Source organism: Electrona antarctica (genome assembly GCF_951216825.1).
Source record: "Electrona antarctica genome assembly, chromosome: 12".
NCBI lineage: Eukaryota > Metazoa > Chordata > Actinopteri > Myctophiformes > Myctophidae > Electrona > Electrona antarctica.
Genome location: NC_136793.1, coordinates 6,345,751 through 6,403,516, shown reverse-complemented (window position 1 = coordinate 6,403,516; position 57,766 = coordinate 6,345,751). Strand labels below are relative to the sequence as shown.

The window sequence follows — 57,766 nt, the reverse complement described above, 5'->3', positions numbered from 1 at the left end:
GGGAATGTCTACTGAGTAATAAAAAAATACTTTCTGGCCTTGATAATTCATACATACAAACAGAAAAGTCCTATCTGATTGCATTAAACAATGTTAAACTCATCAATGGGGAATCTAAGCTAATAGAAACTGCAGGTTTTCTATTCCTGAAAAGTTGCAATGCAAAAATGGAAGCCATCATTCTCACGATAAAAAAAATCTAAATATATTATTAAATCTTCTTTTTTTTTTTAAATGGTGTTACTCGTGGACGGGTTTCTGAACTGCCGACAGCCCTCATATGAGACACAGACTGAGTAGATTTTTATTTTATCATGAACATTAGTGAGGACCAATTATATGAAGATAAGTGTTTTTCTATTTTGGGTCTTGAGCTGAACATGTTTGGGATCTCATCTGATAGGATCATGAAACCTTTCTATCACTGAATATGAAATGAAAACTTAATTTAATGAAGACGGCCCACACACATCAGTCTTGGTTGCTAGTGCAGTTGTTTCCCTTGCATTGATGTGACAGAGATTGACAGCCTTATCTGCCTCACTGTGAACTGTCCATCTGTCCACAAATTGCAACATGGACTATATAGTGATTGGAGTCCAAACTGTTGGCTCCCCGAAGATGATTCTTATCAGCATTTCATACCTCAGGCAAAGTAAACCAATCACATGGGAAAGATGGCCAGAGCGTAACAATTAATCATTCTGAAGGCACAGAAAACAAAACTGTTTTGTAATTAGGAAATATATTAGAACTCCTCATTTTTTGCCTCTTTGGCAAGTTGATTAATTACGGTCACTAGAGAGCAGCTTGTTGTCACTAAATAAACTATTAAATCAGCAAAGCCATGGTTCATGCTGTTGTCAGTACAACGGTTAACATGGCGAGCAAGAATAAAGCACTGTGTGTTTAAAGCTATGGATGCGTTCCACATTTAGGCCAAAAGTAAAGGCTAGAACATGTTGAATCTCTATTGCATGAAGAATAAGACAAAGAGTTATTCAATACATATCATTTATCTTTTAATAGAAATGTATAATGCTTTAAAAAAATACAATACAATGCAATACATGATGGAACCGAATTTCATGATGTGGAAAAGATCAATCAATTATACATTTGAATTCTAAAAATGCAGCAGAGAAGTGGTAAATGTAGACCTCTGGCCTATTCAAATGCTGTTGGCATACGATAAAACTGCCCAGAAACAATATCCAAGCTTGCATTGGTAAATGGTAAATGGTGCATTTATATAGCGCCTTCATCCAAGGCGCTTTACAGAGATTGTGCATTGCATTCACCCATTCATACACCGATGGCAGCGGAAACCATGCAAGGCACCAACTAGCACATCGGGAGCAATTAGGGGTTCAGTGTCTTGCTCAAGGACACTTCGACAGTAACTCTGGGGGAGCCCGTGTTCGAACTGGCAACCTTAAGGTTACCATCCAGACACTCTACCCCTGAGCCACCGCCGCATTAGCTCCAGACTTACAAAAGATAAGTACTCCCCGGCTCAAAGTATTTAACAAGAGCCTGCTTGATATGGGTGCGATGTTGTTTCACATTGGCCGCTCCTCTGACCATTGGCTTTTGAACTGTAATGTCCTGCTGCAGCCAGGCCAGGTAATCCGTAGACTGCAGCAACAGCGTGTGTCCCCACAGTTTCTTCTCAAAGGTGTGATTGGGCATGTCGGGTCTGGGCGGTCCTGGGGAGCTGCACTCCCCTCCAAGGACTTCCTTCAAACAGGCAGTGAGGCCTTTCACCCTTTTAATAGCCTCTTTGAGCGTATTATGAAGGTGGTTGGCTCTGGGGTTCAAGTTGTCCTGCTGGTCGTTGACGACTGCATCCAGGGCCTGGGTCATGAACAGCAGGCTGCACTGAATCTCTGACCCAGTCTGAGACGAGTTCTTGGGGGTGTGGAGCTCAGGAAAGCCTGGGGACCATGGAGGGAGATCGTTTCCATTCCATTTGTTCTGGAAGGAAAGAGAAACAGTGTCATGATTAAATAATAATTTGATTTGATTAATCAGCAGAAGATATACAGTATAGGGCCAAAACCCAAGTGCCATTATTATTGTATCATTCTTTAATTATTCAGTCATAATCATGTCCTTCTCAAAGCATATTTAGCATACAATATGAAGCCACTATTATTATTATTATTATTAGTTGAAAGAATCTACACAACACCCCGCTTCATCTTCACACAGCTAAAAACAACCAAGGATTAGGTAATTCAAGTTATTTTGTATGAAACATATTTCAGTCAATGAATAACAACACCACAACTGTTGTAGCGGTTAGGAAAATCCTGTACAATGTAAGTGTTATTCTGCTGAAATGGGTTTAAGAAGTGTATAAGAAAATAGCTTTAATACACCATGAGATGAAGTCCAATAAAGGCAAAGGCAACATTACATTAATAAGGCAAAAAAAAAATACTTACAAAGAGGGTCAAACTTTGTCTGATAAGAGTTTCAGAAAGGAAGGCCAACTCTTTGGGCCTGCAGGCATCACTGATGAAATGAGGCCTCAAAGGCACACGGGACTGGGAGGCATCCGAGCTCTGCCTCAAAGGCACACGGGACTGGGAGGCATCCGAGCTCTGCCTCAAAGGCACACGGGACTGGGAGGCATCCGAGCTCTGCCTCAAAGGCACACGGGACTGGGAGGCATCCGAGCTCTGCCTCAAAGGCACACGGGACTGGGAGGCATCCGAGCTCTGCCTCAAAGGCACACGGGACTGGGAGGCATCCGAGCTCTGCCTCACAATCATCATCACCCAGAAACATGTCACCTTGAGAGATCCTGAGGAGATGTGAGCACAGTTACAACTTACAACGCTTGCAATTTGTTCACTGATCAAACTTAAATTAGAAGTGTAAGTGTTTGTGTCTCTCTACAAAACACAGTCAAGAGAAAAATGTTTCACAATGTTTTTTTTTTAATGGATGAAATGATGAAAGTGTAGTTAAGTGTACCTGCATTGCACTTCATTCTGAAAGACGAGAACAAGTGCACAGTTGACAAAATAATATTTTACAGCAATATCTGATAACATATGCAGTGTGTGTGAGATATAGGGATATAGTGTGTGTGACTATATCCACACAAGATGCATTTATATATCCACAACGAGTCTAGAGGAGGTGTCTCAAATAATGACTTCCTTCATCCGACTTACTGTATACAGTAAAAAAGAAAACAAACACACACACACACACACACACACACACACACACACACACACACACACACACACACACACACACCAAAGCGATAAAGATCAAATGCCTTGCACGTCATTTCTGTGTCAATTCCATTTCAAATGTTCACATTGAAGCAAAAATAACGATAACAGATGCTTTGGTTTTGCAAACTGGTGGTGTTGAATACTGTAGCAAAGAGTATAAGAAAGGGTCGATGACGATGTCATCAGGTAGACACAACAGGAACATCTTGGGCCAGGGATCCCTATAGGAAAAGATTTGTGTTAAAACAATTTCGAAATGATTTATTATTATTGTTTCTAACATTTCTTCAAGAAGTTTCCAAAAAATGACATAATACATTTTCTTTTTAAAAACCTAAAAGTAGATCTACAAGCTCACGTGAGCATACAAAGTTCCCTCTCATTCACTGTTACAGTATACTATGAGACAGTGGCGTGCACAGACATTTAGAGGGGCAGGTGCTCAAGTTAAAAAAGGGCACCTTGTGCAGCGCGTGGAACCGGCCGGTTGCCTTAATCCATTTTGGGCGGGAACCCCTTTTGGTGTTAGCATTATGTTATGCTTTAGCTATTGAAAAATAGCAGATCTACAAGCTCATAGCGCGCCACCGAGTGGCGCGCTATGAACTTGTAGGTCTGCTATTTTTGAAAAATCAAAAAAAAAGTAGAAAAAAAAAGTTTTTTTTTTCTTTTTTTTTCAAAAGGGCACATTGCCAAAAGGGCAGGGGGTGCTCTAGCACCCCCTAGTGTCTATCTGTGCACGCCACTGCAGTATACTATGAGAGATAACACCTTTCAAATGTTGAAAATTAACCGTAAACTATTAGTGCCACTATCAGGTTGATTTAGGCAGATGTTTCTGGTTTCATATCTCTCTGGAAATGACAAAAAGCCGATGGAGGAATAGTAAATGAACAAATATAAACACAATAAGGTTTCAAGACTGAAGGGCGGCAAAGCCGAGAATAGATTTGGAATGAGAAAAGTCCTAATTTTCTCAGAACTACATTTCTCTTACCTATTACTGGAAAATATGTTTGCTGAAGCTTTGGAGGTCAAAGTGCATCAGATGAGATGAATCTAGCATGCTGTCTGTCAATGGAAACATCTTCATTTGATCATATTATCTCAGCCCTACATCACAGAGGTTGCTTCATAACCCTCTTAGCATCATACTGTACTTCCCGTTTGTGTAGATGAGACACTAACCACAATATCCTCACAAGCCTAGGTTTACAGCAGGTCAAGGGGTTATCCAATCCTAACAGATTGCTCATAGTGCTACATACAGTACTTCCTCAAACTATGTACACGATGAGGCATTGCACATTAGAATGGAATCATAAAAAGGTGACAACAAAAGAATAATTGTGCATCATCGGATTATTCACTTTAAAATGAGGTCAGACTGAGGACAGACTTCCGCCATGATGTTGTACTGCTTCTGACCTCTTTACGCAGCAAAGGTTGTCAGGATTCGGATTTGAACCAGCAACACGCCGTCAGGCTGGCATTGCACCCTAGGGTGCAATGTTCATTTGAGGGACAGAAGTATCTGTGTGGGACAAGTGGGATGGGGGGACCCCGTCCCCCCATCCCACTTGTCCCACACAAGCAATACTGGAGTACCGGGTTAGCAATGACCCGAGAACTACTTGAGTTGCTATTAAATGCCTTCAGGATTCGGATTCGAACCCGCAACACGTTTGTGTAGATGAGACACTAACCACAATATCCTTACAAGCCTAGGTTTACAGCAGGTCAAGGGGTTATCCAATCCTAACAGATTGCTCATAGTGCTACATACAGTACTTCCCCAAACGATGTGCACGATGAGGCATTGCACATTAGAATGGAATCATAAAAAGGTGACAACAAAAGAATAATTGTGCATCATCGGATTATTCACTTTAAAATGAGGTCAGACTTCCGCCATGGTGTTGTACTGCCTCTGACATACCCTCTTACGCAGCAAAGGTCGTCAGGATTAGCCATTGCAGCCTAGGGTGCACCATGCTGGCGTAGGGCGACCAGATCCAAACTGTTCATTTGAGGGACAGAAGTATCGCTTGTGTGCGATACTGGAGTACCGGGTTAGCAATGACCCGAGAACTACTTGAGTTGCTATTAAATGCCTTGATGTCATATTCGACCATAGGCCTATTGGCTATACCCAGCCAGCCAGGCAGGCAGACAGGCACCCACCCAGCCAGCCAGCCACCCACCCACACACATAACTGTGTGTGGGTGGGTTGCACCACTCAAAGTGGTTGCACCACTCAAAAATACAGCCTTTTTCTTTTGGAGATTTGTTCTTTTACTACTAGAGCGCTCCTTCAGGCAAACAGATATGCACACATGCATGCACGCATTGCTTTTTCAGTTTATTCACAAGGGAATAACTGAGAATGTACATACAATAATCATACAAACAATTAAGACAACAAATGAAACAAAACTAGACAAGAAAAGAATAAATACATTACACTACGAAACCTTTACAGAAAAGATAATACAATACAGACATTACAATACAATAAATAAATAATAAATAAAAAATAAAACAAAAAAAAGGAAAAAGAAATGAAGACAATGCCATTGAACCTGGGTAATATTAATTGACACTGTATTCAAGGAAAATAAAAGAGAAAGGGATGTTGCGCTCACACCACAATGGGATCTCTGACAGTGACAGCAATATGCATTATGTATCCTCCCCATTTCAATGGGATCTCTGACAGCAATATGCATTATGTATCCTCCCCATTTCCGGATATATTGATCCAGTCTGTCGGACCTCTGTATATGCGCATGCACGCACTTTAAACACAGAACACTGACTAGACTATAGTTCATGTTTTATCACGTACAGCTACATTGGCCCATTTAGACCTGAGGACGATTCTACAAGCCTTCTAAATCCTGACAGTTTTCTAAAAAAAAACATGTCGTTCTCAAACATATTCATGTCAAGGACCTCGAAAAATATATGTAATTGGCCGACCCCCATCTGAAAATATGCTGGGACAAAAAAAGACTCTGCCCAGTGTCCCCCCCAGTGCCTCCCCAGTGTCCCCCCAGTGCCTCCACAGTGTCCCCCCAGTGCCTCCCCAGTGCCCAGTGTCCCCCCAGTGCCTCCCCAGTGCCCAGTGTCCAGTGTCCCCCCAGTGCCTCCCCAGTGCCCAGTGTCCCCCCAGTGCCTCCCCAGTGTCCCCCCAGTGCCTCCCCAATTCTTTTTGAAAAATCCTACTTAGGGCGCCAGATTGCTCAGGACCGGCCCTGGTCGTCACACACAGCCTTTTCCTCCAGGTCCGTAAGTTCTTCCACCACCTGGCCAAACAGTTCTACGAGGCTGGACAGGACAGCCCATCCGTAGCGCTGGGTGTTAAATAAATCCGCGTGGGGCAACTCTGCCGGGGCCTCGGCCGTGGCCGGGACACGCTGCTGCTCCTCTGGATCCAGGACGCTGAGCAGCTGCTTCATGGCGGGGATGTGGTGAAGCTTTATCCGCAGCTTCGTGACCGACATGATCCTCTTGAGGGGCTGCGCGCTGTTCCAGACCGTGTGCTGGTACTCCTCCACCTTGGACAGGTGCCAGAGGAAGAGCGTCTCCTTGGTGTAGACGCTCTGCAGCCTCTCTGCGACGCTGGAGCCAGAGATGGCGACCCCGGGGACCTCCTCTGGATAGGGCCCGTCCATGGTGCCATGAACTGTCATCTGTAAGAACAGAGAGGCTAACCCGTCATCAAATCTATACTAATCAAATGATTCCCGAGCGCGGCACGGCTGCAGCTCACCGCTCCTTGGCTGCAGCTCACCGCTCCTTGGCTGCAGCTCACCGCTCCTTGGCTGCTCAACCGCTCCAAGAGATGGGTCAAATGCGGAGAACAAATTTCACTGCGGTAACGTGTGTGACTAATCGTATGACTTTGACTCGACTTTGATCATTCTGCTGCATTGTTTGCACCGTCCAAATACAGTGACTAAAGTACAGTACAATGTACAGTACTATGATAAGTTAGGCTTTTACAAGTATGTGTTCAAGTGGCTCCAAGACCAACAAATGGAACCAAATATAGCAGTGGTGGAAAGTAACTAAGTACTTTTACTTAAGTGCTGTACTTAAGTACAACTTTGAGGTATTTGTACTTTACTTGAGTATTTCCAATTTCCAGTACTTTTACTTCTACATCACTACATCTGAGCAGAGCCAAAATTTGTACTTTTACTCCACTACAATTATTTGAAAACTTTAGTTACTAGTTACTTTGGCGATTTAAATTTTGATTAGAAAACATACATTAACCACTTCAACCCTATACATTTCGTCCATTTGAAAATAGCAGATCTACAAGCTGGTACTTTTACTTAAGTAAAACAATTGAGTATTTTTTCCACCAGACCCGTATGCGTCTTTGGTTCCATTTGAAAGTTTTGCAGAGCTAAATGAACAGTCATCATTTTACTGTGTAGTAGCAGGCAATCACTGACTGGTATGTATACTTACATACGCTTCTAATGTCTCCTTTGCCTCTTCACTCACTAGCTTGGAAAGCTCCTTAGCTCTGTCCAGAGTACCTTTACAGTCAGGCTGCTTGGAAAGCTCCTTAGCTCTGTCCAGAGTACCTTTACAGTCAGGCTGCTTGTTCAGCGGAGCCAGGATCACTGGCCTGACGTCGACGAGCAGGAGAATCAACAGTGGAACAACTGTGTAGGGAAAGAGATGGTGGTCACTTTGTTGAAGTGAGATGATCAGTGTTGTTTTCGTCGACTAAAACTATGACGAAAAAAAAGTTTGTCGACTACCATTTTTCACAGACGAAAACTACATGGAAACTAAATGAAAACTAAGCTACCATGACTAAAACTAAGACTAAATATAGTGACAATTTCGTCAACAAATAAAAACTAGACTAAAATGTTAGGAAGGGACTAGTGGACGAGAGATACAGTATAAGTCATTTTACACTTTGTTGCATGCTGAAAATAGCTGATCTACAAGCTCACAGCTTGTGAGCTTGTAGATCGGCTATTTTCAGCAAGTGTAAAATCAGTCAAAATACATGTTAGTCGACTAAATGAACTGTAGATTTAGTCGACTAAAATCTTAGGATATTTAGTCGACCAAAACTAGACTAAACACTAAAACATTCCAGGTGACTAAAATGTGACTAAAACTAAATGAAAGCTATTCAAGAAACTAAAATCAAAATGTGTGAGATGTGGTTGAGTATCAAAGTCTGTACGGCATGTAGGCGACTCTTTTATCACACATACTGTAATCAATTCAAACTGCAGTCAGTTTGAATAATTAATATAATAATATTCGTATATTTAATATATAATTAAAAATATATACATTTACCATTCTGCTTTAGAAATCCATTAGGTTGACAACTCATGGTGACAATAGAACGTTGCTCTGTCAAAAGATTGCAAATGATAAACGCAGGTCTATATATATTTGGAGTGACCTCCTCCCATACACGTGGCCACACACAACACACACACACACACACACACACTTTCCTAAAATAAATCCTTGTGACATCATTTATATGACAAAGGGTGTTTTTATTTATGTGTCAACGTTTGAGTTCAGGCGTGGTTTTGTCATATCAGTGTTTCCTTTCGCTTATTCAACATCAAACCTGATCAGCAGCGTGTATGTACAGCATCAGCTGAAGGAAAGACGCTTCGAGATGACCATTCACATGTATTATGCAACATACTGTACATCAGGGGTGGGCAACTTTGACGATGGAGAGGGCCACTATATTTCCACACTCACTCCCATAGGGAGGCCATGGATTTGAAAATGCCGCAAATTGCATTGCAGTGAACGAGCGCAAATCACAACTTCCCCCAGTGGTGGGCGGAGTCACAGTTTGAGGCGCTGTTTACGCGCCGTGGTGTCAGTGTATAACAATGCTTAAAACACCAAAAGGGGTTCCCGCCCAGAATGGGAAGTGGGAAATTTGGTATATAGTCTTTTTTATTGGCCTAAAATATTGTCTATATACATATATTCATGAATCCACTTGCTGACCGGCTGTCACTATTGGGCAATTATTTTTTATAGGGGTTTCTTGTGATCCTACCATTAACATCCTATGGCAGGCAAACATGTCAAAAATGTCAAACTTTAACTTTAATGGATTCAGAATCATGAAAACCCCCTAGTTTGACATGTCACATGCTACTTAAAGCATAAGGAAAGTTTGACATTCTTGCCTGCCATAGGATTTCAATGGTAGGGTCACAAGAAACCCCTATAAAAAATGGCCCAATAGTGACAGCCGGTCAGCAAGTGGATTCATGAATATATGTATATAGACAATATTTTAGGCCAATAAAAAAAAGATTATATACCAAATTTCCCACCCGTCCACCTCGACTGCCGGACTACTACCCCTAACACACGTTTCAATGTTTTAATAAATAATAATGAATTGCATTTTTATAGCGCTTTTCCAAGTGCTCAAAGCGCTTTACAATGGTTCATTCATTCACACATTGGGAGGTGAAGCGGCGAACAGTCGACACCAGCGTCCTCACTTCCCACACCAATGGTGGCGAGCTGATCTCACACCGACCAACTCATTGGAGGCAAGGTGGGGTTCAGTGTCTTGCCCAAGGACACTTTGACATGTAGACAGGAGGAGGCGCTGCGATTCGAACCGCCGACCCAGGGATCATTGGACGACCTGCTCTGCCTCCTGAGCCACAGCCACCCTGTTTTAATACGGGGGTGATGTTTTCAATGAAGCAAAATAATAATGATGTCAATTCAATACACTTTATTGAATGAAGGGCACACGATTACAAGTGTGACAACAGAATAGAATACTTGATTTACTTCAAAATGTACAAAATGTAAGTGTACCTAAGAAAACACATCTAAATGTTAACGGCTAAAGTCTTGAGTTTGTTGTGCAAATAACAAATTATAAGACATGAGTGTTCTTGACCTTGGGGACATTTTAAAATAAGAAATGTTGACCATTAGAAATAAGACTAGGCTAAGTTCAGCCTGACCCCTGGACCCGTTCCGATGACCCCTTAATGCCATCTAAGTTCTGTTCTGGTGGCAGGCCTGGGAAACTGGAAGTCGAGCCATTCTTTTGAAATAAAATATGACTTTTTTTTTTTTAAGTGAATGCATTTATCCGGACAATGCCAACTATGAACTAATGAAGTTATTTCCCGCTTCGAAAACGCAGAGCATGTGTTGAAGCTCCGATGTTAGTTAAATCAAAGCAAATGAGCGCATTCCAAAATCTTGTGTCAGTTTTGTCCATTACAAAAAGCTTCATGTCCAGTGAATTGATGGGCCGTTGGATTTCAATTAACCCATTTTGGGGCGGGAACCCCTTTTGGTGTTTATAGCATTATGTTATACTTTAGCTATTGAAACATATCAGATCTACAAGCTCTTATAGGTCTGCTTGTAGGTCTGCTATTTTTGAAAATTTGTGAAAATGTGCCTCAAATCTTTGAATATATATTCTTTTAGAGTTTCAGTCTTCAACTCAAATCTTTGCTTCTGGTGGGGGGGGGGGGGGGGGGTCCCTGGAACAACATTTTCAGATGGGGGTCGACGGCCAATTACATATAATTTTTGGGGTCCTTGACACGAAATATTGAGAACCACTGATACAGAAACATGAGGTTTTTCAAGACATTTTAAAAAGACATTTTAGACGACAGGCCTGAATGGGTTAACGTCAGATTGCATCGGTCTGCGTTTCTTTGAATTTGTCGGCAAAACGACGACAGCAGACGAGGGAGTAATATATGCTTTATCCATCGATGGCGTCACATGCTGAAAAGAAGCTTGAGCTTGGCTATGTTCGGCATCCATCTAGAATATGTTTAAGTATATAGTCACGGGATATTTGTCACACACGTGTGTTCCAACAATGCAGTCATTCAGTCACCAACACTGACTTTTAGGCACTCCCTAGGGTCTGGCAAAAACAATATATATATATATAAACAAGCATCCTTCCACTGTTGAATTGCACCACTGATATTTTTGGGAGGGGTTGTCCATGTTGCCCCTCCTCAACGCCAATGCCACTCCAGCCCTAAATCCAACCCAAACCTGAAGGTTCTATAGTAGTCTCTTTTATAACATTACCTGCACATTCATTTCAAATCAAAACTAGGGAGCCTCGTCTTAAAAAAAAAGATAATGAAAATCAAAAGAGAACTTCTACTTGTCTTTGCAATATAAATGAACAAACATGGTACTGCATTAGGTCTATTTATAGGCTTCCGTCTTCAACCTTTGTGCTTCACAACTACTAAACCAAAAACACCTGATGGTCCCAAGTAAGGAATCAACCAATGACACCATCGTCTCCTTCAGCTACGTGGCAACATAAACGACACTGGAAGACTCGACATAACATTTACAAGTACAACAGAACTTCAGCCCAGTCGCTCTCAGGTCTGTGTGTTCTCTGGGAGTGAGTGAATAGAGCCCTAATAAAATACTGCATATATGCAAATTCTGAAGATACAAATGTACGCACATATATTTGTAAATATATGCATGTGTGCACTCAATTTAGATCCAATTGTGCATTCATGTGTGTCTGTGCTGTGTTTATAAATGAAGGCGAGCCCCAACGTGTAAAGGCTGATTTTAATTAGTTGTGCGGCTGTGTGTCGACTGCAGGAAATGGCCGATCTACCAGCTCACAACGCGTTTGCGACACGTTTGTGAGCTGGTATATCGGCTATTTCCAGTGTGCGACACCACCGTGCAAACCAAGTACAACAGGCCCTTAAGACAAAGAGGTCTTTCTCGTGCACACGTGCGCTCGTGTGTCGCACACATTTAGAGAAGTGCTCCTGGCAGTCATGGCAACGGGGTCATAGTAGGGTTAATAGCTGCGGCATCGCAGTGCCAGTCTAGGCACAGAGCAGTGCCAGTCTAGGCACAGAGGTAAGGCAAATTTATACATCCTCCAAGAACCCTTTCAGCGCGTCGCTCGACGAGCACCACGTATTTTCAACTTTGTCGAGCTCAGTTGAGAATGCGTCATTTTATGTCGAGCGACACCAGTCGATAAGGGTCATTCGACCTAAGAGTGAGAGTAAATTAGCCTCCTCCTCCGGCGTGGCCCTGCCACCCCAAAAAGCTCCTAGAAAGCGTTGGTCTGTCGGTGGGTGGGTGGGTGGGCGGGGTCGACTCGAATGGAGCGGGAGGCGACATCTGTTGAGTTTTTCGGCGAAATCAACTGGCGGCCGGTTCCTTCCTCTGCTGCTGGAGGACGGCCGTCACGCTGACAATGTCCTCCTCGGGGACCTGGAGGAGAGCAGAGGGTTAACAGGATGAGACGAACAATGAACAGGGGAGAGTCACTACTAGGACCACAGCATAGTGGACGCTCAACACAGGCTGCTGACCTCTTACTACCACTTTACTACACTAGTACCACAGCATAGAGGACGCTCAACACAGGCTGCTGACCTCTTACTACCACTTTACTAGTACCACAGCATAGAGGACGCTCAACACAGGCTGCTGACCTCTTACTACCACTTTACTAGCACCACAGCATAGAGGACGCTCAACACAGGCTGCTGACCTCTTACTACCACTTTACTACAGTAGTACCACAGCATAGAGGACGCTCAACACAGGCTGCTGACCTCTTACTACCACTTTACTACAGTAGTACCACAGCATAGAGGACGCTCAACACAGGCTGCTGACCTCTTACTACCACTTTACTACAGTAGTACCACAGCATAGTGGACGCTCAACACAGGCTGCTGACCTCTTACTACCACTTTACTACAGTAGTACCACAGCATAGAGGACGCTCAACACAGGCTGCTGACCTCTTACTACCACTTTACTACAGTAGTACCACAGCATAGTGGACGCTCAACACAGGCTGCTGACCTCTTACTACCACTTTACTAGCACCACAGCATAGTGGACGCTCAACACAGGCTGCTGACCTCTTCCTACCACTTTACTAGTACCACAGCATAGTGGACGCTCAACACAGGCTGCTGACCTCTTCCTACCACTTTACTACAGTAGTACCACAGCATAGAGGACGCTCAACACAGGCTGCTGACCTCTTACTACCACTTTACTAGCACCACAGCATAGTGGACGCTCAACACAGGCTGCTGACCTCTTACTACCACTTTACTAGCACCACAGCATAGTGGACGCTCAACACAGGCTGCTGACATCTTACTACCACTTTACTACAGTAGTACCACAGCATAGTGGACGCTCAACACAGGCTGCTGACCTCTTACTACCACTTTACTAGTACCACAGCATAGAGGACGCTCAACACAGGCTGCTGACGTCTTACTACCACTTTACTAGTACCACAGCATAGAGGACGCTCAACACAGGCTGCTGACCTCTTACTACCACTTTACTACAGTAGTACCACAGCATAGAGGACGCTCAACACAGGCTGCTGACCTCTTACTACCACTTTACTAGCACAGCATAGAGGACGCTCAACACAGGCTGCTGACCTCTTACTACCACTTTACTACCACAGCATAGTGGACGCTCAACACAGGCTGCTGACGCGTTATTATTTATCCCACCGCAGTTCTAGGAAAGCCCTGCTGTGATTGGCCAGTAGTCGTTGTGATTGACAGTTCTCGTTTTTTCATTACTCCTACAACTACAACCTATCTCAAACCCTCACCCTAAACCTAACCCCCCACAGGGCAGCACACCTAAACCTAACCTTAACCCATGTCTAACCAATGACTAGTCTAAACTAAGTATGCACCCCCCTAAACCTAACCCGAACGGCCTAACCTCAGTAAAACGATGCCTTCCCGGGAGCCAATCAGACACATGGTGAGGCGGGTCTACCCTAGAACGTTGGTGGGATTCATAATCACGCGCTGCTGACATCTTACTACCACTTTCAACCTGGTGAAAGATGTCCAACATTTACAATAATTTCCCACAATCTGTGAGCACGCACACACACACTCTTACAACGTGTCGTCACTCGCCATGCAAGACATATGCCCGAGTTATGTGCAGTTTGGGAAATAAATTATTGCACAAATACAGTATATTGAGGCCTTTAGGGGGAGCTTACACCTACCTAATTCAAAGTCTGTCATACAATGGTGACCAGCAGCGCCCATAATAGCAAAGTATGACACAATTTAGCTTTAACTAAACAACTCATTCCATGTGATTACATGATTGCATGTGCAATCGCTATTGTCATTTGGAATACAGTCTGCTACACCCAATCAGAACCGATGACAAAACCACAGCTCCCAGGAAATGTCTCCTGAAATGGAAATCTCTGTAGAACGACAACACAGATCTGACTCAGTTACTAGAAACGCAGGCCTGTCAGTAGCTTCCTTCCCTATTCACAGTAGTCGTTCTCTTCTCTGGTATCCTTTCATGACGAATATTTACCCATTTAGACCCGAGGACGATTCTACAAATGCCTTCTAAATCATGACAGTTTTCTGATGTTTCTATGTCAGTGGTTCTCAAGTTTTTCATGCCCAGGACCCGCAAAATTACATGTATTTGGCCGCCGACCCCCTCTGAAAATATGTTGTTCCAGGGACCTCCGAGAAGCAAAGATTTGAGTTAAAAACGTCTGCAAGAATATATATTTAAGGATTTGCAACACATTTTCACGATTTTTCAAAAATAGCAGATCTACAAGCTTGTAGATCTGCTATTTTTCAAATGATGCTTAAAACACCAATAGGGGTTCCCGCCCAGAATGGGTTAATGTGCTCAAATATACTTGTCGTGAATATACCAAATGTCTTCCAGAGTTTTATTACCACCTCCAATTATGTTTACAGAATGAATGAATTAGTTCCGTTCCTTCTCTATCCGAGAAAGTGAAAAGTGTAAACTCTCAACTCACACAAATTGACACTCATTAGCCCTGCGGACCCCCATTTGAAGAGATACACCAGGCAGGGACCCCCATACGAGAAGATTTTTACGGCTCTAGCAGTGATTCTCAACCCGTTTGCTACGAGCTTGTAGATCTGCTATTTTTCAAAAGCTAAAGTATAACGTAACGCTTAAAACACCAAAAGGGGTTCCCGCCCAAAATGGGATAAAGCATTCAAACCAATAATCAGGAAGTGTAAATAAAACTTGCGAAGCCTTTTATTTTTTTTAGAGGGTTTAGGAATAAGACTTTCTGTGAAATGCTTTTAGGAGGACTATAAAGAAACTTCTTCTTCCTTTGCCTCGTTATGAATTCTAGGGAATTCTGTTCCATCTGCAACCGATTCACCATCAATGTCATTCACAGTCAACCGATTCACCATCAATGTCATTCAGTCAACCGATTCACCATCAATGTCATTCACAGTCAACCGATTCACCATCAATGTCATTCAGTCAACCGATTCACCATCAATGTCATTCACAGTCAACCGATTCACCATCAATGTCATTCACAGTCAACCGATTCACCATCAATGTCATTCACAGTCAACCGATTCACCATCAATGTCATTCACAGTCAACCGATTCACCATCAATGTCATTCACAGTCATATCAACCGATTCACCATCAATGTCATTCACAGTCAACCGATTCACCATCAATGTCATTCACAGTCAACCGATTCACCATCAATGTCATTCACAGTCAACCGATTCACCATCAATGTCATTCACAGTCAACCGATTCACCATCAATGTCATTCACAGTCAACCGATTCACCATCAATGTCATTCACAGTCAACCGATTCACCATCAATGTCATTCAGTCAACCGATTCACCATCAATGTCATTCACAGTCAACCGATTCACCATCAATGTCATTCACAGTCAACCGATTCACCATCAATGTCATTCACAGTCAACCGATTCACCATCAATGTCATTCACAGTCAACCGATTCACCATCAATGTCATTCACAGTCAACCGATTCACCATCAATGTCATTCACAGTCAACCGATTCACCATCAATGTCATTCACAGTCAACCGATTCACCATCAATGTCATTCACAGTCAACCGATTCACCATCAATGTCATTCACAGTCAACCGATTCACCATCAATGTCATTCACAGTCATATCAACCGATTCACCATCAATGTCATTCACAGTCATATCAACCGAGTCACCATCAATGTCATTCACAGTCAACCGATTCACCATCAATGTCCTTCACAGTCATATAACCGTGTCAGTCACACCTAGGAATTACAATGATTTACACCAATGCCTTAGTAACGCCTGAAGCAACTCGCCAACGCCGTTTGACGCGATTGCGTGTTCTTCTAGGCCTCTCACAGGAAACTCCTGCATGAGCCAAATATAGTGTGTGAGGTCATCACTATGGGTATACTTAGCTCCTCACATGTGTGACTCAGCAACTGCCTGAAGGTTAACCTAGGTTCATGAGCACTTTAAAGATGGAGTTAACCTAGGTTCATGAGCACTTTAAAGATGGAGTGCCGTGATCATTTTTCCACGTGTTTATGAGGTGACAGTACTTCATTAGACCCCTTGGTGTGGTTGTGATGTGCAATAGAGCACCGAAGTCTGACGTCAATATCGGTAGAGGGCGCAAATCCACAGGTTCGTGTACTTTTTATTTGTATTGTAATCCCCATAGGGGGGATTTTAGATCGCCTCATATAAGAACAGTGTTTGAAAAATCACGTCACCCTGGCCGCTTCACTCATATGGATATGAAGAATCAACTGACTGAGAGAAAACGCTATTGTTACTGAATGTTACATTTTCGCTAGAAACAGACTGTATCATATATGACTGACTGACTGTCGCAAACGATACAGAGACACCTCCCCGACAACGCAGAGACAGCTTGTTTATTTTTGGACCACAACGCTTATAGTAGACGATATTAAGATCACCCCATGTTATTCTCCATAGAGAAATTACTTCCGCGAACCAGGGGAATCGAAGGGATGAGCGAGTTACGTCAGGACTTCGGTGCTCTATGATGTCTTCCCTTTGTATTTAGGGTTTCTTCCTGGAGGCTGAACCCTTGACAGTCAAACGGGCCAATGAAAGAAACAGTAATATAGTGACATCACACTATCAGCCCCCTTTATCATACAACAACACCCATCACCACCCACCAGGCAAACCAGGCATACTTAATGAACTGGTGGGCGTGCACACACAAAAAACAACATTTTAACAAATACTGTACACTTTTTTTGATTTGTTTTTTTGAGACCTGGTGATCATGTTTTAGGGTGGAAAACAATCATGGCACTCCATCTTTAATGTATTTAAACCATGCTGGACGGGAACCCCTCTTGGTGTTTTAAGCATTATGTTATACTTTATCTATTGAAAAATATCAGATCTACAAGCTCATAGGGCGGCACCGAGTGGCGCGCTACGAGCTTTTAGATCTGCTATTTTTGAAAAATTGTGAAAATGTGTCGCAAATCTTTGAATATGGGGTCGGCGGCCAATTATATATATTTTTGGGGGTCCTTGACATGAAAATGTTTGAGAACGACATAGAAATATGGTTTTTTTTTCACAACACCGTCAGGATTTAGAAGACCTTTGTAGAATCGACCTCCTCTAAATGGGTTTAACCCATTTAGGCCTGACGTCGAAATTTAAAGAAAAATGTTTTTTTTAAAATGTCCTTTTTTCTGAAAAAACTCATGTTACTATATCAGTGGTTTGAGGCACATTTTCAGGATTTCTCAAAAATAGCAGACCTACAAGCTCGTAGCGCGGCACCGAGTGCCGCGCTACGAGCTTGTAGGTCTGCTATTTTTCAATAGCTAAAGTATAACATAATGCTTAAAACACCAAAAGGGGTTCCCGCACAAAATGGGTTAATTATGAAGACACCACAAGATTGCTGTGCCAGACGTTCCACCCTATATATGCCATCAGTGGTCAACAGTGCCCTCTGTTGGCCAGGGAGGGAGACTCACCAGTGCATGGTCGAAGCTGAAGGTGCTGATGTAATAGGCAGAGATGTCGCTCTCGGCTAGAGGCTGAGATATCTGGGCAACGATGCCGCACTCGTCTGGGGAAAGGAAGGGGAAAAGACACAGGAATGCAATGGAACTATTAAAAAAATGCACCGTTATCACTTCTGCTACAGAGTTGATCATGAGGTTATATCCTGAGGTAGAATCCTGCCCCAAAGCAGAGCAGAGGTAGAACTCTTCTCCCTTCTGGCTCCAAAACTATGGAATGCACTTCCCATCACAGTCAGAACTGCAGCCTCACTCCCAATCTTCCGCCGTAGTCTGAAAACCCACCTCTTCAGACTCCACCATGGCCCGTAGCACATGTCCTAGCCTAGCCCCTTAGATAGCACATTATGTAGACTTAGATAGTATTTTAAACAGACTTATAGCATGTTATGTAGACAGCACTAGAATTGCATTGTATGTAGTCATAGCACTTTATAGTACACATGTATAATATAGTATATAGTATAGTATGTATAGTTTACATAGATACTCCACTGTTACGTTCTTAGTTTACGCATGATTCATGATAACTACTTTTTATATATGTGATGTATGCCATGCTTTTGTTATTGCTTAATGTAAATCGCTCTGGATTAAGAGCGTCTGCTAAATGCCTAAATTGTAAATTGTAATCCTGCCCCAAAGCAGAGCAAAGCAGAGCAGAGGTAGAAAACTGTTCTTCCCTGATCTCGACTTCTTTTTGCCGGGGAATTTTTCATAATAAAAGGCGCTAGAGTGCCACGCATATGAGGCAGATTTTACTCTGAAAAGCCCTCCGCCGCCTTCCATTACCCCCCAAAACATGGGAGGCATGATGTTCCCTCAGTACCTCAACGCTACCTCGTCGTATGTCTCTGTTCATGATGTTCCCTCAGTACCTCAACGCTACCTCGTCGTATGTCTCTGTTCATGATGTTCCCTCAGTACCTCAACGCTACCTCGTCTTATGTCTCTGTTCATGATGTTCCCTCAGTACCTCAACGCTACCTCGTCGTATGTCTCCGTTCATGATGTTCCCTCAGTACCTCAACGCTACCTCGTCGTATGTCTCTGTTCATGATGTTCCCTCAGTACCTCAACGCTACCTCGTCTTATGTCTCTGTTCATGATGTTCCCTCAGTACCTCAACGCTACCTCGTCTTATGTCTCTGTTCATGATGTTCCCTCAGTACCTCAACGCTACCTCGTCGTATGTCTCTGTTCATGATGTTCCCTCAGTACCTCAACGCTACCTCGTCTTATGTCTCTGTTCATGATGTTCCCTCAGTACCTCAACGCTACCTCGTCTTATGTCTCTGTTCATGATGTTCCCTCAGTACCTCAACGCTACCTCGTCTTATGTCTCTGTTCATGATGTTCCCTCAGTACCTCAACGCTACCTCGTCTTATGTCTCTGTTCATGATGTTCCCTCAGTACCTCAACGCTACCTCGTCGTATGTCTCTGTTCATGATGTTCCCTCAGTACCTCAACGCTACCTCGTCTTATGTCTCTGTTCATGATGTTCCCTCAGTACCTCAACGCTACCTCGTCGTATGTCTCTGTTCATGATGTTCCCTCAGTACCTCAACGCTACCTCGTCTTATGTCTCTGTTCATGATGTTCCCTCAGTACCTCAACGCTACCTCGTCTTATGTCTCTGTTCATGATGTTCCCTCAGTACCTCAACGCTACCTCGTCGTATGTCTCTGTTCATGATGTTCCCTCAGTACCTCAACGCTACCTCGTCGTATGTCTCTGTTCATGATGTTCCCTCAGTACCTCAACGCTACCTCGTCGTATGTCTCTGTTCATGATGTTCCCTCAGTACCTCAACGCTACCTCGTCGTATGTCTCTGTTCATGATGTTCCCTCAGTACCTCAACGCTACCTCGTCTTATGTCTCTGTTCATGATGTTCCCTCAGTACCTCAACGCTACCTCGTCTTATGTCTCTGTTCATGATGTTCCCTCAGTACCTCAACGCTACCTCGTCTTATGTCTCTGTTCATGATGTTCCCTCAGTACCTCAACGCTACCTCGTCTTATGTCTCTGTTCATGATGTTCCCTCAGTACCTCAACGCTACCTCGTCTTATGTCTCTGTTCATGATGTTCCCTCAGTACCTCAACGCTACCTCGTCTTATGTCTCTGTTCATGATGTTCCCTCAGTACCTCAACGCTACCTCGTCTTATGTCTCTGTAGAAGCGTCAATATTCCAAACGAGGTGCGTGCTGAAGTCAGAAATGACCACAGAGCATCGGCGTTATGATCAAAACCATGGAGAGCGCCGTAGATTCAGAGTTATGAGCAACTTTTGTTGAGTTTTGTCGGCCCGTTAACAAGGAAGTGAACGGAACGAAACCAGTCTAGGATCGCTGAAGAAGGAAACTAAGGCCAAAAAAATAAATTTTATATGGTTTGAATTGATAATAAAAAAGGACCTAAAGACGCCTATAGACGTCATAGGCACCCCGTGGTTTTGATTCTAAAGACTTATTAGCTTAATTAGTGTTAAGATGATAAACAAGCATCACATTTATGAAATTCCAAGGAAAAGTAAAAATGGGGAATGCAAAAAAAAAAAGCCTTGGGCCGGCCCAGTAGGGCCCAGCTAATTTTCAGGCCCGTTGAGAACTCTAATATGGTTACCATTCCTAGCAATATTCAAAGTGATGTTTTTTAAAAATGATATGGTATCTTTTACAGTCTACGTAATGGGCATGTAGATACACAAATAGGGGTGGTGAGTGGCTGGATGGCAACCGCAAGGTTGCCAGTTCGAACCCGGGCTCCCCCAGAGTCAGCGTCGAAGTGTCCTTGAGCAAGACACTGAACCCCTAATTGCTCCTGATGTGCTGGTTGGTGCCTTGCATGGTTTCCGCCGCCATCAGTGTGTGAATGCGTGTGTGAATGGGTGAATGTAATGCACAATCTATGGAAAGCGCCTTGGATAAATTTACCATTTACACAATGCACGCACGGATGCTGCATGCGGGTGCATACTTAGTTTAGACTAGTCATTGGTTAGACATGGGTTAAGGGTAGGTTTAGGTGTGCTGCCCCGTGGGAGGTGAGGTTTAGGGTGAGGGTTTGAGATAGGTTGTAGTTGTAGGACTAATGACTGGTTTAACCCATTCTGGGCGGGAACCCCTTTTGGTGTTAGCATTATGTTATGCTTTAGCTATTGAAAAATAGCAGATCTACAAGCTCATAGCGCGCCACCGAGTGGCGCGCTATGAGCTTGTAGATCTGCTATTTTTGAAAAATCAAAGAACGACTGACATAGAAACATAGCTTTTTCAGAAAACTGTCAGGATGTAGAAGACATGTTTAGAATCTGATCTAAACCAAAAACTGTCTAAACTAAGTACTGCACCCGCTGCATGCACACTAAATGATTTTCACTGCGTAGCTTACCGAAGCCTAGAGGCTGACCCCCGATGCGCACCATTCTCCAAAGCTCCCCAGACGAGCTGGTGAACAAAAGGTCAGCAGGAAACCTGGAACATGCAGAGAGAAAATAACAAAACACTGATTTACACCGAGAGGAAACAACAAGTCACAGTACAGTACAGTACAGTACAGTACAGTACAGTACAGTACAGTACAGTACAGTACAGTACAGTACAGTACAGGAGAACAAAAATAAATAAAAACGTAATTGAGAGGATGAGCCAGGCCTTGTTAACACTCCCATCGCCCAGGACGAAGTTCTTTGTCCTTTCTATTAGTAACGCCCGACGCCCAGGACGAACTATTGTCCAAAAGACGAAGTTTATTGATATGAGAACGGATCGCATGGCTCCACAACCTGGGAGCGCCTGTTGGGCAATCCTCGGTGACGGGCAAGAGTGAGACGTCATCGAAAAACTCCCTCCCCTGTTTAGCTGATGAAAACGAAAATCTTAAAACGTTCATAACTCGCGATCTAAATCATCCCGTCCAATTATGAAAAAATATCCTGTGTTAGACGGCGCTCCGCGGTCCAGTCGCTAGTCGCGATAGATTTATTCTTACCTCCCGTTGTTGTCGATCAACTCTAGAGTGGTGTGGCTATTGTTAGCTGCTACACACACATTCACAACAACATCCGGTCCGTCCGGAAAAGGGGTCCGTGTTTATAAATCGAATGGGCGCTATAATGTAATGGATTAAATAACCCCGGGCAATTAAAGTGTTAACTGATTGTTTTACACGCCAACAAAAATGACTAGCAGAGATCTGCTATTTTTCCAACAGCTAAAGCATAACATAATGCCTAAAACACCAACAGGAGTTCCCGCCCAGAATGGGTTCAGATCCTTACTGCCTCTGAGCCTCCGTGTCCATCACCAGCGAGATGTAGCCGTCAATAAGCGAGAAGGAGAAGAACTTGACGCGGTCGAGTTCTGGGGGGCTGGGGGCGGACGAGGCGCCTTCCTTGGGACTGGGAGGGCAGAGAGAGAGAGAGCGAGAGCGAGAGAGAGAGAGAGAGAGAGAGAGAGAGAGAGAGAGAGAGAGCGAGAGAGAGAGAGAGGAAACAAAGTGGAAACAACCGTTCTACATTATTATAGTTCTTCTCAAACATTTAACATTTTAATTTCAAGTTACCCTCGTCACTCTGAGAGGCTACAAAATAAATTGAGCAACATTCCTTGTTGTGCACAAATGGAACCGCATTCCATTTGTACATTAGTTACAGAGCTAGTATAGAGGATGTATCAGGGTAACATCATCATCATACCCAGTATAGAGGATACCCTAGTATAGAGGATGTATCAGGGTAACATCATCATCATACCCAGAGCTAGTATAGAGGATGTATCAGGGTAACATCATCATCATACCCACAAGCATCATACTAGTATAGAGGATGTATCAGGGTAACATCATCATCATACCCAGAAGTTATGATAGAGGATGTATCAGGGTAACATCATCATCATATTAGTTACAGAGCTAGTATAGAGGATGTATCAGGGTAACATCATCATCATATTAGTTACAGAGCTAGTATAGAGGATGTATCAGGGTAACATCATCATCATACCCAGAAGTTATGCGGGAACGGCTACAGAGTGACAAAAGAAAAATCACACCTGTGTGAAGTGAGTGGTGCAACTCCGTGTGGGGTTCCCCGGAACATCCAGACCCCCAGGAACGCGCCCAGGGGGCCAGGCCAATTCCGGCGAGCCGCCCCATGTCCGTAACGGTTGAGAAATGACAGAGTTACCGTGTGGGGGTCCCTCTACTGTACCCTCTACTGTACTGTACTGGCACACCCAAAATCATATACAGTTAATATGTGCGTGTGTGTGTGTTAGGGATTTAGCGAAGGGGTAATTGCATAAAGATGACAGGTCACTTGCCAAGAGTATTTACTAAATGCTGCCACCTTGTGGAGAAAGTAAGTATCGCAACTGCAAAACAATTAAGTGGGAAAATCAGTGGTGGAAAAAGTATTGTTTTACTTAAGTAAAAGTACCGATACTGCAATTTAGAGTAAAAGTAAAAGTACGGAATTGAAAATGTACTTGAGAGTAAAAGTACAAAAGTATCGGCATCGAAATGTACTTTAAGTACTAAAAGTAAAAGTATTCATATTGCAGAATGTCCCATTTCACAAGTTCAAAATGTGTAGAAAATCTACAAGCTCTCTGCGACGCATTGTGATCTTGTAGATCAGCTATTTTCAAATGGCCGAAATGTATAGGGTTGAAGTGGTTAGTTAATGTATGTTTTCTAATCAAAAGTAACTAAAGTTTTCAAATAATTGTAGTGAAGTAAAAGTACAGATTTTGGTCTCCGAGATTTAGTGGAGTAGAAGTAAAAGTACTGGAAATTGGAAATACTAATTTCCAGATTCTAAATCAGATTCTAAAAATGTCTTCTACATCCTGACAGTTTTCTGAAAAAGCTATGTTTCTATGTCAGTCGTTCTTCGATTTTTCAAAAATAGCAGACCTACAAGCTCGTAGCGCGCCACTCAGTGGCGCGCTACGAGCTTGTAGATCTGCTATTTTTCAATAGCTAAAGCATAACATAATGCTAAGGCCTCACTCAGACCTTTACTGCATTGCTGTATGCTTGTTGGATGAATGTTGTGTAGTGTCATGGCCGCCCCAATGCATTTCCAATGGGAGTCACATGGTTTGACACAACATTTGTGTTGTATGAGGGGGAGGAGCGCAGTCGAAACACAGCCGAAAGCCATACAACAGCTTGTAGTCCAAAATGTGGACTACAAACCATGTGACTTCCATTGGAAATGCATTGGGGCGGCCATGACACTACACAACATTCATCCAACAAGCATACAGCAATGCAGTAAAGGTCTGAGTGAGGCCTAAGGCTGAGCTCACACCTTTCATGCAATTCTCTGCTCGTTGGATGCTCGTTGGGTAGTGTCATGGCCGTCCCTCCCTAGATGCATCCATTTCCCACAAGGTTTTGCGGGAAGTGGGCGGTGCGCTAGAGCGGAATGCGGAAAACAACAGACCCACGTTTATCTGCGTGTAGTTTTTGGTGACCAATACGGCGATATGTGGAGTTGTACACTGTCATAATAAAACGGATGGCTTTTTACATACAGAATGGGGCACTGGCTTGCTAAATGAATCAAACTTTCTTCGAAAGACGTCATCCTCTTCTGAACAAGCCAACACACAGAATCAGTGCCTTTAAATCTGGTACTGATTGTTGAAATGACTGGAGACAGCCGTGCGTCATTTCATCATCATCATCATGTCCACACCCAAACGCAGAAACGCATTGAACACAGGATAAAATCACTGCAGTAGCAGGTTTCAATTGTAGGCTTATACTTGCTTTTATATTTACACTTATGAGGTGCCAATCATATTTTTTAATGAAGGAATAAGTACCGCATTTTAAAAGCCACCTAAATTGTGAGTGGAAGTGGAACATGTTTCTTTCATTGTCTGTCAGCATGTCACACTATGTGCGTAAATCTCCAAATCCCGACTCTCGACTTTTCTCAATTTAAAAATGATAGACACTTTACCATTGCTCTGGCGACTTGGCAAGTCCTGCACATAAATTAATAGCAGAGTCAGACCTATAGAAGTAACAAGTTGTGAGCTTGTAGAGTGGCTATATTTTCGAGCTGTATAATAAATGTCACGTTATAATGTGTAGGCTGGCTAATACAAGTTCACGCGCGCACATTGTCAGCATGTAGGCACAGTGACATGCATTCAATGGTGCGCCCTTAATTACCTAAACATGAGAGAGATGTGCCATATACGCACGATGCGATTCCATTCACACCTCTCTCTCTCTGCACCCTCTCTCTCTCTCTCTCTCTCTCTCTCCTCGCATGACCATGACCATGAAATGGAGAGCAAAATACAGCACGATATAGTTTCACATGCGGCTATGCACACACCACGCATAGACTTGTTGGTGTAAGCTACTGCGCAATGGCATTTGGCCTGGGTCCTTATTGGTAGGTTAATATCCACAGTTTATCCGTAGCGGTCCGCAATGAACCTATTGTTCAAGCTTCGCACTCCAATACAAATTAAACTATTTGAATAAAGGTTGTACACATCAGTGAAATTAACCTCTGGGAAAATCCCTAATTGAGAGAGTGTATAGGCCTGCACCACAGATCATATAGGCTGCATGGCTAACAGGACTTGGGCACTATACCATCTCTCTATATCATTTGATAAAGGCATATTAAAAACATGACTTGTACACCCAATGAAAATATAAACTTCACAGAATATATACCACTTCGAATTATAACAATCGGTTGAAGATTATCTGAATATCACACAAGTAAAATCTCAACTTTTTTGCGCAACGGGCCATTGCGCTGAGGACTGGCAGTGTTTTACCTAGGACCTCTGCTTGGAACGCGCTGCATGTGGACTCAACACTTGGAGCTTGTAGATACACGGAATGACGATAAACATTTCACAGAATATATACCACTTTGAATTAAAACAATCGGTTGTGCTTCCCACTCGGCACCAATGCAAATGAAATAGTCCGCACTGGACTAGTAGGCTGATATATTTATTATTGGATGCAGCAGAGCAGATCGAGCCTTTGCTCACTGCAGTTGATGCAACATAATACGTTTTAAAGTTGTTAACAGTGATATATAAACATGAACACTTGGATAGATATCTGTGTAGTTTCCATGCAGGCACAAGCTGCATTTCTCACCTAATTATAGTAAAAATGATATGTGCTAATAAGCGGTGACATCATCATTTCTCAAAAGCTCTGTCACTCTCCCGTCGGACTTTTCTGCGGGGCTCAGGAGACTACAACTAAACTCCGCCCATTGGGATACAAAACAGCCCTTCTCTCCTATTGGTTGGTGGTTAACCCCACCCTCTGTGTTGGGTGGACGTTGGGTGGATGTTGCGCCTACAAGCTGTTGTATGCATAGATATATGGTTGTATGGCTTTCGGCTGTGTGTTGAATGTTTGACCCAACATTGTGTTGGCTCCCGGTCGCTGCCCGCACAGAATTGCATGAAAGGTGTGAGCTCAGCCTAAGGCTGAGCTCACACCTTTCATGCAATTCTCTGCTCGTTGGATGCTCGTTGGATGCATGTTGTGTTGTGTCATGGCCGCCCAATGTATTACCAATGGGAGTCACATGGTTTGACCCAACATTGTGTTGTGTGAGGGGGAGGGGCACACAACTGCGCCCCTCCCCCTCACACAACACAATGTTGGGTCAAACCATGTGACCTCCATTGGAAATGCATTGGGCCGCTGGGCGGCCATGACACAAGCATCCAACGAGCACCAGAATTGCATGAAAGGTGTGAGCTCAGCCTTAGGCTGAGCTCACACCTTTAATGCAATTCTCATGGTCGCCCAATGTATTTCCAATGGCGGTCACATGGTTTGACACAACATTGTGTTGTATGAGGGGGAGGGGCGCAGTCGAATGCGCCCCTCCCCCTCACACAACACAATGTTGTGTCACCAAAAGGGGTTCCCGCCCAGAATGGGTTAAGTACAGTAGTAACAGTACTTAAGTAAAAGTACTTAGTTACTTTCCACCACTGGGTGTAAACTCACCTGTTGGAGTAGAAGAGCACGTCGATGAGGGTGGTGGCGATAGCTGGCAGAGTGTCTGGGTCCAGAGACATGACGCAGAACTGGTTCAGTGGTATCAGCACCGGGTGGACCGTAGGCTGGAGAGCTAGTTCAGGTAGAACATTTTAAAAGTGATGTAAGGGTGTAAAAAGTATAAATACTGTAATATATAATACTGTATATATTATGTTAACCCATGTTGACCTGAGATCAGATTCTAAAAATGTCTTCTACATCCTGACAGTTTTCTGAAAAAGCTATGTTTCTATGTCAGTGGTTCTTCGATTTTTCAAAAATAGCAGACCTACAAGCTCGTAGCGCGCCACTCGGTGGCGCGCTATGAGCTTGTAGATCTGCTATTTTTCAATAGCTAAAGCTGGTCTTCAACCAGCCAAAATTCTCACATGTCTCCCCCCTGCTCCGCTCCCTGCACTGGCTCCCGGTCGCTGCCCGCACAGAATACAAAACTCTGATGTTGGCATTTAAAGCAACCAAAGGTATGGCTCCCCCATATCTTGCCAGCATGATTGAACCCTACAAACCCTCCCGCGCACTCAGATCAGCCAACGCAGGGAAGCTGGAAGTACCCTCACTAAAAACGCCGGGACAACGCTCCACACGTCCCAAACTCTTCTCCCTTCTGGCCCCAAAACTGTGGAATGCACTTCCCGTTGCAATCAGAACTGCAGCATCACTCCCGATCTTCCGCCGTAGTCTGAAAACCCACCTTTTCAGACTCCATCATGGCCCATAGCACTTACCCTACCCCCCTTAGACAGCACTTCTTAGACTTATATAGCATTTGAAACAGACTTATAGCATGTCATGTAGACAGCACAATAAGTGCATTGTATGTAGTCATAGCACTTCATAGTATATATGTACAGCATAGTATAGCATATATGTGTAGTTTATATGTATAGTGTCATTATATAGATATGTTCTAGTTATAGTTTATATGTATAGTGTCATTATATAGATATGTTCTAGTCACGTTCTTAGCTTACGCATGTTTCGCGATAAATGCATTTTTACATATGTGATGTATTCCCATGCTTTTTGTTCTTGCTTATTGTAAGTCGCTCTGGATTAAGAGCGTCTGCTAAATGCCTAAATTGTAAATTGTATAACATAATGCTAACACCAAAAGGGGTTCCCGCCAAAAATGGGCTAAATCATGACAGTTTTCTGAAAAACCCTATGTTTTCTATATCAGTGGTTCTCAAACATTTTCATGTCAAGGACCCCCAATATATGTAACTGACCACCGACCCCCATCTGAAAATATGTTGTTCCAGGAACTCCCCCCCAGAAGCAAAGATTTGAGTTAAAAACGTTCGCTCTGAAAGAATATATTCAAACATTTGGGCCACATTTTCACGATATTTCAAAAAATAGCAGACCTACAAGCTCATAGCGCGGCACTCGGTGCATTATGCTACGGACCCCCGCTTTAATGGCATTTCTATCTCTGGGACCCCAATTTATATTGTAAAATCACTGTTAATTTAACTCAGAGAGTGTACAAATGGAACCAAATATTTGGTTCCATTTGTACACTCTCTGAGTTACAGACCCATAAGGGACCATTTGGTTACAAATGATCATTTAGCTGGGTCCCCCCTGGAACTCCCTCAGGTACCCCTGGAGGTCCCCGGACCCCACTTTGGGAACCACTGCCTTAAGCCATTTTGGGCGGGAACCCCTTTTGGTGTTAGCATTATGTTATGCTTTAGCTATTGAAAAATAGCAGATCTACAAGCTCATAGCGCACCACTCGGTGGCGCGCTATGAGCTTGTAGGTCTGCTGTTTTTGAAACATCGAAGAACGACTGACAGAAAACTGTCAGGATGTAGAAGACATTTTTAGAATCTGATCTCAGGTCAGAATGGGTTAAACCACCTTTAACATTTTCTCGTTGTTTCCACATTGACATTCATGTAGTCAATGCTTTATGCGGATTCCAGACGAGAAACACAAATGGTTGAATTTACAACAATTAATGGCCCATCCAGACAGTCCCAACCATTTAGCATCACTCTGTGTACTATACTGTACTCATCGTCCCCACTGGCAACATGTACCGTGTACCTTCCGACGGCAAAACATAAAATAAAAATGCAATTTCCGCTGAAAGGCACTCACTCACTCAAACTCGCAACGTCACCTAGCATCATTACCTACATGGTCTGCCTGCCAACGCACACACAGATACCCCAGCCCACATAAAATGTTTGCTTAAGGCAAAAAAACATCATCCGATCCCTTTCCCCCAAATGGAACACGCCAGGTGGTGTTGTTGTGAACGGGTTCCTCTTGGTCATAAACAAACAGATCACACCCCCCTCCCCACCCCCACCCCCACCCCACCCAACTTGTGACTCTCCACTATACCAGGGGTTAGAGTTCTCATTTTCTGCCCGAACCAGACACGACCCGACCCGACATTTTCGGGCCAAGCCAGGCCCAAAAAATATGCTAATTAGTCGGGCTCCCTTTTATTTTTATTTTATTTTTTTACGAATTTTATTATAATTAAAATAATTCTGTTTCAGAATCAGAATCAATCTTTATTGTCACATCACATTACAAGTAAGGTGGGTGAAAAACTTGGTTGTGCAGGCTCATCATATTGCACTTTTTCGGGTTTTCGGGTCCAACACTATGGTAATTGTTAGGGTCGGGCCGACCCACTTAGGGTAGGGCCGGGCTTTGATGTTCAGGCTTGATGAGAACTCTACCAGGGGTCCCCAAAGACAAGTGATCTCATCCCTACCTTCTTTGCCGTTCTTCTGGAAGCCATTGGGTTCACAGGGACTGTGTACAGGGACAGACTCTCCTCCCACCTCCCTGAAGATGTCGAACTCCTCCTCCAGGGTGCCGATGACTACCGACAGGTCCTTCTCCTTCACCTATACATACAATCACAACTAGAAGTGTTATTGACAAGTAAGACGCGCAAACGCGGGAAGCGAACGCAGCTCGTAAATTGCAATAACAACAATTAGAATAAATTACGTACTTTTTAAGGTTTTTTTTAAGTTAAGTTTTTTTAAATTAAATGTTTTTTCAAGTTTTTTTTAGTGTGTGTATGTGTGCGTGCGTGCTTCTTTTTTAGGTTTTTTTTTAAAAAAGTTTTTTGTTTAAGTTTTTTTTTAAGTTAATTTTTTTTAAGTTAAGTTTTTTGTGTGTGTGCGTTTTTCCTTTTTAAGTTTTTTTTTTAAGTTACGTTGTTTTTTTAAGTTAAGTTTTTTGTGTGTGCGTTTTTCCTTTTTACGTTTTTTTTTAAGTTAAGTTTTTTGTGTGTGTGCGTTTTTCCTTTTTACGGTTTTTTTTAAGTTAAGTTTTTTGTGTGTGTGCGTTTTTCCTTTTTACGTTTTTTTTTAAGTTAAGTTTTTTTTTAAGTTAAGTTTTTTTTTAAGTTAAGTTTTTTTTTAAGTTAAGTTTTTTGTGTGTGCGTGCGTGCGTGCGTGCGTGCGTGCGTGCGTGCGTGTGTGTGTGTGCGTGCGTGCATGTGTGTGTGTGTGTTTTTGTGTGTGATACAGCTGCGCCCTCTGGTGGTGGGCGGGTGGTGTTACAGCGTGACACACACACACACAGACAGACACACACACAGACGTGATCTGCTGGGTCTCATAGTAAATGCTCACTGCGTTCGCAATCACTGCGTTCGCAATTATTACGTTTTTGCACTTTTTGACAATAAATATCAGTCAAAAGATTTAGGGGCCCGGGCGGTTAGCTCAAACCGCCTGGGCACCTACTAGGCTACTGAGCCAGCCTGGCGGCATGCCGCGGGTTCGACTCCCAAAATCCAAATCCTGGAAACAATCCGGGAAAAAAACGGATAAATATTTTGCTAGCTTACCTTGGTCTCGATTTTATTATATCGCTAGAAGCTCCAAAAAGCGTTCATATTTTGTGTGAGAGACGGTTGAGAAGCAGAAATGAAGCGCTAGTATATCCATCAGATCCAAACCACGGAGGATCTGATGGATTAGCCCTGGATTAGGAGAGACGAGGCATTCTTTCTGCCGCGCTAACAGCTAAGTGAACGGTAAGCTAATATGACTGCAGAGTGACGCATACGGTGGCCGAGAGTCGGACAAAAAAAAAAAAAAAAAGGAAAAAACAATTCAGAATATTCTTCTCTCGCCTGGTATCATTGAGGATGCGCTAGGACGTCTACACACGTCCATGCATTGGACGTGTGTAGACGTCCTAGGACGTGTGGACACGTCCTAGGACGGAATGTGTTAAGCATTGGCTAAATGAAATGACTAGTACACTTCATCTTGAGAGAATAAGGTATTTCCTGAGAAACAGGGAGAGACAATTTGATAAGGTTTGGCTGCCCCTAATGTCCATTACTTGAGTAGAAACAATTAATAGACAGGATACCACTGATATGGTTGACTGTACGCCATTTTCTTCAGATGTTTTCCATGAGCATTTCATCATCTTACTATTTTATTCTACAGAGTGGGCAGCATGGGTGGGAGGGTTGAGGGTTTTCTTTCGCTTTTTGTATTTTTTCCATTCCTTTTTTTTGTTCTCTATAAAAGAAAAATGTATTTCATATCATAATGTTTGTGTAACAATTTATAATCTGTTCTCAATCAAAACCTATTTGACAAAAAAGAAAAAGCCCCAAAAAGGTCAGTAATAGCCAGGTGGTTTATGTCAGACTCTCCAAAAATCGGGATATGCAATTAATTATACATGATTGATTGGACCCAGAAATGTGACATAGGACCTGCTCTAACTTTCTGGTGTAAAAAGGGGACATCGTTTATGTCCTTCAATCTTCAATCCAATTCACAATTTTACCTTCAATGGTCAAATACTGACAGGATTATATTGTAGATTACTGGTACTGTATTTTTGTGTTACCTAATGTGTTGCCACCTGCCAGATTGCTGTCCACTAAGCCCCCCTCTCCTCCCCCTCCCCCCTGCCACCATCTCTTCTCCATTTAACCCATTTTGGACTGAGGTCGATTAAAAAAAAGTCTTCTAAATCCTAACATTTTTCTGAAAAACCCATGTTTCTATGTCAGTGGTGCTCAACCTTTTTCAGGTCAAGGACCCCCAGAATTATCTCTATTGGGCAACGGACCCCCATCTCAAAATATGTAGTTCCAGGGACCCCCCAGAAGCCAATATTTTAGTTAAAAATGTTCGCTCTGAAATATATATTCAAAGATTTGCGCCACATTTTCACAATTTTTCAAAAATAACGGACCTACAAGCTCGTAGCGCGCCACTCGGTGGCGCGCTATGAGCTTGTAGATCTGCTATTTTTCAATAGCTAAAGTATAACAGAATGGGTTAATACTTCACTACCGTCACTAAAATTGTGAGTGAACACTGGACGGTTGAATCTATTCAACAGAAAATCGCAAACCAAGTTCAGTCCAAAGATTGAGAAGAAGATTGTGATGAGACAAACACATGATACTGTAGAAAGCCTGATGTATACATGTAGAGCCTTATACTGTACATCAGGGGTTCTCAACCTGGGGGTCGCGACCCCTCGAGGGGTCCCGAAATTATTTTGGGGGGGGGGGTCCACAAATTATTATTAAAAAAACAACTGAATGGCTGGAAAATGGAAATTCAGCATCTACATAGTACAAGGTTCAACTTTATTGTCAACAATACCAGTTACAGGGTAAAAGGCACGTGAAATTCATTGTGCGTTAAAAGACCATACAACAGCTACTAGCTCTAGCTCTAGTGTCAAATAATCTGTATAAAGAACTAAGTGCAGGTTAAAACTAACATCTCTCAGGTGCAAAAATGCAGAAGGCCTTAGACATATGGCCATATAGTCCGGGCCTTGTAGTGTTCAGTGTCTGTTACACTAGTGCATGCATAAACTTTCCTTAATGATTATATCTGGTTCCAGTATTCATTTATGATGTATTTTCTCTATTATTAAGGTTATTGTGGTGGTGAATTTGTATTGGCGGTGGGGATGGGGGCGTGGCGGGGGTCGCGAGACACGGCCAAAGCATGTTCGGGGGTCCCCACTAGCCAAAAAGGTTGAGAAGAACCCCTGCTGTACATTGTCGAGTGTTCAATACTAAAGCTACAGTACTATAGAGCGTCGCAGTCCCGCCCCCTACCAGGGCCCAGGAAATGATTCTCTTTTCATTTTCCTCATAGACATTTCAGAAAGTATTTATTTAAAGACGTTTACGCCGCGGACAAAGCCAACAAACACAATTTTTCAGGCCAAACAAAGAATTAGAAAGTAGAAAAAAACAGCAGGTTACAACACTTTTTTTGTTGTTTTTCTTCTATGTAATTATTTGTTTGGTCCAAAATATTGTGTGTGTTGTCATGAATTGTCACGACTCGAGTTGGCTTCGTACGACGCTTAAAAGGTCTTTAAATAAATATTTTTTGAAATGTCTATGAGGAAAAATGCATTGTGATTAATTCCCTGGGCCTGGCGTCGTCATGAAAGGGGGCGGGACTGCGACGCTCTATACAAGCTCACAATGTTTCCGCATTACGCCAGGCGTTGGCAGGCCAGGGCAGATATTCCATTTCCGGCGCGCGGCACTGACGTACGTCGGGAGCATGAAGTAAGCGTTCGAATGTTTACCAAAGAAACGACCACATTAATCAAAAAGGTCGTCGGGGGCTTACCAGGATAAAGTCCGTCTGATAGGTGGAGAGCATGAAGACTGACACGTGCTGTTGGGCCAATGGGGCGATCACCGACCTGGCGATCTTGGTCACGCCCACGGCCTGCGAGCTGCTGGATGCGTTGCCGTTGGAGACCACGTTGAGGGGCAGCCACACGGACCCCTCCACCTGGAGGTCCTCCGAGGCCTGGAGCTCTGTGGGGGGCCAACGGGACAACACAATGAACACAATGAGGGGCAGCCACACGGACCCCTCCACCTGGAGGTCCTCCGAGGCCTGGAGCTCTGAGGAGGGCCAACGGGGCAACACATTAACACAATGAGGGGCAGCCACACAGACCCCTCCACCTGGAGGTGCTCCGAGGGGGGGCCAACGGGACAACACATTAACACAATGAGGGGCAGCCACACGGACCCCTCCACCTGGAGGTGCTCCGAGGGGGGCCAACGGGACAACACATTAACACAATGAGGGGCAGCCACACAGACCCCTCCACCTGGAGGTCCTCCGAGGAGGGCCAACGGGGCAACACATTAACACAATGAGGGGCAGCCACACGGACCCCTCCACCTGGAGGTGCTCTGAGGAGGGCCAACGGGGCAACACATTAACACAATGAGGGGCAGCCACACAGACCCCTCCACCTGGAGGTCCTCCGAGGGGGGCCAACGGGACAACACATTAACACAATGAGGGGCAGCCACACGGACCCCTCCACCTGGAGGTGCTCCGAGGGGGGGGTCAACGGGACAATACATTAACACAATGAGGGGCAGCCACACGGACCCCTCCACCTGGAGGTCCTCCGAGGAGGGCCAACGGGACAACACATTAACACAATGAGGGGCAGCCACACAGACCCCTCCACCTGGAGGTCCTCCGAGGGGGGCCAACGGGACAACACATTAACACAATGAGGGGCAGCCACACAGACCCCTCCACCTGGAGGTCCTCCGAGGGGGGCCAACGGGACAACACATTAACACAATGAGGGGCAGCCACACAGACCCCTCCACCTGGAGGTCCTCCGAGGGGGGCCAACGGGACAACACATTAACACAATGAGGGGCAGCCACACGGACCCCTCCACCTGGAGGTGCTCCGAGGGGGGCCAACGGGACAATACATTAACACAATGAGGGGCAGCCACACGGACCCCTCCACCTGGAGGTCCTCCGAGGGGGGCCAACGGGACAACACATTAACACAATGAGGGGCAGCCACACGGACCCCTCCACCTGGAGGTGCTCCGAGGGGGGGCAACGGGACAACACATTAACACAATGAGGGGCAGCCACACAGACCCCTCCACCTGGAGGTGCTCCGAGGGGGGGGTCAACGGGACAATACATTAACACAATGAGGGGCAGCCACACGGACCCCTCCACCTGGAGGTGCTCCGAGGGGGGGCAACGGGACAACACATTAACACAATGAGGGGCAGCCACACGGACCCCTCCACCTGGAGGTGCTCCGAGGGGGGCCAACGGGACAATACATTAACACAATGAGGGGCAGCCACACGGACCCCTCCACCTGGAGGTGCTCCGAGGGGGGCCAACGGGACAATACATTAACACAATGAGGGGCAGCCACACGGACCCCTCCACCTGGAGGTGCTCCGAGGGGGGGCCAACGGGACAATACATTAACACAATGAGGGGCAGCCACACGGACCCCTCCACCTGGAGGTGCTCCGAGGCCTGGAGCTCTGAGGGGGGTCAACGGGACAACACAATGAACAATGAACATAGTCAAATAATATTCTTTTTGCTTTTATTTTATCCCATTTTGACCTGGGAACGATTCTATAAATGCCTTCTAAATCCTGAGAGTTTTCAGAAAAACCCTATGTTTCTATGTCAGTCGTTCTCAAACATGCGTGATGTAAATAGCCTGCAGCCCTCCCACTGCAACCTGGAGAGGCATAACATGACCCTGCTATTAATACCACTACTGTTTACAGACGTTTAACCTCTTTGGACCTGAGGACCACAAAATGCCTTCTAAATCCTGACCGTTTTCTGAAAAACCCTATGTTCGTTCTCAAACAATTTCATGTGAAGGACCCCCAAAAATATATGTATTTGGCCGCCGACCCCCATCTGAAAATATGTTGTTCCACCCCCCCCCCACACACACACACACACACACACACACAAGCAAAGATATGAGTTAAAGACGTTCGCTGTAAAAGCATTATATTCAAAGATTTACGCCACATTTTCACGATTTTTCAAAGATAGCAGACCTACAAGCTCATAGCGCGGCACTCGGTGCCGCACTATGAGCTTGTAGATCTGCTATTTTTCAACAGCTAAAGTATAACATAATGCCTAAAACCCCAAGAGGGGCTCCCGTTCAGAATGGGTTAAAGACTAGGCCTACGTTATGGGGGTAAACCGATACACATGTGTGCACTGCACACATGGCTATGCGCACGCTGGAACGCACACAAATACATTCCCAATTTCCCGTACACACTATGCGAAGAGGGCTGTGCGCGTGTGTATGTGTGTGTGTGTGTCACGGTTCAACTGGGGTCATCTTCATCGTGTCGTCATCGTGTGGCCCACCAGGAGGATCAGGATTCTGAGGTTGCCATGTTGTCGCCGTCAAAGCAGAAAGCTCTTATCTTCATATTTCAACCTTATATGAATGGAACCTGCTTCCATTCATATAACAAGGCTCCATTTTGTCACGTGTCTCTCAAAAGTAGTGAAAATAGCGGATGTAGAAGTTCCTGTCTCGTCTGCCAGTGACGGTACGTTGAGCCGAAATAGATACGACACCCCAGACTACTGGCCCGCAGGGCCTGGGGAACGGTGGGTAGCTACCAGGGATTTTAGTACGAAACCGAATAGGGAGAAGTAACCTTTTCTCCACCTGGTGCTGCTATCCTGCTGAACTTTTGAACCCCATCTCAGAATAAAATCACTAAGAGTTACCGTCAGACTTGATTGCACTTGATTGCCTTACAAACACTGGCCGTGCGGGCGTCTAAGCACCACCCACGCTCATATGACTGTGAATGTGAGGCTCCGGGTGGGCGGGCGGCCTCGTAAACACATCAAGCGCCTCCTATTCCCCCATCTGAGTAAAAACCAAGGACTATCTAAAGAGGACGAGAAGCGAAGACCGTACGGTGGACGCCATGTTGCTCCCTGGAAGGAAAGAAACACGCGCAGTTGAGACCAGGAAGTTGTACATGCACAAATGTACAACTCTGTAAAATTGGTAACCTGACTCCGCCAAATTGGTAACCTGACTCCGCCAGATGGGGCAGCAGAGAATACACTGGGTTCCCCCCTCCTGCTCCCATCTGGGAACTCTCAGGCAGACTTGATGCTCCGGCCACCAAACGGCCTGGCCAATCAGTGGCAGCTAGAGGCGGGATCAAGGCATACACAGTGCTGCCTTGATCAGACCAAAGTGTCTGACTGTACTCTGTTGCTGTTTGCATTTGTGTCTAATAAAGTATAATTAATCAATCAATCAATCAATTGATGAAAAAAAAGAGAGAAAAGGAGAGCTGCTCTACTACACTTCAAATGAAAACTGTTCTGGTTGACATCATTTGTCAGAGACAACTCCTTTGTGGCTTTCCAGCATCAGCTCTCCCTTCTTAAAATAGACAGAGACACAGAGAGAGAATAGACTCAGTAAGCCCTGAGGCCGTGTATGTCTTTCACACATCTGTGAAATAAGCCAATGTTTGGATGATAAATAGAGTGGTGTTGGGGTGGGTGCAATAAAAAATAACAATTAGTATACCATGAGTCGACTCGTAAAAATCCATTGTGTAAAAATGGAACTGTGAGGACACATCTCTACACTCTTAGAACTGTGAGGACGCATCTCTACATCTCTACACTCTTAGAACTGTGAGGACTCATCTCTACATCCTTAGAACTGTGAGGACGCATCTCTACACTCTTAGAACTGTGAGGACGCATCTCTACACTCTTAGAACTGTGAGGACGCATCTCTACACTCTTAGAACTGTGAGGACGCATCTCTACACTCTTAGAACTGTGAGAGCGCATCTCTACACTCTTAGAACTGTGAGAGCGCATCTCTACACTCTTAGAACTGTGAGGACGCATCTCTACACTCTTAGGACTGTGAGGACGCATCTCTACACTCTTAGAACTGTGAGGACGCATCTCTACACTCTTAGAACTGTGAGGACGCATCTCTACACTCTTAGGACTGTGAGGACGCATCTCTACACTCTTAGAACTGTGAGGACGCATCTCTACACTCTTAGGACTGTGAGGACGCATCTCTACACTCTTAGAACTGTGAGGACGCATCTCTACACTCTTACTGAGGACACATCTCTACACTCTTAGAACTGTGAGGACGCATCTCTACACTCTTAGAACTGTGAGGACGCATCTCTACACTCTTACTGAGGACACATCTCTACACTCTTAGGACTGTGAGGACGCATCTCTACACTCTTAGAACTGTGAGGACGCATCTCTACACTCTTAGAACTGTGAGGACACATCTATACACTCTTAGAACTGTGAGGACGCATCTCTACACTCTTAGGACTGTGAGGACGCATCTCTACACTCTCAGGACTGTGAGGACGCATCTCTACACTCTTAGAACTGTGAGGACGCATCTCTACACTCTTAGTACTGTGAGGACGCATCTCTACACTCTTAGAACTGTGAGGACGCATCTCTACACTCTTAGGACTGTGAGGACGCATCTCTACACTCTTAGAACTGTGAGGACGCATCTCTACACTCTTAGAACTGTGAGGACGCATCTCTACACTCTTAGAAATGTGAGGACGCATCTCTACACTCTCAGGACTGTGAGGACGCATCTCTACACTCTTAGAACTGTGAGGACGCATCTCTACACTCTTAGGACTGTGAGGACGCATCTCTACACTCTCAGGACTGTGAGGACGCATCTCTACACTCTTAGAACTGTGAGGACGCATCTCTACACTCTTAGTACTGTGAGGACGCATCTCTACACTCTTAGAACTGTGAGGACGCATCTCTACACTCTTAGGACTGTGAGGACGCATCTCTACACTCTTAGAACTGTGAGGACGCATCTCTACACTCTTAGAACTGTGAGGACGCATCTCTACACTCTTAGAAATGTGAGGACGCATCTCTACACTCTTAGGACTGTGAGGACGCATCTCTACACTCTTAGGACTGTGAGGACGCATCTCTACACTCTTAGATCTGTGAGGACGCATCTCTACACTCTTAGAACTGTGAGGACGCATCTCTACACTCTTAGGACTGTGAGGACGCATCTCTACACTCTTAGAACTGTGAGGACGCATCTCTACACCCTTAGAACTGTGAGGATGCATCTCTACACTCTTAGAACTGTGAGGACGCATCTCTACACTCTTAGAACTGTGAGGACGCATCTCTACACTCTTAGAACTGTGAGGACGCATCTCTACACTCTTAGAACTGTGAGGACGCATCTCTACACTCTTAGAACTGTGAGGACGCATCTCTACACTCTTAGGACTGTGAGGACGCATCTCTACACTCTTAGAACTGTGAGGACGCATCTCTACACTCTTAGTACTGTGAGGACGCATCTCTACACTCTTAGAGGACGCATCTCTACACTCTTAGAACTGTGAGGACGCATCTCTACACTCTTAGAACTGTGAGGACGCATCTCTACACTCTTAGGACTGTGAGGACACATCTCTACACTCTTAGAACTGTGAGGACGCATCTCTACACTCTTAGAACTGTGAGGACGCATCTCTACACCCTTAGAACTTTGAGGATGCATCTCTACACTCTTAGAACTGTGAGGACGCATCTCTACACTCTTAGTACTGTGAGGACTAGGGATGCCAAACGACTCATATTTGGCCAATCGATAAATCGAGGCCGCAAATCGACGAGTCGATCGACTTTTTTTCCTATTTATTTTCCATTATTTTTTATTTTTTTATTTTTGTTGTTGCTGCGCAGCAGTTGAGGAGAACGCAACTATACATTCCTTTAAGCAACACAACTTCTGCAGCTGCATCCATATGTTTAGAATTTGCATCAATGATCAAAGCCCAATAATAAAAAATAAACTTTATTTTGTAAACAACGACACTGAAGGAGCAGCGGCGCTATCGGCTGCTATGCTATCAGCTAGTCCCAACTCAAGTGTCTGCAGCAGCCTGTCACAAGTCCCGTAATGAACTGATACGGGACGCACGTTGTTCCGTATTTTAATGTCGGGTCGGGGAATAAATACAGTATGAATGACGGCGGGATTTATTTGACAACGCTGTCCAAAGAGTGCTCACAGCTCAGAACAGAGCGGACCTGTCTTTGAGCGTGAGCAATGAGATGCGAACCTGGGGTCTGGGGGCTCAGAGCTGCAGCCATTGGCTCATGATACGAGCACACGACCAATGGGACAGAGCATTCAGTGTTGCTAAGATACCCTCCCCCTTCACCCCACACCCTTGGACGATGGCGCTCTAACTGCAGCCAGGGCATGCATGTGAGGAGACAGGCGCAGCACAGCAGTGTCACACAGACAAACACGTACCTCTCCCATTTGGAAAACATTTGAAACAGTAAAGTTTATAACGTTTTATAATAAGCCATTACAAAAAAATAAAAAATTAAATAAAAACGATTTTTCGACTCATACGTTTTTGAGTCGCGGAAGGCATGAGTCGAAAATCGAGTCGATTTTCAACTTTTTTCAACATCCCTAGTGAGGACGCATCTCTACACTCTTAGTACTGTGAGGACGCATCTCTACACTCACTCTTAGAACTTTGAGGACGCATCTCTACACTCTTAGAACTGTGAGGACGCATCTCTACACTCTTAGAACTGTGAGGACGCATCTCTACACTCTTAGAACTGTGAGGACGCATCTCTACACTCTTAGAACTGTGAGGACGCATCTCTACACTCTTAGGACTGTGAGGACGCATCTCTACACTCTTAGAACTGTGAGGACGCATCTCTACACTCTTAGTACTGTGAGGACGCATCTCTACACTCTTAGAGGACGCATCTCTACACTCTTAGAACTGTGAGGACGCATCTCTACACTCTTAGAACTGTGAGGACGCATCTCTACACTCTTAGGACTGTGAGGACACATCTCTACACTCTTAGAACTGTGAGGACGCATCTCTACACTCTTAGAACTGTGAGGACGCATCTCTACACTCTTAGTACTGTGAGGACACATCCCTACACTCTTAGGAGTTAAATTACCAGTCCGGATTTTACAGTGTGGGTGTTTTACCTTTGAATCCCTCTTCATCAAGGACAACGGTGTAGTTCTCTGGTGTCTCTGTCAGACTGAAGAATTTGCACCTGAGACACAGAGAGAGAGAGAGAGAGAGAGAGAGAGAGAGAGAGAGAGAGAGAAAAAAAATAGTGTGAACACCGTTATTCTTTAAGCAGAACCAAACAGAAACAGATTCAGAGCCTTAAATACAGCGGTTTGGGACCGTCAAGATGTTCTCGATAGCGAGCCAAGCCCAGCTCTATGGCAACCCCCCCAAACTACCTCACAGAGGTGGGGGATCCCATGAGAGCGGATCACTGCTTCAGCCAGCACACCCACAACTTTAGCTGTGTGTGCTGTTATGTATGTGCACGTGAAGACCCATTTAGGGCTGTCACGATTACACATTTAGTTTTTTTCAACCAAGGTTCATGTTTTAGGTTGTCATTAGAGAAAGTAAAGGATGAGTGTTCTTTTTTTTGCTGCTTTCTTTCGTTTTAGGGATTTTAGCTGTTTTTGACAGGGGGGCTAAATAAATATGATTTTTTTTTACAAAATCTTATACGTAGCAATTTATTTTTTTATTATTTAATATAGTCCTACTAGACCCCAAGAAATTACATCTGGCCACAAAAGATCACAGGATCTACTGAATGTGAAGGTAGCCTACTGGGGGGAAGCCACAGTGTGTGTCATAGGCTCAATATGTCAGTTTGACACATTCAGCAGATCCTGTGATCTTTTGTGGCCAGATGTAATTTCTTGAAGTCTAGTAGGACTATAGTAAATAATAAAAAAACTAAATCGCTATAACATTTTGTAAAGAAATACATATTTAGCCCCATGCTCGAATGCCCCCGCCACCCTGTCAAAAACAGCTAAAATCCCTAAAACGAACTCTAATAACTCTAATAACCTAAAACATGAACCTTGGTTGAAAAAATAACTAAAGTTGTCCTTGTCCACGAGTAACACAAATCACACAAATAATTGTTTGTGGCATTGAACATTGGAACATATGAATAAAGAATACCTTTCGGCAGATTTGTGACACATTGTAAGCCATTTCAGCTCTTTTAATGTATGAAAAATGTTCAACCTGGAAACGATTATGACAAAATAATTGCAATCATCTCAAATAATTGTGATTAGACACTTATGTTAATAATTGTGACAGGCCTAACCACTGCTTCAGCCACCCACAACTTTAGTCGTGTGTATGTGCATTGTGTATGTGCATTGTGAAGACCTCTTGTCCATATCCTTTGTGTCAGAATCAGGATGCATGGCCCGTGAAATTATCATGACTAAAAAGCCGCACGACACGACACGACTCGCCGAATAAAGAGATCTGCAAATCTCTGTGAACTTGTAGATCGGTTATTTCTTGCATGAGTTGATTCCATGTTGATTGCGTTCGTTTAAATTTTAAACGATGATCTTCTCTTCGGGGCTGAAACTTTTAAACTTTAAAAGTTTCAGCCCTGAAGAGAAAATCATTTGCTTTCAAACACTGTTGCTGGGTCTGGTGAACAATGTTCAATGTTTTTTTTTTGTGGGGGGCTGTTTTGGGTTGTTTGGTTTTTAACCCATTTTGGGCGGGAACCCCTTTCGGTGTTAGCATTATGTTATGCTTTAGCTATTAAAAAATAGCAGATCTACAAGCTCATAGCGCGCCACCGAGTGGCGCGCTACGAGCTTGTAGGGCTGCTATTTTTGAAAAATCGAAGAACCACTGACATAGAAACATAGCTTTTTCAGAAAACTGTCAGGATTTAGAAGACATTTTTAGAATCTGATCTCAGGTCAAAATGGGGTTAGGCTGAAATGCTTCAGTTTTCATTATGTTGTCAAAGACTCTGAACCATCCATCATTCACATGACTGCATTGTGTGGCTCAAGCTTACTAAAGAACTCTGTGTTAATCTGTCCAGTACTCCAGTCACACTCAGTATGAAACCAAAAGGACCCCTTATACAGGTTTTGGTTACATTTTGTACACTCGGGCTTCGTACACACATATGGTAAATGGTAAATGGTGCATTTATATAGCGCCTTTATCCAAGGCGCTTTACATAGATTGTGCATTACATTCACCCATTCACACACACATTCATACACTGATGGCAGCGGAAACCATGCAAGGTACCAACCAGCACATCAGGAGCAATTAGGGGTTCAGTGTCTTGCTCAAGGACACTTCGACACTAACTCTGGGGGAGCCCGGGTACGAACTGGCGACCTTGTGGTTACCATCCAGAAACTCTACCCCTGAGCCACCGCCGCCCCTATCAGACGAACATGCTCTGTGCTGTCCGTGTTTCATGGCCGCCTCAATGCTTTTCCAATGGAAGTTCAAGTCACGTGGTTTGACCAAACAGATTGGTTCTTTATGTGTGTACGAAGCCTCAGAGTTAAATAATGACCACAGAGGGTTTTACTGTGTGGCATCATGCGGGTGTTCATGCTCGAGGCAGCTGTAGCAGGATTAGGCGTGTCAAATAATATCTAAATACTGAATCATCAGTCACATGACCACCAAACCTTTTTTTCACATTTTCATCAATATCATTGCAGAAAGTAGCAGATCTACAGATATGCCATTTTCCCAGAAATGCTCACCACAGAATAGGGATGCTAGATTTCAAATGGTTTAAAGAGGATAAACTCTTCATGCTGTACGCTCCCTGGCCTTTAGACACAACTCAACTCTCAAGACTCTGGGGCGGCTGTGGCTCAGGGGTAGAGTGGCTGGATGGTAACCGCAAGGTTGCCAGTTCGAACCCGGGCTCCCCCAAAGTTGGTGTCGAAGTGTCCTTGAGCAAGACACTGAACCCCTAATTGCTCCTGATGTGCTGGTTGGTACCTTGCATGGTTTCCGCCGCCATCAGTGTATGAATGTGTGTGTGAATGGGTGAATGTAATGCACAATCTCTGTAAAGCGCCTTGGATAAAGGCGCTATATAAATGCACCATTTACCATTTTACCATTTCAAGATCCTTGTTTTTGACAAGTGGCAGTGTAGCCTTTTTACGTTTTTAGGATTTGCCACAAGTGAGCTAATTCAACAGGGTAACATCCTTTTGGTTCCCCTGAAACCTTTAACAAGATGGCGCTACTCCACTGCACATGCCTCTCTTCTTGCCCTACAATGCCTGGCAGTGGACACTGGCCTCTGGGCACTGGCCTCTGGGCACTGGCCATACATCCTCTGTTTGATTGATTGATTGAAATATGTATTAACAGTTTGCAGAATTACAGTACATTTCAAGCACAAACTCAATACAAAGACTGTTAACTGTGAGTGGACGACCCAATTAAGCATTACACTTGTTTACAAGAGGGTCCACCTTGTTCAATTCATCAAACATTTAGAGACGTACGAATAGACACTTCTATATAGTCAAAGAACAGAACAGGAATTCATCATAAGGGAGGTAAAAAGGGAAAATAAACATATACAGTGAGGGGAAAAGGGGGTGGGCGGTGGGGATTCAGATTTTACAGAGGCCAGTTTCGAATTGCAGCCGTCCGTAGGTGACCTTTGAGAGCGGTTTTGAAGGAGTCAAGGGATTTGCATGTCTTAATGACTGTTGGTAGGGCGTTCCACATTTTGGTGGCATAGGAGCGAAAATAATTTAGTCCCTTGTTTGTGCCGAATCTGTACTGTACCTATCAGTCAGCTGAAGCTATTACAGCAGAATCCTGTCTGGTGGGGTGATACGCCCCAACAGCTGACTCAGCAGAAACTAACTAATCCCTGCCATGAGAGTTGGGACAATCAATCCAAACAGACAGAGAAACTGTGCAGAGGCAGAGAGAGAGAGAATACAATAACGCCACCAATCAACCCTCGTGTCCCGATAGCCTCCCTCCTCTTCCTGTTGACCCTTCACCTTCCCCTGCTTGCTACTTCCTGCTGGTAGCTCGTGCCAAGCGTCTGCCTTGCCAATGACAATGATCAGGTGAAGGTCTGTGTCCGATAGGATGACTCGGCATGTCCTCAAGCAAACTACAATTACAATTTACAATTTAGGCATTTAGCAGACGCTCTTAATCCAGAGCGATTTACATTAATCAATAACAAAAGCATGGCATACATCACATATATAAAAAAGTAGTTATCATGAATCATGCATAAACTAAGAACGTAACAGTGGAGTATCTATGTAAACTATACATACTATACTATATAATATATTATACATGTGTACTATGAAGTGCTATGACTACATAAAATGCAATTCTAGAGCTGTCTACGTAACAAGCGATAAGTCTACATAATGTGCTATCTAAGGGGCTAGGCTAGGGCAAGTGCTACGGGCCATGGTGGAAACTAAAGATTCATTCTGAGAAATGAGGCCAAACATGGAAGTACGCACAGCTGTTGCAAAGTCAAACACTATAAACTATACAAGACTTCATACTTGGGTCTGCATGATCTTAAAGCCTTTGAGGGCAACAGACTCTTCCGTTTTTTTCTGTTGTGGTTTCCTGTTTTGTGCATTTATTTATTTATTGCACAGACAGACACCAACTGATTGTTACGTGACGTTCAGTTTGTCACAAGCATTTCTGTCTGAAAACGGGTAATAATTGTCATAACCCATTTTGGGCGGGGACCCCTTTTGGTGTCAGCATTATGTTAAGCTTTAGCTATTGAAAAATAGCAGATCTACAAGCCCATAGCGCGCCACCGAGTGGCGCGCTACGAGCTTGTATGTCTGCTATTTTTGAAAAATCAAAGAACGACTGACATAGAAACATAGCTTTTTCAGAAAACTGTCAGGATGTAGAAGACATTTTTAGAATCTGATCTCAGGTCAGAATGGGATAAATACAAAACATGAGCATCGCCCCTCACATCATTGTGGCATGAATATACCACTACAATAACTATAGTAAATACAGTTTGTGAAATATGGCGTGATCACTTATAGTTGTATGTATGCCACAGTTCAAGAACTTTGAGTAGCACACACAAAAAACGTATTCTTCAATATTTTCCTCTAGGGTAATTATTTCTCCAAGGATGAGTAATACCTACCGTATGTCTCTATAGCATTATTTACTGTGGATTTGTTTGTGATTTTGGCCCTATTCTGGTAGCCTCATTTGCATTTCTGCTAAGGGGTGTAAAAAAAAATCGAGATCGAATTAGAATCGCGATTCCCGTTATGAACGATTCAAAATCGATTCATAATTTCCAAAAATCTTTTTTTTGTTTTTTTTCTGCTTACAGTTAGTTTTCACTACATTGGTGTTTACTCTAATCACAGTAAACATCATGTCTTCAGTCATTTTCAAGTTACTGTAGTCAGTACTAGTCACTTCAGATCAGCACAGCTGTATTGTATTGTAGTATTGAATCGAGAATCATTTTGAATTGACAATCGTTTTGAATCTGGAAAATAAATGCTTTAGAATTAAAAAAATGCTTTAGAATTTAAAAAAATAGCGCGCCACTCGGTGGCTATGAGCATGTAGATCTGCTATTGTAAATGATTTTCAATGATTTGCACCACATGTTAATGATTTAAAAAAAATAGCAGACCTACAAGCTCGTCTGCTATTTTTCAATAGCTAATTTTCGATTTTGAATCGAATTGTGACCCCAAGAATCGGAATCGAAACGAATTGTGGGACACCCAAAGATTCACAGCCCTACTTTCTGCCCAATATTATCACCATAGACATAGAAAGGTAGACGGCTAGATGCCACATTCTCCGCTGCAGTTCATTGGAGTGACATGTATCTTATGGAGGTCACCACTTTTCCAAGGAGAGTTGGAAGAGTCTTGTTCGCCTCAACAAGCATCATCCCCGGTGCATTTCCTTCACTGTATCGAAAATATCCATCATTTTCATTATTATTGTTAGGCCTCCCGTTTTCCTTTATTATTAGGTCTAGTTTTTTGTGAGTTTGACTCACTTTATGCTGTTAACCCATTTTGACCTGAGATCAGATTCTAAAAATGTCTTCTACATCCTGACAGTTTTCTGAAAAAGCTATGTTTCTATGTCAGTGGTTCTTAGATTTTTTAAAAAATAGCAGACCTACAAGCTCGTAGCGCGCCACTCGGTGGCGCGCTATGAGCTTGTAGATCTGCTATTTTTCAATAGCTAAAGCATAACATAATGCACACCAAAACACCAAAAGGGGTTCCCGCCCAATGTTGCTTACCTAGTTCTACTTTTACCTCCTTGTAAGAGCTATTTCTCCACCCTGCCTGCTTAGCGATTTAATTTCTGTGTATTTACAATACACAACTATTAGGAAACAGTGTGGAGATTGTTGAAATAAAACCAAGCTGACAAAGTAAGTAAGAAGTAAGAGGGTGGTTCCATTCTCTTTTTTTGAAACTGCTGCTGCAGCTGAGGAAATGTGATAAGCCGAGTGCAAAGTGATGTTGTTACACGTGCACGTCGACACCATGGGCTATCATAGCACCGTCTTCAGCCCAGGGACACCAAAGGAGTCTGCTGCCTTACTGCCTTCACAGCTTACAACAGCCCAGCCTTTGAGGTGATTTCAGGGGGACCCCCCCCCCCCCCAGAAGCAAATATTTTAGTTCAAAATGTTCGCTCTGAAATATATATATTCAATGATTTGCGCCACATGTTAATGATTTTTCAAAAATAGCAGACCTACAAGCTCGTAGCGCGCCACTCGGTGGCGCGCTATGAGCTTGTAGATCTGCTATTTTTCAATAGCTAAATTATAACATAATGTTTAAAACACATTATGTTATATGAGGTGATCTCAAGGTCAAGGTAAACTTTATTGTCCACAAGGGAAATTTGTCTTGGGCTTTCACCCCAGCTACAGCCACACATAACACAAACACAAACAAAAATACATTACAGAGGAAGAAGACACAACATTACACAATTGCACACATGATGTGGATAATCTAGCCTCACACAGTTACTGCTGTTTCAGAGCCTCATTCAACATCTTAGTTGATGCTGATACTGGTGATTTCTTAAATCTGATGTACTTCCACTTTCTGCGTTCTGCCCAATCTCTCACAGGCTTCTCTCTTTTTGGAACAATGGAAGGTTTTACTGTGCAACTCCCTGCAAGGGGGCCGGCATTGTGTAAACAGCGGGAGTGAGCGCCCAAACCTTTTTGTTGTTCCTCCTAAATTTAGTGTAGCCAATTATTTTTAACCCATTTTTCCTCCCAATTTTAGCCATCGTGCCAAATTACCCTCCCCACCACAGCCACTGCTGTTGTACCCTACAAGCTCACCTGCCAGTGAGGAGCCTCTCTGAATGATCTTCTACAGGGAGCGTGTTAATGCTTCAGGGTTTTAATTAAGATGCTGGTCCAGGGGCAACAAAGCAGGGTGAGAAGTGTATTAGTGTATTTTTTTAATACTATATAAATAAATGGTGCATTTATATAGCGCCTTTATCCAAGGCGCTTTACATAGATTGTGCATTACATTCACCCATTCACACACACACATTCATACACCGATGGCGGCGGAAACCATGCAAGGTACCAACCAGCACATCGGGAGCAATTAGGGGTTCAGTGTCTTGCCCAAGGACACTTCGACACTTCCCCCCCCCCCCCCGCCCCTTTTTCCCCTCACTGTATATATTTCTTTTCCATTTTTACCTCCTTTATGATGAATTCCTGTTCTGTCTATAGAAGTGTCTATTTGTACGTCTCTAAATGTTTTGATGATTTGAACATGGTGGACCCTATTGGAAACAAGTGTAATGCTTAATTGGGTCGTCCACTCACAGTTAACAGCCTTTGTATTGAGTTTGTGCTTGAAATGTACTGTAATTCTGCAAACTGTTAATAAATTCTTCAATCAATCAATCAAACATGTGGACAGGAGGAGCCGGGATTCGAACCGCCGACCCATAGATCATTGGACGACCGACCTGCTCTACCTCCTGAGCCATCCTCCTCGGTCAAAGGCTAACGTCTTTCAATCAGTGATCTTATCTATCTCAAAGCCAACATGTCAACATTTGAGTCACTATGTGATTATCACCATTGCCCTTGTCTTGGCCCTTTGAACCTGTTGAGGTTGTGAGGTCTTCCATCAGTCTGGAAGAGGAATGCTGATTCTTGTTGTCAGCAGAGGCTTTTCCCCAATGAGAAGGCGAGAATGGCTGCGAACTGGCAAAGTGCATAAAAGCAGTAAGACAGCCCCTGCTTCACTCCTGTCTCAACTATACTGTGATGGACTCCAACTCAAGTCTCTGGGACAGATACCCGGAGACGGAGGCGGAATGCTGCTGCAGAAATGCTGTCAAAGATGCAGCCCCAGGAATAGTTAATTGACCGATTATGTGTCCCACTGATTATCGGCTGCAATATTCAGATTAATACTATGATCGCATTGGCGTTACATTAAGCCGAGTTCGCCTATTTATCATATTGTGTGCACGAATGTGCATCTCAGGAGAAGCAACAACAACTGTCTGAAAGCTATGAGATGTAGACACAGTCCCACACTTGGGTTAAGCTCACTTCTTTAGTATACCACACTCACTGTCATCTCCTTATAATTCCAGTCAGCCACATTTTGCTGTGGAACCACGCGGGTGCTGATTCTCAGCGAGTTGCGCCCTAATGAATAGCAGGGGCCTGGCAGAGGGAAACGGCTCAAATCAAACAAGGCTATTAGAGTTGTTGTGCTCCGCTGTTTTCTCAAACTAGCATGCCATGAATGCAACTGCCTCCCACCCCCCCACCATCTCAACCACCCCCCCCCCCCCCCCCCACCCCACCCCACCCGCCCGGCCCTCACCATCTCACACGCTCTGATGCACCACTAATGGAAGGAAGGGAGGAAGGAAGGACATAAGTAAGTAAGTAAATAAGTAAGGAAGGATGAAAGAAAGAAAGAAAGAATGAAAGAAGGGCCTAGCCCCTTAGATAGCACTTTATGTAGACTAAAGTATTTTAAACAGACTTACTGTATAGCATGTTACGTAGACAGCACTAGAATTCCATTTTATGTAGTCATAGCACTTTATAGTACACATGTATAATGTATAGTATAGTATAGTATGTATAGTTTTACATATATAGTTTCATGATATAGATACTCCACTGTAACTACATTTATGTATTGTATGCCATGCTTTTTGTTATTGCTTAATGTAGGGGCGACTGTGGCTCAAGAGGTAGAGCAGGTCGTCCAATGATCCATGGGTCGGCGGTTCGAATCCCGGCTCCTCCTGTCTACATGTCGAAGTGTCCTTGGGCAAGACACTGAACCCCAAATTGCTCCCGATGTGCTGGTTGGTACCTTGCATGGCTTCCGCCGCAATCGGTGTATGAATGTTTGTGTGAATGGGTGAATGTAATGCACAATCTATGTAAAGCGTCTTGGATAAAGGCGCTATATAAATGCACCATTTACCATTAATGTAAGTCGCTCTGGATTAAGAGTGTCTGCCAAATGCCTAAATTGTCTAAACTGTAATTGTAAAGAAAGAAAGAAAGAAAGAAAGAACGAAAGAAAGAAAGGCGATTCAAGAGTTTGACAAGACCACAAGGTTTGAATGAAAATGTGCACAAACAAAGCACAACACACAGGGCTGCAGTTCACGTGGGTTCAGTTCCAAAGGCCTGGTCGCTGTGTGCTTCACGTGGGTTCAGTTCCAAAGGCCTGGTCGCTGTGTGCTTCACGTGGGTTCAGTTCCAAAGGCCTGGTCGCTGTGTGCTTCACGTGGGTTCAGTTCCAAAGGCCTGGTCGCTGTGTGCTTCACGTGGGTTCAGTTCCAAAGGCCTGGTCGCTGTGTGCTTCACGTGGGTTCAGTTCCAAAGGCCTGGTCGCTGTGTGCTTCACGTGGGTTCTGCAGTTCCAAAGGCCTGGTCGCTGTGTGCTTCACGTGGGTTCAGTTCCAAAGGCCTGGTCGCTGTGTGCTTCACGTGGGTTCAGTTCCAAAGGCCTGGTCGCTGTGTGCTTCACGTGGGTTCAGTTCCAAAGGCCTGGTCGCTGTGTGCTTCACGTGGGTTCAGTTCCAAAGGCCTGGTCGCTGTGTGCTTCACGTGGGTTCAGTTCCAAAGGCCTGGTCGCTGTGTGCTTCACGTGGGTTCAGTTCCAAAGGCCTGGTCGCTGTGTGCTTCACGTGGGTTCAGTTCCAAAGGCCTGGTCGCTGTGTGCTTCACGTGGGTTCAGTTCCAAAGGCCTGGTCGCTGTGTGCTTCACGTGGGTTCAGTTCCAAAGGCCTGGTCACTGTGTGCTTCACGTGGGTTCAGTTCCAAAGGCCTGGTCGCTGTGTGCTTCACGTGGGTTCAGTTCCAAAGGCCTGGTCGCTGTGTGCTTCACGTGGGTTCTGTTCCAAAGGCCTGGTCGCTGTGTGCTTCACGTGGGTTCAGTTCCAAAGGCCTGGTCGCTGTGTGCTTCACGTGGGTTCTGCAGTTCCAAAGGCCTGGTCGCTGTGTGCTTCACGTGGGTTCAGTTCCAAAGGCCTGGTCGCTGTGTGCTTCACGTGGGTTCAGTTCCAAAGGCCTGGTCGCTGTGTGCTTCACGTGGGTTCAGTTCCAAAGGCCTGGTCGCTGTGTGCTTCACGTGGGTTCAGTTCCAAAGGCCTGGTCGCTGTGTGCTTCACGTGGGTTCAGTTCCAAAGGCCTGGTCGCTGTGTGCTTCACGTGGGTTCTGCAGTTCCAAAGGCCTGGTCGCTGTGTGCTTCACGTGGGTTCAGTTCCAAAGGCCTGGTCGCTGTGTGCTTCACGTGGGTTCAGTTCCAAAGGCCTGGTCGCTGTGTGCTTCACATGGGTTCAGTTCCAAAGGCCTGGTCGCTGTGTGCTTCACGTGGGTTCAGTTCCAAAGGCCTGGTCGCTGTGTGCTTCACGTGGGTTCAGTTCCAAAGGCCTGGTCGCTGTGTGCTTCACGTGGGTTCAGTTCCAAAGGCCTGGTCGCTGTGTGCTTCACGTGGGTTCAGTTCCAAAGGCCTGGTCGCTGTGTGCTTCACGTGGGTTCAGTTCCAAAGGCCTGGTCACTGTGTGCTTCACGTGGGTTCAGTTCCAAAGGCCTGGTCGCTGTGTGCTTCACGTGGGTTCAGTTCCAAAGGCCTGGTCGCTGTGTGCTTCACGTGGGTTCAGTTCCAAAGGCCTGGTCGCTGTGTGCTTCACGTGGGTTCAGTTCCAAAGGCCTGGTCGCTGTGTGCTTCACGTGGGTTCTGCAGTTCCAAAGGCCTGGTCGCTGTGTGCTTCACGTGGGTTCTGCAGTTCCAAAGGCCTGGTCGCTGTGTGCTTCACGTGGGTTCAGTTCCAAAGGCCTGGTCGCTGTGTGCTTCACGTGGGTTCAGTTCCAAAGGCCTGGTCGCTGTGTGCTTCACGTGGGTTCTGCAGTTCCAAAGGCCTGGTCGCTGTGTGCTTCACGTGGGTTCAGTTCCAAAGGCCCGGTCGCTGTGTGCTTCACGTGGGTTCTGCTGGGTTCCAAAGGCCTGGTCGCTGTGTGCTTCACGTGGGTTCAGTTCCAAAGGCCCGGTCGCTGTGTGCTTCACGTGGGTTCAGTTCCAAAGGCCTGGTCGCTGTGTGCTTCACGTGGGTTCAGTTCCAAAGGCCTGGTCGCTGTGTGCTTCACGTGGGTTCAGTTCCAAAGGCCTGGTCACTGTGTGCTTCACGTGGGTTCAGTTCCAAAGGCCTGGTCGCTGTGTGCTTCACGTGGGTTCAGTTCCAAAGGCCTGGTCGCTGTGTGCTTCACGTGGGTTCTGCAGTTCCAAAGGCCCGGTCGCTGTGTGCTTCACGTGGGTTCTGCAGTTCCAAAGGCCCGGTCGATGTGTGCTTCACGTTGGTTCTGCTGGTGAATTCTGGACTATAGGCCCGTTCTTTTTGTGTTTTTTAAACTGTATAAAAGGGCCTAGCTAGGGGTCTGGTCACACCAAATATCAAATGTTGTTGAGACACTTTGAAAACTGCTCACTTGAAGTCACCGTTTCAGGTTGACTCATCATTTTATAAGGTAACACAAGTCAATCATTGTGCGTGGCACGGACATGTTCAAACATATTGCCCAATGCAGGGTGACAGGAATGCAGGCAGATTGCTTAATATGGCCCAACTATAATTTATAGCTTGTTGTGTGAAACGCACTCTTACTTGTTGACGCAATTACTTTATGGGATGATAAGGCCGTTTAGATTTAGAATTCTAATCAACTGTGGCATAAGGGCAGTACGCATGGTGCATTAATTGGTGCCATAAATGTTTCTCATAGTTGCACTGGGCTCTTGAGAACGGCATGGCGCGTCTTGCTAACATGTCACAGTGTTGTGATAAAGATAAAGTGTGTTTCAACTCGGTTTAGTGCTTAATGTAATTCTTCATCTGCTCAAACTGGCACAACAAGTTTAACACAACCACCATGACATGAATGCCATCACATGGGAGAGCAGCTTGAAGCCCAGATGTTGGGCATTTTCTCCCAGTCGTCCACATTATGTAAGTCACCCAATAGGGTAATAATAAACAATTGCATAACAATGGGAGGATATCCAGGGATTAACTAAAAATTGCTACCACTGACTGCCAGCATCAGTTCCACTTCCAGGGGGACAACATGCAACCTGGATGGCCTGTGCTGTGCTATGATCTAGATTCTAGGAGAGCAAAGGGGATTCATTAAAAGTTAAAACATGTGTGGGCTCATCAAAAATGCATCACAATATTTTACCCCTGGTCCCCCTCACTGTATAATGTTTATTTTCCCTTTTTACCTCCTATGATGATTTCCTTTTGACTATATATTCGTACGTCTCTAAATGTTTTGATGAATTGAAAATGGTGGGCCCTATTGTAAACAAGTGTAATGCTTTATGGTGTCGTGTCGTCCACTCACTGTTAACAGTTTTTTGTATTGAGTTGTACTTGAAATGTACTGTAATTCTGCAAACTGTTAATAAATCAATCAATCAATCAATCAATCAATCAAAAAACATTTAAGTTGGTCATATACTGTATGGATAGAAGGGTATCTGTATGTCTCTAAATGTTTTGATGAATTGAAAATGGTGGGCCCTAATTGTAAACAAGTGTAATGCTTTATGGTGTCGTCCACTCACTGTTAACAGTTTTTTTGTATTGAGTTGTGCTTGAAATGTACTGTAATTCTGCAAACTGTTAATAAATCAATCAATCAAAAACCATTTAAGTTGGTCATTATACTGTATGGATTCAGTTTGGATATTGGTCTTGAATAAATTACACACAGCCAGCCATGATGAATTCCTGTTCTGTTCTTTGACTATATAGAAGTGTCTATTTGTATGTCTCTAAATGTTTTGATGAATTGAACATGGTGGACCCTCTTGTAAACAAGTGTAATGCTTAATTGGGTCGTCCAATCACAGTTAACAGTCTTTGTATTGAGTTTGTGCTTGAAATGTACTGTAATTCTGCAAACTGTTAATACATATTTCAATCAATCAATCAATCAAACCTCCTATGATGATTTCCTTTTGACTATATAGCTGTGTATATTCGTACGTCTCTAAATGTTTTGATGAATTGAAAATGGTGGGCCCTAATTGTAAACAAGTGTAATGCTTTATGGTGTCGTCCACTCACTGTATTGAGTTGTGCTTGAAATGTACTGTAATTCTGCAAACTGTTAATAAATCAATCAATCAAAAACCATTTAAGTTGGTCATTATACTGTATGGATTCAGTTTGGATATTGGTCTTGAATAAATGACCCTGCAAGGGTTCTAAATTCATCAAAAAACGTCCATTTCAACAACACAGCCAGCCAGCCATGCAGTAACAAAATATGGGGTCTGACTCTGGATATGATGCCCCCTTTTCTGCCTCTGTTCTCTTCTTGTGCAGCCTGCCCTGTGCACTTTATTTCCATAAGTTGTGTGTGTTGCCATATAACGAAGATACTGAAGATATAAGGTTACATGCACGTGATATTCAGCTACTACTAATATAACTTTTACAAGATAAAATCATTAAAATGTCATTCAGAAAGGAATGACACTACTAGACCAAACAATGGCTTGAATGAATTGAATATCCCCCGTGCAGGCACAGGCAGGCAGGCTCAGCATTATAAAGCAGGCATCGCCCTTATTATTATGTTTACGTCCAAATATACATTAATTCATATATTTTTACTTACCGCGTTCTGTTTCGGAGGAATATCAGTTTTATCAGCGGGTGTGTGTAATTCTCCAGACCGTTCTTGGATATACTGGTGACCCGCAGCCTGTGGTCCAGAATGTGCAGGTCCATGGTGGTGGTCTGGTGGTCTCTCTCTCTACCCGGTTCTTTTCTTTCTTCTTCCAGTGCAAACCAAACCCTCCAGTCCGTGCCGTGCATACACCACCCCGGGGTGTTGGGAACAGGAACACGGGCTGCCTAGTAGCCTTCTCTAAAATATTAGCCTAGTATCGATTGTTTTCGTGCATTAATAACGATGACAAGAAGCAAGCAGCACATTTGAATCACCTAATGCTATGCGCGTCTTGCATCAGTTCAGTAGTGTAGTGTGAGTGACGCTGGACGGCCCGGCCGGTCGGTCGGGGGAGAAAAACATCCGACGTAATCCGACTCCAGCTCCACTCAACTACTGTATATTCAAATTAAAGGCAGCCTCAGATGGGACTACAGCACACCCCCTTTTCTTAAAGCTACAGGTTACTGTCTGTAGACAGCATGTTTGTAGCATAGATCAGTTAAAGGGCCACTTCACCCCTTTTGCATGTGTGTTTTTAGATATTTCAGTATTTCAAAGTGTCCATGACTCCATGGGCTCCATGATGTCACGGACACTGCACACTGGGCTCACTTACTTCCTGCCTGGACTACATGTTGTGATGTTGTTGTCTCACAGTCTCAGTTAAGACAGCCCTCTCCCTTTCCACAAGGAGGAGCAGTGGACCAAAGCATTATGGGAATTGTAGTCCAGGAAGGAAGTGAGCCCAGTGTCCATGACATCATGGAGCCCATGGACACTTTGAAATACTGACATATCTAAAAACACATTATTACCCACACAAAAACCCCAGGAGAGTCTATCTTGTCTCCCAAACATCAACGGTAAATGGTGCATTTATATAGCGCCTTTATCCAAGGCTCTTTACATAGATTGTGCATTACATTCACCCATTCACACACACATTCACACACCGATGGTGGAGGAAACCATGCAAGGCACCAACCAGCACATCAGGAGCAATTAGGGGTTCAGTGTCTTGCTCAAGGACACTTCGACACTAACTCTGGGGGAGCCCACAGGGTTCGAACTGGCGACCTTGCGGTTACCATCTGGAAACTCTACCCCTGAGCCACCACCGCAGATCTGGTTGCAAAAGGGGTGAAGTGGCCCTTTAAGTGGTTCCCAAACTTTTTCATGTCAAGGACCCGCCATTTTTAAACTAATTAGCCCGCGGACCCCCATTTGAACGGATATTCCATGTTTGTGCCCCTTTTATGCCCATATATGGCAGACATGCCCAAATATGGAGTGTATGCGGAGTTCTTTGTCAGGCATGCCCAAATATGTCTATATGCAGATGTCAGAACAGGCCCGCTCCATATATGGCGATCTAGGGGTGATCAGGTGTGATCAATTGGCTAATTTGGGCCCTGTCCAGAGCCTGGGCAGAGGCCTTTTGTGGCGGGCACTGCACTCCCTGTGGTGGTGTGGAAAACGCGTGTGTCGAAGTCGTGGGGCGAACGGTTCTCGAGTTACGTGGATTACAGACGTACAAACAGAGACATGGTGCATTTACTGTATAGATAAGATATATTATAGGTTGTTATTAGAGAAAGTAAAAGGTGAGTTTTTTTTTTAATTTGCTGCTTTATTTCGTTTTAGGGATTTTAGCTGTTTTTGACAGGGGGGGACGGGGGCATTCGAGCATGGGGCTAAATATGTATTTCTTTACACATTTTTCTAGCGATTTATTTTTGTATTCTTTACTATAGCCCTACTATAGTAAAGAAATTACATCTGGCCACAAAAGATCACGAGATCTACTGAATGTGTCAAACTGACATATGACACACAGTGGCTTCTCCCAAGTAGGCTACCATCACATTCAGTAGATCCTGTGATCTTTTGTGGCCAGATGTAATTTCTTGGGGTCTTGTAGGACTATAGTAAATAATAATTAAAAAAAAATCAGGCATTCAAAATGCTAATCTGGTGACTTTTGTTTTAACCTGCCTGGAGTTCTTAAAATGTGGGGGCCAGAGCTATCACAAGACTGGTGAAACAAGGGCCAGAGCTATCACAAGACTGGTGAAACAAGTCATGACTGTCCCTGTGATGTCATGCAGCTCAGAACAGGGACGGATTAACCCCTGCGAGGGCCCCTGGGCCGGTAATATTTGCAGGGCCCCCATAGCACGCGTGCGTGTGACATTTTCGTGTTTTTCCGTGTTGTTATCATCTTTTTAACCTAAGTTTAACAAAATTAACAGCCAATGAAGGGCCTTTTCAGGGCGTCAAACCTAGTACCTCACGGTCCAATTTCCCCGAAGGGCCCCTGAGAGCCAAGGGCCCCAGGGCCACCACGGCCCCACTGGCCCAATGGGTAATTTGTCCCTGGCTCAGAAAGGTC

At 44.3% G+C, this 57,766-nt stretch overlaps 1 protein-coding gene across 1 annotated transcript; it reads right to left on the bottom strand.

The window, feature by feature from the left end:
• Positions 1-10,021: 10,021 nt before the first annotated feature.
• On the bottom strand, positions 10,022-56,004 carry castor1 (cytosolic arginine sensor for mTORC1 subunit 1). The gene is made up of 9 exons (XM_079516783.1): positions 55,318-56,004; positions 41,224-41,294; positions 33,946-34,139; positions 30,063-30,198; positions 27,268-27,391; positions 22,523-22,642; positions 21,634-21,716; positions 18,188-18,282; positions 10,022-12,555 (listed from the first exon to the last, which is right to left on the bottom strand). The coding sequence occupies exons 1-9, from the start codon at positions 55,515-55,517 to the stop codon at positions 12,484-12,486; spliced, it is 1,095 nt and encodes a 364-aa protein (XP_079372909.1). The 5' UTR covers positions 55,518-56,004; the 3' UTR covers positions 10,022-12,483.
• Between the last annotated feature and the right edge of the window lie 1,762 nt (positions 56,005-57,766).

Coding starts and splice junctions, on each gene's coding strand:
- castor1 (XM_079516783.1), bottom strand. CDS start 55,517: ATGCACGGCACGGACTGGAGGGTTTGGTTTGCACTGGAAGAAGAAAGA. Junction 41,295..55,317: donor TTCCTCCGAAACAGAACGCG/GTAAGTAAAAAT, acceptor TCTGTGTCTCAG/GTGCAAATTCTTCAGTCTGA. Junction 22,643..27,267: donor GTGCTCTTCTACTCCAACAG/GTGAGTTTACAC, acceptor CTGCCCTCCCAG/TCCCAAGGAAGGCGCCTCGT.